This window comes from Barbatula barbatula (genome assembly GCF_947034865.1).
Source record: "Barbatula barbatula genome assembly, chromosome: 14".
NCBI classification, from domain to species: domain Eukaryota; kingdom Metazoa; phylum Chordata; class Actinopteri; order Cypriniformes; family Nemacheilidae; genus Barbatula; species Barbatula barbatula.
Window position 1 is genome coordinate 20,852,790 of NC_136777.1, and position 54,963 is coordinate 20,907,752.

The window sequence follows — 54,963 nt, forward strand, 5'->3', positions numbered from 1 at the left end:
GATTACCACACAGATGTAAGAAAGCGTCACACGTTACTAAAATGTCATTCATGTGCCTGTTAAAACTTGCCAGAACAACCTTTCCAAGAATGACTTCCTGGTTATACGAAGGTTTCGATCTTTGTTTGCGTTGTGCTTTCGTCGTTTAACATGGTTGCTAAAACCGGATCAACAGGTCTGACCTGTCGTCGAGCTGAAAGCACTGCTCTCTCTCATGGGTTTAATTATTACGCATTCTGTGTACACTTCTGCGGTCAGCTTCTCTCGGTTAATGAACAGCTCTTTGTCTCTAAAGGGTTCGAGTACAAGTTTTCACAAAAGTTTGGGGAGGGTATACAATTAAACTAGGTTCAGGTTTAAACTACTCATTTTTATAGTCAAAATGAGTGCTCTGATCTAGTTGCTATGAACTGAGCTTTCCGCTCCAAAGTAAAACAGGTGTGGCACAACAGTTCCTGCTTCCATGACTTGAAGGGAGAAGTCACAAAGAGATATTAAAGGTTTGAATCAGGCAGCCATACATTTAAAGCCCGAAATGCGTTGCCACTAAACTCATAGGGAAACACTTAAGACAAAGTTTAACACAAAACAAATTTTATTAAAAACAGTAGCACACAAAACTGTACAGTTAAAATGTTGATCCAATTGAAGAGCCCTCATTAAATAGCAAAACAGTAACAGCGAAACGTCATTTAAAAACTGCATTCGGCACGTAACAGACACTTTTTCCCCGATATGAAAATGTTACAAGCGAATATACAGCAGGTCTATGTATCGGTGTGGGATGCATCCCCGTTGAGACATCATTACTAGCTTAAGACATGTTGTCCAACTCTCTTGGCTGAAAGAAAGAAAATTAAACATTAACATGAAATCCTCCGTTGAGCGGTTTTATCTCCATTTAAAAAGAAACATCAACTACAGTAGAAATACAACTGACCCGTGCTTTGCTGTACCTGGCCTTCTGTCGTCGACCGAGGAGGGCCTATAGAATAGAGACGAAACAGTTATAGAAAAAGAAGTGTTTACAATAAAAATTTAAACTATAAATAGGTGCACTTACCAGAACAACAAGTCCTGCAATCACGATCAAGCTGACCACCACGATGACAGCAATAATACCAGCAGTCAACTGCTTCATGGTGAAGGTGGGTGCAACTTCATCTACGTAGTACACCAGAATGTTCTCCATAGACACCTTAGTTCCCTCGACACTGACCTCAAATGGTACGCCTTTCGAGTACAGAGGCAGAACTTTGATCTAGAAAAACACAATCAGATCACTCAAACCAGGCAATCCATCTATTTGTCAGCACATTTCATATGAAACGGCACTTCATATAAACATATTCATGTAACATTTACATACACTATATACTCTTAAGATAAAAGGCAATGAGTCTCACATCTTTCTCCATGTAGTAGCTAATGAGGGACAGGTCGAGCTCACGATCACCTTTAGGCTTTTGGACATCCACAACAATAAGGCGGCCATCTTTGTCATACTGGATAAAGGCAACAGTAAGAATCAGTACAAAAGCACTCAAAGGGATAAAAAAGCTGCAAGCGTGCTGCTAGAGGTTAAAGGGTTTTACCTGAACCTCCGTGACATATTTCTTATCCACCTTGTAACGCTCCAGCAAAGCATTCTGAATACCACTGCAAAAGGAGTAATAGAAACAACAATAAGTAACTTTTGCAAAACTCAACGGTTTAACACCTAAAACCGTATTAGTCGCATAAGAACACAGAGCCACATTTAGCAACTGCACAATGAAAAGAGACCACAGCTGCCCATGTCTCCATTGGTTTTATAATGTGCACTTTAAGACTAGTCACTGCAGTTATTAAAAGTCACTGTTGCAACGAGGAAATCACGTTTTTGATGAACTAGCCCTTAAAAGAAAAACGTAACATACGTCTTCAACTTTTCTGCATCCAAAGCAGGAACCGAATCTTTATGTGTCAATTGAAGACGAACCCAACTAGGAGAGAAAGAAACGTCAGACCATTTTCAATTCCACACATTTTACACAAACAGTACAGCGGAGATTACACTGGGTGTGTCAGCCAAGAGTATTTTGTCAAGTGCACTCACTAGGTCTCCACGGGCTCACACTTGATGTTTTTGTCTCCTTTATCACTTCGGCGTACACCAGCGCTGTTAACGCACCAGCAGACCTCAGTGCCGTTACACTGGACGGCCTTGAACTTGCCATTGCTCTCACAATCAGGGTCATATATGCCATCATTGTCCACAAACGCGGTCTCGGTCTGCTTGCCACCAATGGATCTAGTGGACATGTTTTTCCTGGCGCGATACATCTCTGCTTGCATGAGGAGGCACTTGGGAATTACTGCGGGGGAGACTGAACCTTAGTACGAGGACATGAAAGAAAAAATGGATTGAAATAGTTGAGAAAAGAAACGTACACTTGGTACAGTCAAGGGGAGCCGGGACACCATCACGCAACATAAGGGTACATCTGCACGGGTCTCCGTCACACACTGCCCATTTCATGGTTGGACATTCACCTGTTGAGCAGATTTAAAACCTTTTAGACAATAGCTCGATTGCATTTAATAAGTATAGTCTACTTGAGAGAACAAACATAGTGGCCCGACAAAATATGCTGGTAGCCATTCTTAGTGTTGGATTGGTAAATTTGCCCAAAATACTGAACTTTCACTACATCAAAATCGTGGTTAACACTATGTTTGACTTTTGGGTTGGGTAAGCTGAACAGTACACACCAAATACAAACGAGTTTATCCCTTCCCCCTTCGTACTGAACCACACCCAGATCTCATCGTATTGTTTGCTGCCCAAACCACAACGGTGAACGACGCACACCGTTCCCTAGAACCTAAACTGCCATTTTACATAGAAAATAATTGTGGTACAATTGAGAAATCGTGTACTTACATAGCGAAGCGACATCCACGAACACTAGCACACACAGGGCGATTAAAACCTTCATCTTGGGAGATAACTGAAGAAAGAGACAGAGGTTAAGATATAAATACTCCCGTCCGGGCGCGCGCGCCACAATCCACAACACATGCCTTTTAACTTCTTTAATCATTAAGCTCCGTGTTCCTCTTACCCGAAACACTGCGCAAAAGACTGACAAAATCCACTCAAAGGAGTATTCCGACACCGACTGAGGTTATTCCTGACGGCGACCTGCCAAGCGACTGACCCAAACTCGCTACAGGTGACAATATACCTGCTTGAGTAAAGTGACGTCAGGTGGACTCGGGATGTGGGCGGGCTCACCTTTTTTCCTCTCGGACCATATTTGGCAGAAGCGCGTGACGCACCGAGAGCATCTTAGCGGGACTTATTACTCCATTTTGTAAACGTAAACCACCAAACATGTAAGATGGAAATGCATCACATGCAAAGCCCGATACCTGCCGGTTGAAACTAGGTGCGAAGTTTTGGGCCGATGTGACACAAACACCCTACTGAAAGTGACATGCGCAATGGGCTGATACTTTATTTAGATCCCTAAATATAAATAAGCTCCATATGCCTTAGATTAGTTTGAAATATAATAGGCTACATTGGCTTCAGGCCCGGCTTGAAATAATAAATGGAGTTTCATTTGTAACTGACGTACAGGATCAAAGTAGGCCTACCTGCTAAAATAATCGATTAGACGCTTCAGATGAGTGAATGCGAGCGTTTTATGTGGTCAGTAGGCCTATTTGGGTTTTTTTGTTACCCACGAAGTCATTCAGGCATCTGTTCTCTCTCTAAGAATGCAGTGAGAACCAGGCGAACAAGTTTGGACAAAATCCCAACCCCCACTGTTTCTAAACCTTTTTCTGTAGGACTTTTTGGTAGTTGTCTCTACACGGTGTGTTTTGATATTTAACACATTTTTGAGCAGTACTGTTGAACACTGTGACCTAAATCGACATTTCTTTAGCTTGGTCGTGTGAATATCCTACAGGTATCGTGATGACTTAATGAGAAGGGCAGCAAGGCTTAGCAATTTGTAAAATGGACACACCCTTCCTGACTGATACCATAACAACATCGAAACTGATGTCATACTCTCTACAGGGCTGTGTTGTGTTGTCTCTCAGTGTGACAACAGATCTAAGATCATTTGATGGCATATTCATATTATTTGTTGTTGCAAAAGAAATGTTATTTGTAGGTTGTATTTTGTGGTTGAATTTAAAGTTGGGTTTTATTTCATTAACACTGCATATAGGAATTTATAGTGTGTCTGATATTTGACCTGTGTTTTGACTTGCATAACCTTATATGTTTTGCTTATAGTCAATGTTTTCTTGTACAGCTGCTTTGTAACAACGAAATGTGTAAAAAAGCGCTATATAAATAAAGCTGACTTGACTTGACTTAAAGTGAAACAAGTTCCCTGTAAAGTGTGTATCATGCATGTTATGTTTTTGTGAGTCTTCGTTGTTTACCTTTTGTGTGCACATTCTTGTACAAAAAAATGATATACACACCCCCATGGCTATAAAGTTTATGAATATATGTAGTTGTTTGAGATGTACTGTATTTATTTTAGCCAATTTATTTTATACTTTATAGATGGTTTCATCAGACACACACCTTGCCCGAAAATATCCACCCGTCTGTTTTGGTTATAATATTAAATTATAAATTAAATTGTTATATATATATAACAATATCTATTTATATGAATATTTTATTGTAAATTAATTGTATATTCAATTGAATTAAAACTACTCAACAGTTATTGATTCTTTGTGGGTTACATATTTAATATTTACCATATATTCATTACTTGGAAAACCTATCTAGTGTGTTTCCTAGCCTTCAGCTTGACACTGAGACCCTGTACTGTAGGATAATAAAATAGAGGGGCGGTTTCCCAGACAGGGATTCGTTCAAGCCAGGACTAGGCTTTAGTTTAATTTGTAGGGTACATTAATACTTTACAAAAAACATTACAGTATCCGTCTTCAAATAAACCAATCACACTAATGAACTTTAAGACATGTAGTGCAATATCTGATCTGTCATATCTCCACTTGGTGGCACTCCAAGTTGTTTTTCTCCTTGCCACAGCAACTCTTTACATGACAAACTTCATGCCTGTCCACACCCGGAACTTTAGGGGAGGGGGCTTGCCGGACAGGGCATTAGCCTAGTTCCATACTAAAAGGCTGTTTTATCTTAGTAGATTCTTCATAAAAATTACTTTTGTGTTTTTTTAATTGAAGCCAGTTCGATTTAGGTTCATCTCAGTAGGAAAGGCAAAGTTAGAGGACATGCGCTCTATTTATTATTCTGAAAAGTGAGCTCATGCTTTAAAAACTCTTGATGTAATTTTTGTACTGTTGGCTGTGTACCCTGCTGTCTATGTAAATCAGTTGCCAAAATGCAAAAGCTGATGGTCTCCTAACTAAATCCAGTATTTTGATTTGCCTTGTAATCTCCTTGTTATACAATTATAAACCCCAACAATCATCGGTTAAAGTATTAATCATTTCAATAGACAATTATTCCATCAAGTAACATTTTTCATTAACCTTACTGTATTGTCCTAAATAGCTTTTTCTTTCTGCTTGCCTACCAAAAGTTACAATTCTCATGTACTTGCTTTGTCTATACTGTAGCAATGAAAACATTATTAATAGTTTCGTTTTTCCTGTTGTCCTTGCTACACGTAAACCTGTTGCCTTCTTTTGTAAATCGTGTAATGTCTCCTCTTCTTAAATTAACGATTTCAGGACAAGTTTAATCTGTTCTATCCTCGTAGGCCTAAGGTCCTGATATTAACCAGATCTACCCGGTTTGGGTTAGTTAGCGTCCGGCGGAGTTGCGGCTGGTGGGCTATTTTTTTAAGGGGGGCGGAACAAACTATTGGACGTGACGTAAACGTATCATTAATGCTTAGCTAAAAAAAAGTATCGAATAATGTAATGGTGTTTATTAACAGTAATAAGGAGCCAGTTCAAATGAAAAAAATATTGCAGAATACTTTATTATTTATTATCGTAAACTTTTGTAAAAATCCTAGATGCTATACCGTGTTTTTGAACCGTAGTGTGCTGTAAATAGGTTTACAAGTATTAGTGATTTTTAAACGTTTTAAAACAGTGAGGCAAAAATGGAACAACTCTTTGGCCATTGTTTAGAAGTAACCAACATTGTACCTCTTAAAATCATTTAGAAATCAACTTCATTCATTTGACAGGTGTGCGAGTGCAACATGTTGTCATTGCAACGTGGTACTTCCTGTTTCCTTTTCTGCCAGTATGTCCTACGAAGGACGTCTCGTTTTATTCTAAGTTGAGAATCCTCCATATACCGCATCCTTTAGAGGATATATCTGGAGGACACATGACGCATCCTTGCGTAACGAGACACCTGTCAGTACACGATCCGTTCCACCTGCACGATCCGTTCACGCATGCGCGTAATTACGTATTAGAAAACGTCATGGTTTTCCTACACTATTTGTACCGTGACGCAGGCGATGAAACGTTTGACGGCAGGCGGCACAACTGGCGGCATATTCTTTGTTTACGTTTTGAAATGTCGCTTACGTTACCATGATTACGACGTGTTTATGTGGTTGCCAATCCAAAATAATAGAGTTGTTACATGAACATAGATGATTTTGGTTTCATGTGGAATAAAGTATTTTTATCGACTGCAAATCTTCAGTTTCATCCAAACTCCATTTTGCGATTCATTGTATCATGTCTATTAACCTTACCGTGTTTCGATCTAAGGTCAGTAGTATTGTCAAAGACAGTTTGTGTCGTTTTTTAAATTAAAATCTGATAATACTAGTTGACTTTATGTAGTAATTTATTAGTATGGGCCTATATATAGGCTAATATATCTATCCATTTAATCTAAATTAGTAAAATAATCCCTTCAATGTCGTTTACAGAAGCCAATAAGGAACATAACACGCATGTCTAACTAGACTGTAGTTCTTTCTTCATGTAAATTATAAAGTCAGGGGAAACATTACAGTATTTCAAACTGACTTGACAGAACGCATAGTGAAATGAGACCAGGTGGAACGAAGCGAAGTAAATTGAGTATTGTATTTTATTTAACAGTAAAAAATATAAATAAAGTAAAACAAAGCTGCGCAAGCGTGGAACAGATCGTGCAGTGTCGTAAATCGTCGCAAAACAAAATCTTCATTTGCGCATGAGCGGTTTCTACAACGTCGTTGTGCGCATGCGTGAACGGATCGTGCGTCGTTGTGCGCATGCGTGAACGGATCGTGCAGGTGGAACGGATCGTGTACTGACAACACCCATTGACGAAGAGGATACAAGATGACTTCTTCTTCTGTGGGCAAGCGAGTGTCAGAAGAATATATTTGCGCAGCGCCACCCTGTGTACCGGGATATTACTGTTTATCATTAAGCGCCATTTATGTCAGTGAGTGAATTTGCACAGTAAGTCTGCTCATCGGCAGTGAAAATCGCTTTCGTATGAATGAATGCTGAAAACGATGCCCCGGTCTGGACGAGCCAACACTCTGTATATGTGTGCATGTTTCAGCCTTTCCCTAAACAAAGCTTCCTATGTTGATTGTTTTTACTGCTCTGCTGTGTTTGATTCTTCTACCTGTTTCATTCTGAGCATGTGTTTGATTTGGCTGTGCAAAAATATCATCATTGTAGCGGCCTTAATTCATTTATCTTCTTATTGGTTATTTGTAATCACGTGTTTTGATGTGTTCACTTCCGTTTCCTTTATATCCGCTGTGTTAAATTGTTTGTTGTGGTTGGTTAGGGGGTGAGCGATGGGATGGCCAACTTTCTGTTGACCGTACAAGTAAAATGTTTGTTCTGTCTAATAAAACAACTGTGACGTGTACAGAAGTGTCCCCGTTTCTCAGTCTCCAAGGCAATATGGTTGGATGCCGAAACAATTATGTTATAAAGGCAACGTGGTATAATTAAAACGGGCAAATCCTTAATATAAATAATCATGAAAAGTAAACAAGGAAAGCCTTGCTAAAATAAAAACGGGAGAATTGGGTTTAAGCTACGAATGCGACAGACCGGAAACGTTAGTTTCTGCAGCAAAGTTGCTCATGCCACTGCGTTCCAAAGTTCAAGTTTGGTGAACTGACATGCGAATGGATTCGTCACAGCGTGACCTTTCTCTTCTCAGGGCGTGACCCTACTCCATTCTTGCACTAGTTTCCTTATATCCTGCTCCCTACACGCAATAACGCGTCCACGTGTCTAACATCTGTACACGGAACTACGTCTTTAGGGGCAATAATGCGTACATGCGATATATCATCTTTATTATATTTGCCAAAACGGCATTCCATACAAGCGTGGTGTGTAAACCCTTTATACTCAAGGCACTTTCAGACAGCCAGGGATTTTTGTGTCGCTTGTCTCTTCCTATGACATCGTTTGAAGGCGTTCCTAGCTTCGGTTGTCCTAGTGACAGCTTTTACAAACCCTCCAGTGACTGACGAGAGACGGATGACCTGAGCTTCACTGCTGTACTCCAATAGGCCATTTCACATGAAGTCAAGCATCTTCCATTCTGCCGCGAAGCAGTGTATCGCTACATCCGTTAGCGCCTCAGAATGGAGTAGCACAGCTCCCAAAAATACAGCTAGATGATGAACAACGTCTTGCAGACAAATCTTTGCTAACGGCAAGATCAAAGCTAGATAAAGGATACAACATTTGTTTTGTTGAACAGTACCTGTTTGATCATGAACAGTATTAGGAGTAACGCGTTACTGTAGTTCGATTACTTTTTGGTAACAGAGGAATGTAACGCTTTAAAATTTAGATTAGATTATAGTTCCAAGCCAATGTAACTATACGTTACAGCTGTGTTTCATCGTTGCTGTTTTATCATTTATATTGTAAAAGTGAAATGGCTTTCACAGAATCTGGATGCCTGCCTGTTGCACCCGTGACGTCATTGAACTGAAACCTGTAAGCACCTTTGTGGAAAAGTACTACCAAAGCCGCATGGAAAGCCTACCACCTTAAGATAAAAATTGTGATGGCTAATATCGCCGCTGCTTCATCGGATTGGACGGAAAGCAGGCTAGGAGACTACACGCTGTTATATGATTGGCTGACGGGCCTTTCGTGATCCGTTTTAGCCACTATGCTCCAATTGAAAGTATTACAGACCCATACACCTCCATATCATGAGACAATCTTTGGTATTACCAGCGAAAACAAACTCAGTATGGTGAAAGAAATGTATGGTTCTGTAGCTTGAAATACAATCATTATTTTGAGCTTATTTCTGTCAAAGCCAAGAATATTGTTGTGCGTTGTCGGTCATGTGGAGGTAAGCAAAACCCTACAGGACGGTAAAACTTCTTGAGACAGTAACGTTACCGGGCAAAGAGAGCAAAGAGTCAATTTATACTGTCGATTCCCAGACTGGTATTAGCAGCTTGTTATGTTTTGTCAGACTAGGTTTTGCTGCTCTAAAGCTGTTATATTTATTATATGACAAATAAATCATAATAGAAATCTGCAGAAGCACAAGTAAAGATATACAAGTATAAGAAACTAAGGAGACTTTACATTATGGAGCATGCAGATTAAGAAATACTACAGTTAACATATGAAAATGTTTTAAGTTAAATCACAGAGTTTCATAATTATTATTATTCATGACAGGCTTTATTATGTAATAAACCGAAATAATTTAGTAAAATAATCAAAGACAGGCTTAATTTAGTTTGTTGTTTTGTTTTACTTTTGCGTTAGCGAAGGTGCTAACGTACTTGAATAAGTAATCTGTCAGTCAATAACTTTACGAAATATTAACATGCCTTATACTAAACACAATAATAATCTTATTCTCGAAACACCAAGGATTGAATATGAGAGTTACGACACTTCATCTCGTCTCCGTGTGGTCACGTAGTTCATGGAATCCACAAAATAGTTCCAAACCAATCTGTGCTGTCAACCTATTTAATGGATTTTAGCAAGACAGATAACAGCAACTATATTTGCATAATTGTTGCTAAATATATACTGCCCTTTTGAGAAGGCAATACAAGATGCCGCTCGTTTGCTGAGCGCAGGGTTCTTCCGGTGCAGATCCAGTGATAGTCCTATAAGCAAGCGTCAGTGACTTAAATCTGATCCGGGCTTCAACCGGTAGCCAGTGGAGAGAGATGAAAGGGGTGTCACATGAGCCCTTTTGGGCTGTTGGAAGAAGAGGCGTGCTGCTACATTCTGAACCAGCTGGGGTGGTTTGAAAGCCTTTGCAGGAAGACCAGAAGGAGAGCATTGCAGTAGTCCAACCTTGAGATCACAAGGGCCGGGACAAGGAGTTGTGCTGCATGCTCAGTGAGAGAGGGTCTAACCTTTATTATGTTAAATAAGGCATATCAGCATGATCGCGTTGTCTTTGCAATGTGATCATTGAAGGACATCTGTTCATCAAATATGACTACCAGGTTCCTGGCGGTTTTGGAAGGAGTGATTGTGGTATCGCCAAGTTGGATGGTGCGATATGTCCGCAAAACTTGTTAAAATGTATAAACTTGCCGTTATTTCACCAATTGTACAGCAAATGCGTTTGGGAGACACTGAAATGGGCTTCAGTGCAGTGTTTGGAACTATTGGTCGCTCCATGAATGGGCTCACCCATTTATTACTGTTGCGGTGAATTTGTAAATCACGTTCATGCGGTCTACACTTTAAAAACTGTATTTAAACTTCATAATGTTCCGTACCGGGGGGTTCTGGGTGAGAAGGATTCTCTGTGAAACGGCTGAGAATTTTCCAATCACATGATATCAAACATGTTAAACTCAATAATGAGGATTCAATATTGAAAGTCGGAGGGTCTGGGGCACACAGAGGGTCTGGGTCCCTGGGGACGTTCTGACGCGAGCCAATTAGAGAGCAGGCTTGTTTGTGTTGATGCGGTACCGCTAGAATCTGCTGCCGCCTGACAACAGCAATGCATTCTGGTTAGACAATTTGTCCGACTTTGATCGGCACTGCAGCCGCCTAATGATCACATGTGCCATTAAAGTACCGCGAGAGCAAAACGACACCAGCCGCCTAGGTCAGGCGCTGCAATTGCTCAAAATCTGCCACGAAAGCCTCAATGACTACAAACTTTATTCTCATTAGCCAGAATGCTCACGTCTATATATGGCATGTGTTGAGTGTTTATGCTGACACACTCAGTTACGATTATACTCAAAGAAATTAGATTTTTATATCACATTTTATGTTAATTGTACTGATCTTAATGCAAAAACATAGGTATTCCTATATTCACTTAATTAGTGATAAAGTAATTAATATCCAGTGGTCTGCTGTAGGTTTTATTAATGTAATAAATAATATATATACTAATATATATTGAACTCATGTTTAACAGTTTTCTTCTCTGGATAATTCGGTGGGGCAGCGCCCCTGCCTCCGAGTCATTACATAACAAACTGCCGGCTCTGCACCCATGATTGTTTTAGAAATGTTTCTCTTTTTGTTTTCCTTTTCCTCGTATTGATCAACACATGGCAGTAAAGATTATAAAATTTATAATTCATAACATAGAAAATAAACATAATTGTATTCTGTACCTTGCACAAAGCATAATTTTAACATAGAAAATAAGTGTTTATAGCTTATATTTTCAGAAATAAAACAATTGAATGTTGTAAAGATGTGATCAAATGACAAAGCGCTCATTTACAGGATATTTATAAATAATAAAATTGAAGAAATAGTGGAAAAATAAATGTTCAAGATGGATATTATCATCTTCCGTAACACTGTTTACACACGCACAACGATATTTAAATTAAGTTTGATTTTATGTAAAGAAACCGATCAGCCAGTACCATTCAAATGGCAGATGTGTTTTGAAAACAGGTTAACAGATTACTTGTAGTTTTGTGCATTTTTATTGAAATATAATTAATATTTTATTATTTTATTATATTGTGTGTCAGGGTTCTGCCACTGGTTTTTAGGTTTTTTAAGTCTTAGGGCAGGATCATGACAGTACCACGTGTTTTGTGTAGAGAGAGACAAATTATTGTTTGTCACGACATAAGGTGCCCCTCTTGTTCTCTCGTTAGCTTCCATTAGTGTTTCATTCCCCTCACCTGCCTTGTAAAATTATCCTTTGTTTGTCTCCCTATATATTCCCCTTGTGCTGTGCTGAATCGTTTTGTATTGCATTCCTGTCTTGTGGTCCTGTTGCATGGCCTTATTGATCCCGTGCCTTGTGTTGTAGAGGTCTGCATTCCTGCGGCTCTCCCGCGGGACCCGACCACAGTTCTTGCGTCGCGGGATACATTGCCGAATTAAATGCGGTAGCGGTACGAAATTTTGGTGTAATTTGATCGGGAACGGGCGGTCTAAAAACATCCCGTTCCCGTCGTCCTTTCAGAACTACATGTCTGCACTCATTCTTATCAACCACAAATAGGGCCTACAGTCTGCACTTAGGACTATTGTGCACGCGCTGCAAACATGGACCGGTGCTTTCTGCGTAATGCATTTTTTGCAAGGTCCGTGCACGCAGCATTTGCATAACGCTCCTCAGAGCGGGCTGTACCGAATAAAGATGGCAGAGCAAAGTGCGGATGCGCTGTCCTTGAAGGATGTTCAACATGGACTGAAAAACGGTCAGTTTACTGCTAAGAAACCCACGTCAGGCAAGTCTGATGTATGGGAGTCTTTTTCGTGTGTTATAGACGCAGATGAAAAAAAAGACCCTTTGTGCGATGTGATAAATGCCTAAAAGTTTTACTGTTCAGCAGTCACAAGACTGGAACCTCAGGCACTCATGCCTCACAAAGGGACAAACCAAACTGACATTTACGAAGTCTAGGCAGGTGCCAGAGCAGTTTAAAAAAGAGACCACCGAAAAATTTGTTGAATTTGTTTGCAAAGACATTCGACCGTACGATACTGTATCCGGAAAAGGCTTCACACAACTGACCCAACATTTGGTCAACACAGCAGCAAAAATAGGAAGATTTGATGTCAGTGATATACTACCACACCCAACAACGGTGTCAAGAAATGTTGAACTGAGGGCTCAGAGTCTACGTAGACATGTTGTGGATGAAATCACTGCAACAATATCGAAGTTCGGATGCGCAGTTACAGCAGACATATGGACAGAAACCTATCGTAAAAAGTCCTTTTTGTCAGCAACCATTCATTACGTTAATGAACAATCTGAGCTACATTCAAGGGTGCTTTTTGCTGCCCCTTTTGACCCGAGCACCCCAAAGACGGGTGAAAACATTCGAAGGCAACTGCTGTGTTTGGCATTGATGTGACAGAAATGGGCAGAAAGATAGTTTTTGTCACAGATCGTGGAGCCAACATGATCAGTGCCTTACGGGGATACACCATGTGGTGGGACGTACTGTGGCGTCCCTAATTACACAAGGCTGTTGGGTTATCACGGGTCTAATTATGAACCATGCGAGACCGTATAAAAGGAGATCCTATTCACTGTTTGTGTGTGGTTGCCGTTTGTTGTGCGCCACTGCCCGGGGACTTCCCCCTTCTGGTTCCGCTGAGCTTTTGAGGCTAACTTGCTGCTGTGAGCTGTTGGCGGCTGCTACTCTCCCTTTACATGCCTCTCTTGTGGTCCCGTGTCTTGTGATGCTTGAGTTTTTGAAATGATACGCTGTCGTTGGCTGCCACTTTCGCTGTACATGCCCCTCCCACATTCCCGTGCTGTGTGAACGCATCAAGTTCGTTGCAGTGGGTTGTTGGCGGCTGCCACCTTCCTCCTGTATATGCCTCTTCTGCGGTCCCGACGTGGCGATCTGATGGTATCCTTTGCGCGTGTGACTGGCTATAAAGTGGAGGAATAGACGGTTCCCGATACCGCGAGGCATATGGTTCAACTCTATCTGATGCTGCTGCTTTTTATACTTTGACGCTTCCCGTGACAATTTCTCGTCAGCGCGTGAGCGCTTGGAATGTCTCATGTGACATCTGTTCTCCAGCACTCCGTTTTATGATTGCTGAAATCCTTTAACTATTTCTTTAAGTTGTTTGTGACTTTGTTTTGTTGATTTTGTTATATTTATTTTCCAGTGCATGTAAGGATGTTTGTTTAACTTTATTTTACTTATTTTCTGAAGTTGTCTCGTGGTGTTTGTTTCTGCTTATTCTGTTTTGCTTTAAGGGTGCGGTGACTGTGGAGTGCACGTACACCCAGTTTGGATGCCAAACCCTGATTTCCATCATTCTAGTATTGTTTTATGATTTCTTCTTGGTTTATTAATGGAAATGCTTATTGTTGATTTTTAAGTATGTGTTTGTGAGAACGTTACAACTGTGTGTCATTACAGGAGCCGAGGCTTCAGGGCAGGCCACTAATAGGCCCTAAGCGTGCGGTGGTGGAGGTTTTGTCACAGTGGTTTGCGTTCATGCTTGACATTACTGGAGTGTGTGTGTGATACCTGTGTGCAGGGTGGTAAGAGTGATAATAGGAGCCGTGTGGGGACTTGCCATTTTTAGCCTCGGCTTCCCCCTTTAGGTTGGCCTTAGGGTCATGAAGGTGGGATGACGACCCAGTCTTTTAAAGTTGTCTCAGGATTGTTGCTCATTATTTAAAATAAAGCTTTTGTATTTTTGTATCCACGTCTCTGGCCCTCCTTTCGAAAACCACGTTCCTGTGTTCCTTGTAGGTGGTTTAATCCACTAGTATCAACATTTTCCCTGTTAACAGGGTTGCGTAGTCTAGCATATCTAGAGGTAGTTTTCTCCTCTTAAGGTCCCGCTACATTCAGGCTAAACTGCACAGCGCACATGATAAACGTAACTCTGTCCAGTGCGTTTGGTCCCCCGTAATGGAAATGTCTCCGGTGATCGATGGGCTTTTAACTGATGTTAAAAAGTTGATAACATATTTCAAACACTCAGGACAGCAGGGCAAACTAAGAAAGTCACTGAAACAATCTGTAGAGACACGGTGGAACTCCAAGTTTGACATGCTAAATTCTGTTTTGGAACAGTACGAAGACATTGCATTTGTGCTGACTGAGAGCAACAATTATGACAAGATCGGACGCATCAGCGCCAGCACGCTTAAGTTACTAGTATAATTCCTAAAACCCTTCAAAGAGGCAACTGACGACTTGGAAACCGACAACACAGCTCCAAGTGCCTCCCTGGTTCTTCCGTGGTCTGTGCGGTTGATTGAGCACTGTATGTGTGCCACCAAAGACCCTCTGCTTTCTGAAATTGCAACCGTCTGTGTGACACGGCTGAAAGAATTACTGTCAACAGACAGCACTTCGCTACATTCGGTTCACAAGCTTTATAAAACTACAACCTTTCTGACACCAAATCTGCGAGGTTTGAAAATGTTGGATGAAAAAGGGCGACAGGAGGTGATGAAGGTAGTCAAGGAGATGATCGACGATTTAAAGTTTGATATGCATGATGAGGATGTTGAGCCAACACCGGCCAAAAGGTCTACTGTTCACCGTAAATTTTCAGAATGGGAGGATGATGAAGAATCATGTGGATCAAAATCTCTCGATGTGCAGATTCAGGAATACAGGACCATGCAACTTGAGCTATCAAGTCAACAAGTTTTGCAATGGTGAAATTCACATCGTTTCCAGTTCCCTGCTCTGAGCAAGCTTGCAAGATATGTCCTCTGCATCCCGGCCACGAATGCACCTTCCGAGAGAGCATTCAGCATTTGTGGTCGGATTTTGGAGGAGAGACGTTCGTTGCTGAAACCGCCGTCAGTCAGTGACATTCTTTTCCCTGCATGGATATTTTAAATAATTTAGAAAAATAAGATTTTGCAAGTAAGTAAACGGTTTTCGTTCATTTCGCTAAAGGCGTACGATTTTTTAGATGTCATTTAATTTATTATCAGTTATTGTTGCTTTATTTATATAGGCTTTATTTTCTTTTGTAGGAGAGACGTTGAAGTCGACGGCGGGGATTTTTTTGTTAGGTTAAAAGGTGATTTAATTTGGCAATGGTTAGCCAACGGTTTTGTTCTTTTGTTTCTTATTTTAAATGACAGATGTCTATTTTTTCTCAGCTACACTTCACCTGCTGTGTTGATAAACATATTACATTTATATTTTGTTATAAAAGTTAGAAAAAGAAAAAATTATTAACAAACATTTTTTTTCTGCAACACGTGTTCCTTTGTGTTGACGGCTAAATGTTAAAAGCATCTTGACAAGATGAATACAAATAAATATCTTTTGTACAACCTACAGTTATATTTGTTATCTCTCTCTTTTAGTAGTGGACTTTTAAATGTGATATTGTGGAAAAGATATTTAAATTTAGCGGGAACGGTCAGATCAGGAAGAAATGTATTCTAAGCGGACAGCGGGTAAACAAAGAGTAAATACATGGTGGGAGCGGGCGGGTGCGGAATATAACCTTGCGGGAGCGGGACGAAAAAAACTGTCCCGCGCAGACCTCTATTGGATTGTGAACTATTATTTGGTCTTACCTTTTACTAGTAAGTCTTGTATCCTGTGTTCTTGTTTTTGCCCCATTGCGTGAAGTCTTTTGTTCTTGTTTTTATTTTGGTTTTGTTACTGTTTTACCCCATCGTGGGCTTTATTTTATTATTGAAAGTCTTCCGCTTATGCACTGCTGCCTGCGCTTGGGTTCTTCCCCTACCGTACGGGATTAATAAAAACTTGCTTTATCATGGCTAAACATGCTATGGGATTGACAATTTAAATGGATAATGTAGTAATTTTATTTGTACAAGTTTAGGAATTAATGCATTGAAACACGTCACACCTTGTTTTTAACCAAATAAAAAGATAAGTGTTGATGCAGGTGTTTGAAGAAAAACATGTTAAAAACCAAGAGTTTGTGAGAATTACCTGCTTATTTTGTGGCTCTTGTCTTGCCTTTTTTTACTCAATTTATTTGTCTAATTTTCTATTGGTCATATCTCTTTAGAAAACGAAATGAAATGAAAAAATCGTCTTTGTGTCTTCTTTCCTATTAAGTGTAATACATTTTTCACCATGATCACAAACATTAAAGTGACATTGTAAACTATGAAAATTATTAGGCTTAGAATATATAAATAAGTTGTCCAATTCACGAGTTGTAGTATTATCTTTACCTCTTAGGGTGGCAGTCCTTTTCTACATTAAAAACATGAAATACTAAATATAAAAGCTTACCCTATCCAGTAAGTGTGTATCTAAGTTGTCAGATGTCCCCTGTATATTGCCGTTCTGCTGAAAGTACTGACACACATTTGACCACAATTTCTGCTGCACTTCTGCTATTTCTTGTTTGGGTTCAAACATGTAACCACAATTTCCATCTTTGCTAACATTGCATAAATGCATTATTTTGAACATGTATTTAGATTTTTTTAATCGTTTTTAATCCGTTTGCATGTGTCTTGTCACGCTGTCAGTCTTTCACATCCCTGTTAGATTACTTTATCACTCCTGAAGTTTGATCTGATAAACAGAACGAGAACAGTCCATTTCTCCAAAGTTAAACTTGGTCAACACTCTTAAAACGAGAATTGGTGACTCGTGAAATGGTGAAAGAAATGAACTTTTAAATATGAAATCAATAAGCCCCAAGAAGCAGTGGGTTGCAATGCATTTTATGACAGCTAAGTAGGGTGGCCATATGTCCGGCTTTTGGCAATCTCAAGCCGGACACTCATTTGTTGCGCTGAATCGGCCTTAAAAACACGCTGTAAAACCTTTATCGGGACGCAGCAGCATAGCGTCTGATGCCGTAAGATCTCCGGTCAAACAAATGATTGGCTGAAAGAGGTGTCAAATAAATATCTGATATATAATTGGTTAAAAACGTAAACAAGCCTCCACGACGTGGAGTTGGAGCACGTACTGGCTACGTCACATCATAACGTTAACGTGTTTCTATAATGTAACATATGCACAGCAACAGTGGCGCAGTGGTACTTCGGCTATGTTATGCGGTCAGCAGTTTAAATCTGGGTATTTTATAATGGCTTAGAACACTGCTCAACCAATCAGAATCAAGGACCAGAACTGACCGTTTATTTGGGGATCAATTCAAAATGTACTTCAAAAAACCTTCATGACTCTTCTACAGAACACAAATGAAGATATTTTGAGATGTCTTAGTGGTTTTGTGTCCATACGATGAAAGTCAAGGTAAACTCTTTCAAATATCTTTTATGTTCGGCAGAAGGAAAAAATTTAAATCTTGTTCGGAATTATATTTTTCCTCAACTGCTAACACACAAATCATAAAACAATTCATAATTTTCTCACTGTAAACACATTCAAGTACACACCAAATTGTACAAACCCCACACAAAAACGTCCTCATTTTGCAAAGGTTTACAGATGTTGTCTATTAAAAAACCCCACAAACGTATAATATAATGAACTGAAGTGTCACGATGTTATCTCAAATAGCACACGTTTATCCATCAGCAAACTGATGACATACCAAGAATCTCAGGATAATATTCATTTCAGATTTATTTATATAGCTTTACAGGAAGAAAGACAAAAATAAACTAAAGTTAGTATTAGTATTAAAACAACATAATCTGTGGTTACCTCGGGATGGGTAGGGGAGAAGGGCAAAGAGAGAATAATTCGCATAGACGCTGTTCATTTAGAGTGAATGCAGATGTATACTGTATTGTGTTGCATAACCAGTTCATAGTGTTCTTTGTTTGTTTTGCTTTTCTTGTCTCGTAAGATCATCTACTTTCATCTAATATTACTTTACAGTAGTCTAATGAAAATATTATTCCCTAAATCTGATTGTTGCATTTTGCTCTATCTGCACTCTTTTATTTTATGTATTGTATTAAACACTGAGCTATCAAATTATTCTTGAATCCCAATAAGAGGTTTTTAGTAACAGTGTTTTGAATCGATCTCACCAGTGTCTAAGACTACTTTGTAGTGTGTGTTTTGAGGGCTCATGTGTCATGTCTGGGGGAAAGTTTTTTTTTTTTTGTAAGTTTGAATGGATCACTTTGATTTAAAAATACGATGTTCGGGGAATCGGGTGAAACGTTTTAAATTTTTGTTATAGAGTTTCGAGAAAATGAGGAATCATTTCAAGAAATGTGTTTAAGCAATCGAGAAATACTGTTGGCACACTAGAGCCACGTTTGTTCCTTTTTTAAGATCAGGTTAAAATTTCTTACTGTTTTTTTACCATTTCTTTCTCTAAAATAATGTCCTCACAGCCCCCTGCCATATGCGAACCTGTTGTTTGAAATTCATTTTTTATTTAAATAACAGCATATCATCAAGGCACAAGAAGGGTTCAAATTGTAAAAATTTTGCCTGAGCATGTGGCAATATTGCATGTTACAGTTCAGATTTTATAGTGGTTGTTGTGTCTGGTAAACATTTCTTAGTTCTTAAGCTTGACTCAACCAACAGCTTCACAAAGGAATGTTTCCAGGACATCTGCTGGTGAAATGCAGGTTAAAGATGTCACAAACCTGGGTTCCTGGGTAGAGGTACTTTCAGTAAGAACACAGTGTATTGAATGAGGATCTTTGTTGTCTCAGCCTTTATTGCACTCTGGAGCCCAAAGGGAGTAGTACAGTTACTGAAAGTGTGAAACATAAGCATAAATGTATATGGGTGTTCCCTATTCTGCTGGTTTTGGATGTCTCAGGTCCTGAGATGGGTCAATATCGTTTGTACCAGGAAGGACAAATTTGGTACAACTCGAGCCGGTAAGCTGGAATTTAGTAGAGGTGGAAAGTCTGAGAGGGACACTCTGTGACTCAATGTGGCCCTTATAGGACCAACAGCCGTCTGTGAGACATGCAGTAAGTACATTTTTACTTTTACATTATCTTTTTCACTTCTTATTTATGGCTCTACAGCAACAAAATGGTTGATTCTGTACATACGGGCCTTCAAGTTGTAAGCAAAATCTACTTTGATTTATTGTTAAATATTTCCATATTCATATTTCCATCTTAATGTGAACTGAAGACAGTTTACTATAATCATACTGTGAAGTCCGTATTTACATCCTCAATGTAAAACTGTTGAATGTTTAACTCGTGAATATTGTTTTGACAAAAAATGTATTTGATACAGTGATATTGGGAGGAGGTTTTTTAGAACATTCATACTCTAAAGGTAGAGTCAAATGTAAATAATCTTTTGTATTATATAACAGTATTATTTCATTTACTATCAATTCGCAATCATGGAACTGTAAAGTTGGATCTGTAGACATGATTCTTAAGGACGCGATGTTCAATCTTTAAAAGTGTTTTCCTTCCTGTAAGTTGTTAATGATGTTTTCACGTAATTTGATTCAGATGCAGAATACCTCACAGTTTTCTATAGATTCCTTCAGACAGACAATAGATGAATCTGGCTCACAGGGTGGCACACATTCTGTATGTAACCCAATCAGGGATCATTGTCTTCATTCAGAGCATCCATGATTTCAGTTACCAAACTTCCGAACCCTCTGGCTCGTATGGGATCACTATCAATTTATGATACCAGTTAAGTGGAACTTGAACTGTAAAATCGATTTGGACCAATTAACCAGGTTTTATTATTAGAATTTTAGAGATACTAACATGTGGGAATATGTAGGACATACTGTATCACAGCCATTCCTACCGTTCTGTCTCATGAAATGGAGTTTCGGCAGTAATGATAACCCTCTGCTTTTGTTATGGGTGATATGGCTTGTCGTAACAGCATAAAGGAGGATGTTCTCATATTTACTAACTGTATATGTACACTGTACGAAAAAAATCCAGTAAAAGAAGGACATTTTATAGCAGCAGGGGCGCCAGATATAAACACTAAAATAACCATTTGCGGCCATTTCTGTACTTTATTAGTTTTTTACTGTATTTTATGAAATATATGTCAAATAAACCTGTAAAATTACAGTTTTTTTAATAATTGATGCCAAACAACAGTCCCAGAAATTAATGTCATAGAGCCAAAAACATGGGGAACCAGTAAATAAATTTATTGCAGGACAGAGAAACAGTTCTGTCTTCATTTTCTCAACCTCACGTTTTTTCCAAATCTGTATACATTTCTTTGTTCCGATTAACAGGGAGAAAGATTTTTGGAAGAATGCTTGTAATTAAACAGTTCCTGGCCTACCATAGTAGAGAAAATGTCTTTGTTCTGATGAACACAAAAGAAGATATTTTGAAGAATGACAGCAAAACAGTTCTGGGGCACGTTTGACTGCCATTTTCATTTTTCTACTATATCCGTCAATGGTGTCCAGAAACTGTTATCCATTTTTCATATTGGGTACAAAATTCATTGTTTCTACATTTCTGTCGCTCTCGTGTAGGAGTCTGCTGCTGTACCTGCTGTGCTTCTGTACTGTGCTCGGGAACACAAATGCAGGTGAGTTTCACCTGGAATGATCTTGCATGATTAATCATGTAACAATAAAGAATAAAGTCACTTTCGGCCTTACTCATCACTGTTCCATTCTGCCTATACAGCTGCAGATCTCAATGACTGTGCAGCTTCTGGAAGCGTTTGCCACACCAATGCAGAATGCCTCAAAACACTTGGTGATAAGTTTTTCTGCATATGCCGAATGGGGTACAGTGGAAATGGTGTGCGGTGCCAGGACATTGATGAATGTACTACGGGTTTCAACAACTGCCACAGTAAAGCAAGGTGCATTAATACACTGGGCAGTTACAGTTGTGCCTGTCAAAGCGGCTATTCGGGTGATGGTTTCCAATGCCAAGATATCAACGAGTGTGAAACTAATAATGGCGGTTGTCATGTCAATGCAGTTTGCACTAACAGAGAAGGAGGAGTAGAATGCACATGCAAAATGGGCTTTAGCGGAAACGGCTTTCAGTGCACTGATAATAATGAATGCACTCGACAGGGAATCTGCCACTGGAATGCCACCTGCACCAACAACCCTGGCTCTTACGTGTGCACGTGCAACACTGGCTACAAAGGCAATGGAAATTATCTCTGCCTAGACATAGACGAGTGTTCGGAGGGTCCTGGTGTATGCTCCAGTTTCAACGGATACAAAGGCTGCCGGAATTTGCCAGGAACCTACAGCTGCATCTGCAACAACGGCTACCAAAGCAACGGACAGACATGCGAGGATATCAACGAATGTGAAATCAACATCTGCAGCTCATTTGCTAATTGTATCAACACACCAGGCTCATATCGTTGCACTTGTCCCGATGGCTTTGTGGGAAATGGCTTGGCATGTGTGGATATCAATGAGTGCGACAGACAAAACAGCTGTGACCGTAATGCACTGTGTATCAATTTGCTCGGAAGCTACGAATGTTCTTGTCGAACTGGGTTTCTGGGAGATGGAAGGAAGTGCACTGACGTTAACGAATGTGCCACAGGGAACATTTGCACCGCCAACGCTGTCTGTGTCAACACGCCCGGTTCCTTCTTCTGTGACTGTGGCCCAGGATACAACTACAGTCAAAACCAGTGTGGGGATGTGGACGAATGTGCAATTGGACGTTGCAGCCCTCACGCATCATGTGAAAACTTACCTGGCTTGTTTAGCTGCACATGTCTGACTGGTTTCGAAGGCGACGGGATCTTTTGCAAGGATGTGGATGAGTGCACTTTCGCAAGGCCGTGCCACTCAAATGCACGCTGCATTAATGTTCCAGGGACGTTCAATTGCACCTGTATGTTGGGATACATCGGGGATGGTCGGTTGCAGTGCTCCGATATAAACGAGTGTCTTGTGGATAATGGGGGCTGCAGAAACAGAGCAACGTGTGTTAACAGTGTGGGGTCTTTCTCCTGCAACTGCCCCCCAGGGTTTCGGCTAGTCAATCGTACCACTTGCCAGGACATAGATGAATGCCAGATGATGGAACAGGCTTGTGGCACCAATGAGCAGTGTTTAAATACAGAAGGGTCTTACACATGCCAGTGTAAAGCAGGCTTCAGTCGGATCACAGAGGTTTCGGAATGTTCCGATATTGATGAATGTGCATGGACACAGCCTTGTCACTACAATGCCACATGCTTGAATTCATTAGGCTCGTTCACCTGTTCCTGCAAACGGGGCTTCACGGGAAATGGTGTTATGTGTGAGGATGTCAATGAATGTGCATTCGAGGGTTCTTGCCATCTACATGCTTTTTGTTACAACTATCTTGGTGACTTTTCATGCTCGTGTCATCAAGGCTTTACAGGAGATGGCTTCACCTGTACAGACTTAGATGAATGTGTCCTCTCGAATTATACTTGCCCCAATATCTCTGTATGTGTCAACTCCCCTGGAGCCTATGTCTGCTCTTGTCTAAATGGCACAGTAGCATACAAGGACACTTGTGTTACCCCTAGTCCTGAGTGTGATCCTACCTGCCACCCGCATGGACTGTGTCATGCTTCACCTGCAGGGTTTCAGTGTGTGTGTGATGCGGGTTTCCAGGGGGATGGAGTCACTTGCTCGGACATTGATGAGTGTAAGGAGAATGTTTGCCCTAGGAATGAGACAGAATGTGTGAATAACCCCGGATCCTATTCCTGCAAATGCAGAGTTGGTTATGCACTTAATGGAACAGAATGTACAGGTACATGCAAAAACATGGTATTCTCTTGATACAATGGTACTTTTAGCTATTGAGTTTTTCTATTAAAATGTTTCGGTTTATAGTGTATATAATAGATTTTGTACCTTTATCTTTCTCCTCTGTTACTCTTTTTGCTCTCTTTTAGATCTGGATGAATGTCAGTCTGGATATAATGACTGTAGCACGTTTGCACAGTGTATCAACACCGTAGGGAGTCATCAGTGTATCTGTCTCAAGGGATTCTCTGGGGATGGCAAAAACTGCTCTGGTAAGCACTGTTCTTTATTCAGACTTCCTCTGTGCATGTATTTGCTTGCTCGAGGACTCTCTTCTCAGTTTTTTAGGGTTGTTTTCCTGACCCTGTCCCATTTTGGATGACTTATAGACACTAATGAGTGCCAATCCCAAAATGGACGATGCCACCCAGCTGCCCGCTGCACGAACACCCCTGGCTCCTACAACTGTACCTGTCCTTTTGGCATGACCGGGTCTGGATTTCACTGCCAAGATGTGGATGAATGTAACGAGAACTCCGTTTTGTCACATAACTGCAGCGTTCTCGCCACATGCAACAACACAGAGGGATCCTATAACTGTCAATGCTTGAAAGGATACCAGGGTGATGGAATTACATGTAAGGATGTGGATGAGTGTTTGCAACCTTCACTATGCGAGAAGAACATGACCTGCCAGAACTGGCCTGGAACATATACCTGCACATGTACCATCGGCCTGATCTACAGTGTGGGAACTTGTGTAAAAGAGGAGGACTGTAAGAATGTCACCAAGGCTTGCAACACCCACGCTGAGTGCAAACACATCAGTGGGTCTAACTATTGTTCCTGTATTAATGGGTTTCGTGGGAATGGGAGAAATTGCTCTGATGTAGATGAATGTGAGCAAACAGGAGCTTGTCCAAAGTTATCCCGCTGTTTCAACACACAAGGGTCTTTTCGCTGTGAGTGTTGGGAAGGGTACCGATACAACGGTACACACTGTGAGGACATAAATGAGTGCAGTATAGGAAACTTTACCTGCCCTAGCTATAGCACCTGCTATAATAAAGAAGGAGGGTATGATTGTCTGTGTAACAGTGGCTTCTTCTACTCAAATAACTCTTTGTGTTTGGATGTTGATGAATGTGCTGTAGGAAAAGCAAAGTGTCCCAATTTTTCAAATTGCCAAAATACACTAGGAGGGTATTTTTGTGAATGCTGGGACGGGTATATGGGTAATCAGACAGTTTGTGAAGATGTTGACGAGTGCCTTAACAGTTCTTGGTGTTCAGACCACAGTGTCTGTTTCAACATCATTGGTGCGTTTCAATGCCTTTGTGATGTTGGATTCTCACCTAATGGCAACAGTAGTACCCAATGTGAGGACATTGATGAGTGCTCATCTCCACAGTTAGGGTCACTCTGCACTCACGGTACTTGCATTAACACAATTGGCTCATTCTTCTGTGAGTGTGACAGTGGATTTTGGAGCAATGACACAGAGTGTCTTGACATAGATGAGTGTTCACAATCAAAGAATAAATCCACATGCCAACTTAACTCTATATGTGTCAACAATCCAGGGTCTTATAAATGTCACTGTAACTTGGGCTTTCGTCCAGAAGGAACAGAGTGTCTTGATATTGATGAATGTCAGGCAAAGGAGAATCCTTGCACTGCCAACGCTTTATGTATAAACTCTGTAGGGTCTTTCCGGTGTCCTTGTGTGTATGGATTTGAGGCTCAAGACCCATTGTGTACTGACATCAATGAATGCCTGTTGAACAACAGTTGCCGTCCCGATCAGGTGTGCATCAATAAACCTGGGTCATACCAGTGCTCCTGTCCTGTGGGACACCGTGAAGAGAATGGTATCTGCATTGATATCAACGAATGTTCAAATAACCCTGTTTGTCATCCCATGGCAAGATGTTGGAACACAGTTGGCTCTTTCTCTTGCAACTGTCGCTTGGGCTACTCTGGAAATGGGACGTACTGTAAGGACATTAACGAGTGTTCACTACTGCCTTCGCGTTGCCACAAGTCAAGCCAATGCATCAACACAGATGGATCTTATGTATGTGTATGCGCAGCAGGTCTTGTTGCACTAGGGGCTTTTTGTGTGGATCTAGATGAGTGTCAGGCCAATAGGGGTGGATGCCACCCTGCTGCCATGTGCTACAACTCCGTTGATGGGTTTCGGTGCCAATGTGGCAATGGATGGAATGCTGCAGCAGGAAATGGACGTGGAGTAAGTGGATGCACAGACCAGAATGAGTGCCTTTCACCTGATGCGTGTCATATAAACAGAATATGCACCAACTTCGTAGGATCTTACAGCTGTGATTGTCCTGCTGATGACACCCACTGCATACAGCTGACACAGAAGGGTGGGGCATTATACTACAGTCATCCATTTTTTTTTCTTCGTATTTTCGTTTCATACACACCTGTCAATGTTACATTGCATTAACGTAATGGGTGCTTCAGAGTTGGGGCCAATAAAGAGTAAAGAATATGTAGGAAGATGCTTTAAAAGTTAATACTTATTATTGTATTCAGTACTTGTTCAGTGTTTGTTCAGAAACAGTTGTACTTAGAAATGAATTAGTTAAAATGTAGTTTAGAAAAATTAGATGATGTGATTATATGGTGCATTTTGTATATGTTTTTGCAGAAAGTGGCCTGTATCCATTTGGAGAAGAAGCTGGTGATGCTGTGTTGCCTTTGGCAGTGCTGGATGGAAACTCTCCTTATATAACTCCTCCTACAGGATTTCCGTTTATGGGCACATTATATGAACGGTTGTTTGTAAGCATGCAGATTTAACTATTCAAATGAATCGATTTAATTTTGTTAAGGTTGATAGAGTCTTGATGTCACGGTACATTTGTAGTTTTCAGATAATGGCTTGGTGCAGTTCCAGTCAGTCAGTGAGAATGAGAAACTGTTGCTGCCTGCACCGTTTCCAGGAGGTTTTAAAGGTAATGAGAACCTGGCCATGCTGGCAGTGTTTTGGGATGATGCTGACCTTACACTCGGGGATGGAAAGCTGTTATACCAGGTTAGTGTTGCAAAAAACACGAAAGTTCTTGAAAACTACAGAATTTTTGTCAAAGTGCTTAGGGAAATAACATTTTTAATGATTATGGATTTATCAGTCAGTCATTCAAAAATCTTGTTTTTTATTTGGATGATCAGGCAACTTAGCTGTCTCTGCAATCTATTATTAAAACAAAAAAAATATATCATTAGTTTTAATGATATACAACCAATTGAGCATTTATTTAACTGAGTTTGATTTCTAGTGGTTTCAAGTTGCTTTAAATAAAAGTGTCTACTTCACGCTTTCACATTTATAATAACCATATCTTTACCGTATTGTGATTACCTTATAAATAAATTCAAAACATTCTTTCTCTCCAACAGGAATACAATAAATTCCAATTATCTGACATTTACGCTGAAATAATATTCAACCGCACTGCACAAGATGTTACCAAATTTGAGGCTCAAAATGGCAAAGCACCCTTCACTCCCTCCTGGATAGTAAAAATCACATGGGATCACGTTCTACCTGTCTCTTATCAAAAGATCAATCTGTCTGAGGTGAGTGTTAGACAACTGTAAAGATGAGGTTAATGCTTATTGTTACTAAAACAAAATACTATATGTGGCACTAGACTTGCCGTTCTTAAACATCAATAATACCAAATGCACCTTTTTGGTTGTTGGAAAATTTCTCTGCCTAAAAATGTTAAATGCTGTATTGACAAAATGTTGAATGAATTTTAAATGAAGCCACATGCAATCTCAGTTTCAGCACGAAAATGTATATGAAAACATTTACATGCTTAAGTCATAATTCAAATAAACCACGAGAATTTGAAGGTACGTGTCACATAATATACTGCAGTACAGAACATAAATAAGTTGTTTCAGTCAAGATGTCACAGTGATGAAAGGTTTGCTCTCAGCTTACAAAGCCTGAAAACCAAACCCCTCAGTCTCCATAAAATGGTGAACTGGATGTACTGTTGCTGTCACCTCACCACCCAATCCCTCCACCCTATGCCCTAGTTTGGCATTGTTAGACAAGTCACTAGCAATGTTTTTGGAACGACTAAGAGTCATCGAAGTGCCATGCAAATGTTCCCACAGAGCAACACCTTCCAGTGTATTCTAACCACAGACGGTCAGCGATCTTTCGCTTTGCTCCGCTACAGCGACATGAACTGGGGCCCGGGACAGAGGACTAATCATGATGCTCTCATAGGCTACACTGATGGCAAGAAAAACTTCCATAATGAGATTCCAAAGCCACCAAATAACCTGTTTGGCCCAGGAGGGCGCTATCGTCCCCAGACTCTAATGGGTAACACAGGCGTACAGGGGCAACTGGTGTACGACCTGACAGGTTCTACAGGCTCCAGTTCTGATCCCCAGAGGCAGTGCCAGCTTTGGGCGTTCAGTGAGCCAGATCCTAAAGAGTGGGCGTTAGAACTGGCACCGTGTCCCTGTACCCGTTCTCAGGCTCAGGAGGACCTGGCCTTTGGCCCAGACACTCTTCCATCACAACAGATGACGTTCGTGAGGGAGCTGAGGGATCTTAGATGGGGTGGCAGGAGGGGCCGTGTCTTTCAGTCCGTTCTCTTCAACAGACAGAGGGCTGGAAAGAGATGCGTGTATGATCCGGAGGGCCCCCTGCTGGCTGGATACAGTGAACGGTACTTCACTGAAGACAGAACACAACAATATATAGGTAAAGCAAAACGTTACATCTTTCATTTATGACATTTATAAACTGTAAGTAGTGCATGTGAACACTCTAAAATGTTGGTGAATTTCATGTTTTCATTTTGTTTTCAGAAAAGGATCTCTTGCCCTTCCAGTGGTGCTGTGTTCAGTCTCCTCTGTGCAGTCTATACTTGGAAAAGAGACCACTAGATAGGTGCCAAGGGTACAGCTGGAGCAGCTTTGACAGTAACATACCTGGGAACAGAGGAGCCCCGGGCATGGGTGAGAACTCTTGGTCTCTGTTTGTCTTCCTGTCATTTTTTTGTTATATAGTTATTTTTATAAAGACTATTTTTTCATTCATCGTAATTCACCAAATGTGTAAGGGGTTCACAAGCACAAAACTTCATGCATCCATAAAAAATGAAATTTGAACACTTTAAAAGATATAGCAAGATTAACTCAAAGTGTGGCTCAACCATTCAAATATGACTACTATGTACTGTAAAAAACAACTATAGGATTTAATAATTTTTTGGTTTTACACACAGTTTTTGTGTAAAGTGTCTTTTAAGTAAAGTGAAGTTTAGTTGTTTTTTACAGTGTATATGAAACAACGATTGTTTCATGATTTTGTCTTTGTCCTGTACGTAGTAAGTTCACAAAGAGCCAGCTTATGAAAAGTCCATCTTGAACTTTAATTTTTCACCCAGGTTTGGCATACGGAAGTCTTCACTTCATCACTTTTGACGGCAGTGAATATACCTTCAAAGGTTTAGGGGAGTTTGTCATAGTGCGTCTGTCCTCCAGCACAGGGTCAAATATCTTCACCCTGCACGGAGAGACGGTTCCTTTGGTGACTGGTGGGCAGCCCAAGCGAGTGCCCGCTCTAGTGAGATTAGCTGCCTTCTATCAGGGTGTTGGAAAGGTAAGTCTGCCATTTCAAAAAGACATTTTGTGCATAGATCATCATAAAGGTAATGATTTCTACAAAAGGTGGAGTGGCGTTGTGCTGAATCCGTAGATGGCCTTAATATCCTGGTCAATGATGTGGTCGTACCTGTGTTCGTAGGTAAGAATCATACATTTTAGCTTCTTCAAAGTTTTCACCCTTTGATAGAACTTATCATAAACAGTAAAACAATTGATAAAACTTTAGCTGTTAGTTTTAACCTGGCACCCTCTGTTATTTTGACAGGAGTAGTACATATAGGTGAGCAGGGTTTTGCAGTGCGCTGTATCACTAAGAGTCGATGTGCGGTGGTGTACGCCGAGGGCCTGAACGTGGCCGTGTGGAAGGATGAAGCAGGCAGGCTGGCTGCTCTGGTGGAGGTCCCGCAACGCTTTTACAACCGTACACTGGGTTTGCTGGCCCACTGGAGCTCCAACAGGACAGATGACTTTCTGCTTTCCAATGGACGTCTGCTGCCCTCTGTTAATAACACTACTCCTTCTGAACAGAGCCTGATTCCATTTGGACAGTCATGTGAGTCAATCTCTATTCTATGATGTAACCATAATAATGTAGCCATTAGAACATATTATTTGCTTTTTGCTACATGGTGTTTATTGGTTGTTTACCTGTTTGTGTCACAGGGGCTGTTCCTGCTCCAGAGAGCCTTCTGTTCTCACTGCCTCCTTCGACCCCATTCAATCCCATCACAACAGAAGAGCTGCTTTCCTCAGCGAGTCCAGAAGTGCTGGCCAGACACAGTCAGACCTGCCAGAGCAGCATTCAGTGTGTGCATGACGTCCTGGCCACAGGCAACACAAAGCTCGGTCAGGGGGTTCTGGAGGACCAGCAGTTCCTTCGCACAAGGACTCAGATTTACGGTTAGAGTGTTACTGTTATTACATACTTTTTTCCACGTTTCCACACCACCTGACATTCATTCAGTAACCAACTTTTCCTTTAAAGTCACAGTTCACCCAAAAATTCTGTCATCGTTCTGTCATTCGCCCTCATATTGTTCAAAACCTGTATGTGACTCTTTCTTCTGTGGAACGTAAAAGAAGATATTTTGAGAAATGTCTCTGTGGTTTTGTGTCCATACAAGTCAGTGGGGTCCAGTGATGTTTGGTTACCAACATTCTTCAAAATATCTTACTGTTCTGTAAGTCTTATAGATTTAGAATGGCGCGAGGGTGAGTAAATGATGCAAAAAAATCATGTTGAGGTGAACTCTCACTTCAGAAAAATGTACAGTACCTTTAATACATGGGAAAAATTACTCATACGTCGCCATCAAAAACAATTGTGTAGTATAGTTATCCAATCTTATGTATATCGACAATTGTTTCATTTTTATCTGAGCGCCATCCTGTATTAGGGACAGCTGATTTACTTCAAGATTTGGCATGTGAATTTCTTATCTTATTGTGACAAGTCTCTTGAAAACACATTTCATCACAGTTTTATAGAATAAGGTATGTACGAAGTGTGATTGTTTCCTTTTTTTAAAAGACACCCACATTTGCTTCCATATTTTTGTGGTAACTCTGATCTAATCTAAATATATATCGTTGGAAAGGTCTGAGACTTTAGAATTCATTTTTCATCAGTGTTTTATAAAATAAAGTTTGGAGGAAGTGTATTTGATTCATAAATGACAAGAGTGTGTATCAAGAATAAGTACTGCCGGCTTACATTTACTTTTCATGTGAATTCTTATCTTATCATGACAAACCTTATACTTGATTCCTTAATGATAATTAAGTCATAAATGTAGTTTCATACAAATTTCTTGTTTCCTTTACGTGTTCCTGTGCTTTTGTGTTTTTTCATTTGTCTGATAATCGGAAATGTAAAAACAAAAGTGAAAAAAGCATCTGTGATCAAATTTCAGATTTAGGGTTAAAACCAATGGAAGCCCAGTGGATTTTGGTGGTAGATCAGATAAAAACTAAAAGACACGTCAAAAATAGGTGTATCAAGACCAAACTTGATACAACACTTGGTGACCCTTGGGACGTTGTCATTTTCAGCAATAATCTGCAAGTTCTCTTCTTTAAAATGAGACCAACCGTAGGTCTGTATTCCAAAGAATTCATGAATAACAACCATTTAAGTGCGTTTTTCATATGTAGGCTCAAAAAGGGCTGCTCCAGTTAACAACCACACAACCACACAAAAATCGTTTATTTCAGTGATTGCTTTCCTCTGCTGTTATTCTACAGGGAATATGCCGCCCATTGTGACAGAGCCAACTGTGATCAAATGCAAGATCAATACTACGGTCAGAGTGCAGGTTACGGCCCAGGATCCAAACAGAGACCAGATCACCTTCTCTTTGGCCTTACCACGTCCTCCACGAGCCACCATAGGCAGCAGTGAGATTCACACAATATGCGCACTTCTGTTATAAAACCATATCTACAATCTTTTGTCTTCTTTTATTCCTGAGTAAAATTATGGATTCTTTCTCCCCTGAAGGTGATGGAGTTCTGGTATGGACCCCTCAGAGCACACAGCCAGTAAATCTGACCATTCAAGTAAGCGATCAGACATCAAGCACTATGATCAGCCCCGTCCTTCAGCTCTGCAACTGTTTGAACGGAGGAAGTTGTCAATATAACAGTGTGGTGGAGAACTATCTACAGGGCAAGTTTCAGGTACATCGCATCTGTAACTCTTTCATTTGGATCATAGAGCTTGACATACAGTTGACATAACGTTTGTTCTGTATTTGTAGGTTGTAGGATGTCTGTGTCCTGCAGGTTTCAATGGCAAGTACTGTGATGACAAACCAGATGTGTGTAAAGGCAAACCCTGTTTCCCTGGAGTCGAGTGCTTTAGACAGAAGGAACCAGACAGTTTCACATGTGGCCAGTGCCCTTTTCCAACCGTCTATCAGGACAAACCAGGATACAAGTGCTTTGAAAATGGTATGTTGATAAATCTTTTCTTGTGTATGTTTTACAACGGCTCAAATTTGAGATTTCCTCAATCAAAGTTTTGTGTCAACATCCCGCAGACTTCTGCCTTCCTCCATTTCCCTTCCCCTGTCATGAGATGGCAGATTGCACCAGCACCGGCTACAACTACACATGCAAATGCAAGCCTGGCTACACAGGAAGTGGTAAAGAGTGCACAGGTATGACCCAAAGATGCGGACAAAAAACACACTCACACTCTCTGGGAAGCACATGTTATCAAGCACTCACACATCATTTTACATGCAGATATCAATGAGTGTTTGAACCCGTCGGCATGTCCCAACGCCAAGTATGAATGTGTGAACACACAGGGATCAGTGCGCTGCTCGTGCCGCTATCAGAAAACCAGAGACTCTGATGGCTGCGGTAAGTGACATGCCTTAAACCCTTTGAATCTTCCTCGGAGAACACACTTATTCTTTTTCGATATGTGTTTCACCAAAATCTTCTTTTTTGTCTTGTTTTCTAGAAAAACACTTTATTAATTATGACACTGTACATTTACATAAGAAAAGTGACCTAATATATTTAGTCTTGCTTTATGAAAGAAAATATAAGAACTAGGCAAGTTTAAACTTAAAAACTTACTGTAAACAGTGTTACTGGCAAGTGTAGTTTCTGTATATTAACTATATTCTATAACTATGTCTAAAACCTTTTTAGGAGAGTCTGCTAATCCCACAGGTAAGACTGACATTTAAGTGTTTTTAATAATACCTGATACTTAAAATCTCAGCAGAGACCACAAGCTATGTGTCTTTCTTTAGGCTGGAATGTGTTTAATGTGTCAATGGGCTGGAAAGACCAAATGTCTGAACAGGGACTGAAACAGGTCAGTGTGTGTGTATCTGACACAGAACGTCATTTCACTGATACCTTACCTCAGATAAGCTTCAACTCTACATCTCCACAGCTTGAAGAAATCCTGTCCATGGGCTTCCAGAACAAGTTCTACAACGCCAGCGTTTCATCTCCTGGTCCTTTATCAGCAGGCGGTCTGAATGAGTACAGGATTAATGTGTCTAGTGACACTCCACACTGGTATGTCATGGACTATCTTACCAGAGTCAGTCAGTACTACAGCGTCCGTTCAGCCTACGTGGAGGGTAAGAAAAATATGGAATTGTTTTAGGCATGGGCCGGTATGACATTTTAGCGTTGTAATAACCTTCGAAAACACAGCGGTATTGCTGTATTGCTAAAACAACACTAAATGTGTTATTTTCCAATATCTGTGTATACAAAAAACTACTTTCAACTAGACACTATACATTTAATTTTGAACCAACATATAGAACATGTGTGTCAGGTAAAAAAAAGTCTTAAAATTACAATATTCTTTCAAAAAATATATTATTGTCATATAGATATATATATATATATTATACATAAACATCAAACACATCATTTAATTATTTATTTTCTCGTAAACACAGCTCAGCTCTTAGAAACGGTATCATCGAAACTTTCAGTGGTTTTGAAACCTTAACTCTTTTATACCTTGGTACACCTTGGAACCGGTATTCGACCGATGCCTAATGGTTTTTCTTTTTTACATTTGATACATTTTTGCCGTAGTTGTGGAGCGAGTTGCCAGTAACTTACTGTAGATTTATATTTATCTAATTTATTGGCAACAGCTTGTTAAAAGATAAATGAACATTAAACACAAACAAGTCTTTATCGTTACAGAAAAACACTATAAAATAACAGCGTCATGCAAAGCATTCTGGGAACCGATAAATCCACATAAACCTTTTTTCAGTTACGACACAGACTGATCTTCAAATCTTATTTAGGAAGATGAGAGTAAATGACAGAAATATCGTATAACCATATCTCTGCGTCTGCTCGTTTTTATTTTAGACCTTGATGAATGCAAGACAAACGAGGCCGTGTGTACCAGAGCTGCCCAGTGTGTCAACACCTACGGCGGCTACAGGTGTGTGTGCAATGGCACAGATCTGAAGGAAATACAGTCGTGTATAGTAGGTAAGACACGGTCAAAAGTGTCACACAGAGATCCCAGTTTTGAAACCGCATTAAACCATGCATGTTGTTGTGTTCTCCTCACATTCAGATGGGAGCGGTGTTAACCGTACAGACCAAACAAACGCTCAGTCTGTGGGGGATAAGAAGTCTTTAATTTTGGGACTGGTTCTGGGCATTGGCATCCCGCTCCTGCTGCTGCTGCTTCTGGCCGCTCTCGCCTGCTTCTGCTGCTCACGCAAGAAAACCGTCACTGGGGAGTAAGTGCTATTCATCTCAACTACACTTGTACTGTTTTAAAGGGAAGGATTGATTCATGCGAATCTCTCTCTCTCTCTCTCTCTCTCTCTCTCTCTCTTTTTCAAGTATTCCTCACCTGCTGCCCGAGTACGTTCAGGAGACGCTCCAACCTCCATTTAACTTCGATGACCCCGCCCTGCAATACTTCACCCACTGCAGCCCGCGTATACTTGACAACCTCACAATCCAACACATGCGTAACTACCGATAACATTTGCCATCCAGCTGTCTGGTTCATCTAGCATCAGTGCAGTTGTGTATTATAGTGTGATTGAAACATTAGAACATGAAATAATGAATGATATATTATTTATGTTAAAATATGCTTCATTTCAAATGTAATATGAAAGTTATTGTTACTAAACAGGCTTCATTTCTTTATGAAAACTGACTTGGAAATGATTGTCATCTACATAATGTATATAAGTGCATCATCGACCCTTCAAAAGACTTCTGTCATCATTTACTCGCCCTCTTGACTTTCTTTCTTCTGCAGAACACACAAAAAAATACATTTTGAAGAAACGGGTAAGCAAACAGCACAGGCCCCCATTAATGTTGGCTCGGTTACCAACATTTTTCTAAATATCTTATTTTTTGATCTGTAAAATAAAGTTGTACAGGTGTTTTGTTTTAATAGGATTGCCATTTATTTACACTATTACTTTATGTTAAACCGACAATTCAATTTTTAAGAATGAAAAATCCTTTGGATAGAAATGTTCACCTTTTATAAAATGACTTAAGATTGTCACACATACTTTGAATTAGTGACCTTTTAAATCCAAAACTTAATTCAGAACTTGTTCTACGTTTTAAATGAGAGAAATCTTAGATTTCCACTATGGTCAAGGATATTAACTGTTAGTGAAGTTGTAGGATGGGAATTTCACCACTTAGTGGCAGCAGTGTGCTGTTGTGTCGTGGGGCGGTCAATCATTAGGGCCAACAGAAAGACACCTGCACCTCTCACTACAGGATGAAGTGTGTGCGTGTGCGTGTGTGTGTGTGTGATGGCCCCTGCAAGATGAGATCATCGAGTTGTGCACTGCAGAGGAAGGCCCACACAGGGAGAGGGGGTCAAGGGCAGGTTCTTGGCCCCATCCCACCTCGCTTCTTTCTACCATCCCGATCAATCGCTCATCATATCCTGTTCTGCACTAATTGTGGTCATAAACCTTTTAATTATTATTCAATTATTCATTTTTATTTATACTATTTTAAGTCATGACTTTTACTGTTCTGTTACCACTTACTGGGCAAAATCCAAAACAATTCTGTGGGCTTGCAGGGCCTTGTGAGATGGGGTTATTTCAGATAAAGAGCAAGTGACATTGTCTTTCTTACTTCCTGACTCAAGGGATCTGTCCTTAGAAGTGAGTAGGGCACAGGGATGCTTACGTCGATTTGGAATTTAGCTATTGTTTTAAAACAGATTTGCCAGTCAGTGCTATGTCATGTTAGTCAGTGTGCCCAAACAAACGGCAGTGTTTTGATAGCACCACATTAAGAGCTTCACCAATAATTTGCTAGCACTACAGTGTTTAATCTTTGTAGGGATAGTTCACCCAAAAAGGCACCCTCATGTCATTCCAAACCTGTATGACTTTCTTACTTCTGCAGAACACAAAAGAAGATATTTTGAAGAATGTTGGTAACCGAATAACATTGGCCCGCATTGACTTCCACTGTTTGACAAAACCACGAGACATTTCTCAACATATCTTTTCTCTAAACGATCTGTTTAAAGCATGATAAAGCATGTATTTAATGTCCTCAGATGTGTAATGCAAAATAAACAATACACAAGAACACACCTGCCTTAAGACCGTCAACAAGTTTTTGTTCCAAAACAACTGGCTTCTTCACTATTTCTATTGTAAAAATGTCTTGTGTACACTTTTTTTTATCTTAGTAGTGACTTCATTTATGGGTATCATATATAAATATATGTGTACAGCAATGCAATGTAAGTCGCTTTGGATAAACGCGTCTCCCAAATGCTTAAATATAAATGTATCAGGTCATATCATCTAAATACCAAAAGTGATAATATTAAGAGCTTTTGTTCTTATAGTAAAATAGAAAGGGCCATTGGTTTCTCTTGTGCCATTGGACTCTGCACTGTGAAATTTATCTCCCGGTTATAAAACTATAAAGTTTAGGATGTTAACTAAGGGCTTTCATGCTCCGGTCTTATCTCCCCTTCACGTCGTTCTGCAAACCCTTCACTTGCTTTTTTGCCAACAGTTTAATCCAGAGTTCGAATTGGAGTAATGCTGAGTCCAGCTCTTCGTTCTAAGTGTACCAGAGCAGTTAGGAAATCATACGATACAACAACATCTGGTTGTAAATCTTTACTGGTGATACATATACGGTTCTATCACTGTTTGACTCCAAAGACTTTAAAAGAGTAGTTCACTTTCAAAATGAAATCCTGTCATTTACTCACCACCTTGTAATTTCAAACCAGTAAGACAACAACATAAGAAGATATTTTGAAGAATATTGTTAAAAGCCCCCCATTCACTGCATTGGTTACAATAGAAGTAAACGGGGGGCTGTTCTGTTACCAACACTTTTCAAAACACCTTCTTTAGTGTTGTGCCGAAGAAAGAAAGTCAAGAAGGCGTGTAAATTATGACAGAAGTTTCATTTTGAAGGTGAACTACTCCTTTAAAGTCAACATTTCTAACATTCCCATTGTGCGATTCTGATCTTAATGTGGACAGTTCAGTGAATAATTCAAAAGTGATACATATGTTTTAAAAAAAACTACAGAAATCAAATTTCTGATGGATAAAATCAAGTCACACCTTACAATTGTTGTCTGCGCTGTGAATATCTTACTGTATATCTCTAAGATATGCATAATACTGAAAGTAAAATGTTCTATGAGCAGGAATTCGTGTTGACTTTGAGCACACTGAACGACTCTCAAAACGCTTGAGCAGGCATATCACAAACACAATATTCATGTAGCACTTTTTAAACAAACTTTTTATAGGAATGTGGTGAAATTCGTCTTCTGGTAAGAGAGAAACATAGACACACAGGCCTGAAAACCAACTCTACCCCTCCAGCATTCGTTAGGCTTCATAAATTAAAGATGACACGTCCTCTGGTTACACAAGAGGACATCTACACCCAGACACCTGCTTTGGCCTGAGAGTACCCGCACCCATAAGCTCTTTGACAAGGATTCCAACAGTGAATGAAACTAAGTTGCAGGAAAAATCGTCCTGCAGAAATATTTTTCCTTGAAAAATTGTCTTCTGAATGCCCGACCCTGCAAAGGCTTGTCTTGACCTGACTTGAAACTCTCCAGGTATGAGAGAAGGGTTCTTTTGTTGCGCATTCAGATCTGGAATGCATGGTTGTAGATAAGGTCACCTTTCCTTAAAAAGCCAAGCAGTGAGCTGCAAATGAAAAGCAAGGAACAGTGAGTCATTTCAGGAAAAGATCACATTTAGAGAAACATAAATACACAAACGAGTTGCTTTCACACTTCAGCCCACATACCATGCCATTGCTAATGCACACATTACTCTCATAGGGCAAAACACGTCATGCAGGTTTACGATCAATTCGTCGCATATCACCACAATAACTGAAAATAGCGTGCGATTGGAATTCTTAACGCCCACAATACAAACCAAATAACTTTTTCATTTATTCCAACTTTCTTGAACTTTGGACACTTTGGCAAGCTCTGTGTAGTGAATAGTCAAGGAGGATGTGTTGATAAATGCAACAAACTGTGGATTACCTGCCAACCACTGAGCCGTAACTACATTCACAGTGAAGCATTGCCTAACATTACTTCCACAAGATCGTGACGTTCTATCCTTTTATAGTCCCTTACAAAAATGAGCCATGGTTTTGCTACAAATAAAAACTGAGCTAGTTAAACCATGAGTGTAAACAATTTATAATAACTTTCATTAATAAATAATTAACAAACATTATATGACGCTCATGCAGATCCCTAGTTATTATATATTCATACAGCTAGAAACGTAAGATAGTGTGTTTGTTTATATATATTAATACATTTATTAAGCATTACCTAACGATTAACAGATCATTATTTAATGTACATTACAATTGTCATTTAACATTTAACTCTTGTGATACATTTTCATCTTGAAAATCTACAAACCAGATGTTATACAACGATTGAAAGCTTTTGTTATGATTGAAACACTTTTGCTGCTATTGAGTATGATATGGCTAAGGTTGGGGACAGGTTTAGTGGTATGTATAGGTTTAAGGATTGGTCAACAGTGTACAGGGGTCAATTTGATGACATTTTCTCTGGTTGCTGTATGATTCAAGGAATAATATATTTAATTGTACACAATTGTATGCTAATGTGATGGTCGAGGCAAAACACGCCTTGCACCCGAATTAAAATGAGTGTTATGCCTTTAGCAAGCATTAAATGTAACAACCCTTTACACAAATTACGAATGAATGATTTTTAAAGATGTGTAAATAGGGTAAATTCAGGTCATTTGGGACACTTATTTAAATCAAGATGACTGCTCATTGTGGGTTGTAGTCCAGTTTTGTGCTTCCGTCATTACATCAAGTTACTGATGATTAGTAAATGTTTATAAACATTTACAATTGATTAATAGATTGAGTACTGCAAAAACATGAACACATTTTTACTAAGTAATTGGCTAAAATGTCAAAATAGTAGAAGTCTACACAACAAACAAAGAACAAAAATATGACCTTTACGGACTGTGATTATGAATGAATGAATAATACGTTAAATGAATAGTTTGTACTTATAATTACCAAGCAAGTTTTTAACAACATTTGTAAATGTTAAAGTTTTTTCAGTGCATATAATGTATATAAACTTTGAATCATAATTTCTGTTAATATATTTTGTAGATTTGTAAAAAGTGCATGATCGTATGAATTGAAAGTTTAATGACAAATGTAAATATGAATGATCTGTTAAGCATTGTATACTGTTTCTTAATAATTCATCAATTTACGTGAAAAAATTATGTTAATGATTAGATAATACTTAGTAAAGCTACATTAGTAAACATTAACAAGCACATTATCTCATTTCTAGCTCTTTGTGAACATAATTAACCCATGATTTGTAAAGGATTATATAATGTTTGTTAATGATTTATTAAAGTGTTACCTTACCCAGTGTAGTGTGTATTTTTATGTTTACCGAATTATTCGCTTAGCAACATGCTAACATAACAACGGGGTGATAGTATGTAAAATATTGTAATTTTAAGGAATTTTAATATGTTATTTTACAGAATTCTGATCTATTTTTGAAATGGCAGTGAGTGTTAAATTACAAAAATAAACTGCAAATTTACGAGTTTGGCATCAAACAACGTTTAAATGTACTTGACAACGTGTTTCCTGGCGGCCCAGTTGACGGAATATCACTGTTTATAATGGGGTTATTTTTACTGTATATACAGGACTCTGGCACACATGAGGTCTTCTATCACTATTCTCTCTAAAGCTAGATGCTTAGACTGTAGCAACACACGCTCGCGGCAAAAACGTAACTATTTTACGTTGTGGCTAATTTTGGCTAATCCGTATGAATTTGTACGATTTGACTCGTACATTCTTGTAGGATTTTCTTTTGTGACGTTAGGCTTAGGGGTATGGCTTTTTCTATTAATCGTACATTTTTGTGTACAAATTCATACTAAAAAGTGTTCTCGTAAAATAGTTACGGATCCCCGGGAGAGATCCGATTGGCTGTAGACATTCAAAGAGTCCTCTGCTAGTAATAAACGATTCAAATTACATTTCATGACTTTGCCATTTTCTCATTAAACTCTGCTTCATGGCCAACTCTGACCTGAAACAAGATCCTGGTGTGTCATTTACAGGGGGAAACCATTTCAACCATTCAACAAGAACATCTTCACCATATACAGAAGGTGTTACGATGTAGCCGTCGACACAGACATGTTTGTTTGCTCTTCAAGACCATCCATTCATGCACTGAATCAGCTTATCCCCCTCATGTGATTGAGTTGTGTTTTGTGTTTCCTAGTTGCATAATCTTCCATGAGTTGCAACCCCAGTGTGGAAAAGCTGATTTGAATGAATAGACGCCACTGTGTTGACGATTAGGTTCGCAGGTGATGCTAAGTCCCAAGCGGACACTGAAGCAGTTACTGGTAAGGACACTTCAGGACTGGGAAGCATTCAGTGTATGCGACTATACAGTATGTTTACACATATCGATGTTTGTGGTTTATATGCTTGTGTATGAAGGTGTGCACCGATTTCCGTACGCAGAGTTTTGGAGCGCTTAAACGCTAGAGAGAACGAAAATGTCCAGGTGTTGGTCAACAAACCGGATTATCAACTGGCCTGACATTTTTATTGTTCAGTGAAATTTGACATGTTCTCTTCACATGACGAAACATTCCCAAACCTTTCTGTCCTTCCGACGCACCACCCCCGTTAAAATCAATGTCTAAGAAATGTGGGAGTCTTATCACAATTAGCACGTGTTGGTGTTAATCGATTGCGTTCATAATAAAACCGACGAACCATCCCCTTTGATACACGCAGCTTCCACTCGCTCCCACCTGCAAGTCCAGTATAGACAGGTGGCCAGTGGGAGAAAGAGAGCCAACCAGCTAAGCGTAGAGAAACAGGCCATTAGATACTCTCATGCATTCAGTGAGTACAAGCAGGCCTGAGGATGAACTGAGTGTGAGCCCCCAAGCCTGCTGCTCCTTATGTCACGTATGAGATATCCCTGGATGAGTCTATCTCAGCTGCCCGGCCGGGAGCATGCACACGCACGAATGTCAGTCATATGCACTGAACATGTTACGAGAAGCTATGGATCCGTCTAGTTGACTTCACTAAAGATGTATGGATCGATACTTTCCTTCACATAACAATAAATATGGCTTTTGCCCAGTCAATGCAGTGGGTGGGATGCCCGATGTCTCCATAACCGTACGGTGTAACTGCATCGTAACTGCAAGTACAATTTGATCGTACTTCAGTTTCATGTACGGTATCGTTGGGTTTTTAATTGCCTATGCTTAAAAGACACGATTCTTGCCGTTGAATGTCCGCAGAGGCTGTGAAACGTCGCAGAGGGACTTTGTGCTAAGCTTGCAGCAGGCCGGGCTTGCCAAATCAATCCGATGGAGAAATTAAATGGACTGCGCTAACGTCCAAATCCTTTTAACAGAGCAGTGTTGGGGCTGCCATTTCTTTTATTGTATTGATCACCCCAGGCATTATGTTACAGATCACGCTCAGTGCGCACCTGTCCGCCATCGCTTGCCACTCAACAGTGGCGTAATGAAACCCACCCTTCATGCATTTGCATTGCTTTACAGGCATTGTTATCAATTCATTTTATACAAATCTGAAAGTGGAGTCTCAGATCTACAGATCTCTTGAATGCCACTCTATGTTCTCCTCGAGTGTAGTGAGTGAGCGAGTGAGTTTAGCCGGGAATGCAGGTCTGTTCGGATCTCAGCGAGTGACGCATTGCGGCTACATACGGACCAATCACGAGCCGCCGCTCCTGCCCGTAACGTACAGCGCTGCGAAAGCCGGATGACGCTTTAGCAGAACGTATGACTCCGTGCGTGAACTAGTTCCACTGCAAACAAACGCACCATTGCGAATCCCGCACATGTCCGCGATTTAAATAAGTCGCTGTCGTAAACAAGATTGGGCGCGCTGCGTCGCGCGCTCACACCCTTCGGTAGTGTGTTTTTTGACGTGCGTTTCTGATAGGGAAGGAAGCACGTTGGCGGATGGACAGCGAGCGGGGGGCGGAGTTTGTTGGCGACCATTAAAGGCGCGTCAAGCCCTCTATGATCGCATCCTGTTTGTTTGCCAGCTGCGGACTGTACTTGCTTTGTGGACGTAACGTTACATCTGCTAGAAACGCGCCATGGTGAGTTTTTACTATACTGTATGAACGGCAGTTTATTTTACGTAGTGCGCACTTATTATAACTATGACTTAGTAAAGCGATGCGCATTAAATGGAGTCGTCGTACAGTTCATTCATATGCAGTGACTGAAGCGAAGACCGTGTGTCTTTTCTCGTTGAACGCACGGCTTGTTTATTCATGCACGGTCTGTAATGGCATATCAAAATGTGAATTTATAGAAAAATCAGCGCGAATGTGACGCGTCACTGCAATGCATGTGCGTTTGACGTCCGCTGTATATTGACATCAATTTCATATTTTAAAATAAAGCAGCACAAGGATTTTTATGAGTGGACTGCGCCACCTTATACGTTCGAGATGCCGTATTCGCTTCGTGTCTACTGTTACCCGGAGCACATCGTATTCCTTACGATACCCAGGGTTTAAATACACCTTAGACATTATGGGGGACAAGATGATACGAGGCGTTCGGTGGTCCCCAGACAGGCCCCTCCCCTCGTTCCCGTATATGTGGTTACATCTCTGTTTAAAATGCGTTTTCTTTCTCCTCCGCAGGCTGACCAGCTGACAGAAGAACAGATCGCTGGTAAGACTTTTCTACTTCTCCTGTCCATTGGCACGTGGCCGGTGGTGTGGCTTCCCGTAGTCTCTCTCTCTCTGTCTGTCTGTGTGTGTGGATTTATATTATTTCCATTTATGGCGAGCCTTGAGACCGGGACGTGTTCCCTGAATGAATGGACCGGTTGTGGTGGGGCAAAACTGGGCTGGACGATGACTAATTTGTGAGTCTAGGTGTAGTTTCAGTGAACACACCCTGCCCTGTTGGACGGAGCTGGTAACTGCAGGCAGAGAGACAAGGGTGTGTCCCCTGTTAGACTAAACCTCTCCATCATTCACCTGACCCTACCATGGTTGTCATTTATGACGTGAAAAATAAAGCGCTTTTATTTTGGTTCATTTGTGGACGGGATGTTCTGGCTCGCTATGACCTCATACACTTGCTAAAATAATGGTTTTATAAATGCAGCACAATAAATGCATGTACTGCTTTTCGTACATTAAACTTTGTTTTGCCTCTAACACTTCTTTATTTGAGGCATTTCATCATTTTTATAACACTTCGTGTGTTTTGTTTAAACCTCGTCTCCTTATTCCTTGTTTTTGACTGATGTCTATAATCATGGTTTCATCATTTCCAGTAAAGGGCCTCAAACAAAACTGCAATGAAACCATATATGTCACTGTGGTCTGTATCCATAGTGACGGTGAGGTCACGGCGTTTTATCCATAGAGACGAAGAGTGTTTCCCTGGAGATCGTGTGAGGTCACAGCGATGTTTCCGTGTTATGGAGTCTAGATTCTATATCAGCTCAATGGGGTCACGGCAGCGGATCTCTATATGGCTCACTAGGTCCCGGTGGCCTGTCTCCATAGAAACGGTGTCTAGGAGTTGACGGTTTGCATACGAGTAGTGTAAGGTTTCATCTGTGTGGGGGGGGGGGCGGAAGGCGTTGCAGTAATCGTTGTTTTTACATAAAAAAGGGAGGTCTCGTTTATCTTGGATAGGGTTTGTTTTCAAAGCTTTTTTTTCAATTTGTTTTCCTTTGGTGTTCAGTGTGAGCACCTTTCATCTTTCATTGTAGATGTTCAGTGTGTTTTAGGTGGATGGGAAGGTGTCTGATTCATTCTTTCAAATCAATACGATTTTATTGTTCTGTAATTGATGGGATTGTAGTGGTGAAAAGTACTTTGTGACATTATCGGTAGAGGAAAGTAGCATAGAGGCGTAAAATAATATTACGATTATAAAAGCCTTTTATACCCATTGGAATGTTAATGGGGTCCGCTCTGTAATGAGATCTTTCGGGCTGATCTTTGAATACGAGAAAAGGGCGTCAAAGCGAGTTAAGTACGTTCGGCTTTTCCTTGGAACTCACCCCACTGGTTTTTGTGTTTTCTTTTTTGTGAGTTTCCACTAACCCAATGTCATTTGTCCTTCTTATGCAGAATTCAAAGAGGCTTTCTCACTCTTTGACAAGGATGGCGATGGCACCATCACAACCAAAGAGTTGGGCACAGTCATGCGCTCGCTCGGACAGAATCCAACAGAGGCTGAACTGCAAGACATGATCAACGAGGTGGATGCTGACGGTAAGAAAGCTTGCATATGTACATTACAAAGTGATCGGAGAAGCTGAGCATCTTTTAACACTTCGTCTGTCTGTAGGTAATGGCACGATAGACTTTCCAGAGTTTCTGACCATGATGGCGAGAAAGATGAAAGACACCGACAGCGAGGAGGAGATCAGAGAAGCATTCCGCGTCTTTGATAAGGTGAAGTAGAGCTGTTCAAGAATGACAAACTGGTTCCAGACATAACGTCTTTTGCGGTCTTTGACACGGGACATCTTGTGCTTTAGGATGGCAACGGATACATCAGTGCAGCCGAATTGCGTCACGTCATGACAAACCTCGGAGAGAAGTTGACTGACGAGGAGGTCGATGAGATGATCAGAGAAGCTGACATTGATGGAGACGGTCAAGTTAACTACGAAGGTGAGACCATTGTTTGTTGAAAATGGGATTTGGAGTTCTTCTGAAAAATTCTGCAACGTCAACTCTTGAACAGTTCAAGTTTCTGCCCACGAGAAATTTGGGTGTTTACATTGAAATAAAAAATGTGGTGACGTGACGACAATTCAACCAGATAGTACATGTTTGACGTCAAATGTGGGGTTTGGTTTTGGCAAGATTTTACAGTGGGTGGGGCTATCCAGTGTAGCTTATGAAACCACAACCAATCAGAACGAATCTGACTTTTAAAATACAGAAGTGAAGTGGGATTTTTGGACCAATTGCATTTGAAAATTCATTGTCACGGATCGGTTGGGACTCAAGTTTCTGTTTGCATTACATTGCGTCTAGTTAGGACTTTATGCTGTATTATTCTCTCGTAAATCAAATGACTTGCAGACGTTAAAAAATGGACTAATCCGTTCTCTTTCGTTACAGAATTTGTACAGATGATGACGGCGAAATGAAGGCCTTGTACAGATCCTCTCTCTTCTATAAATAATTTGCCTTTTTTCTGTTTAATTTATCTGTAAAACATTAAGTCCCCTCCCCTCCCTCCTCCCGGCTGTCCAAAGGAACTGCATGTAAACTGCATAGGATCTTCAGTCCTTATGTCCCTTTCTTTTGCTGTCATCGTGTTTTTGAGGTGGCGGTACGGTTACACGATCAGGTGCTTGTTGCCGCGAAGAGGGGGCTGTGGCGTTTACAAACGCACACGTCACGTCTGTCTGACCCCCTCATGCGTAGCAAGAGTGGATCCCTGCCAGCTGGTTGTCTCTTGGCACCGACGTTGGCATGGCAACAATGTAGAGGCTTAACTCTGCATGGACTATGGACTAAGTATATACTATATATATATATAAATGTGTATATATATATGAAATTTCTCAGCATTGCACTACTGCAAAAAAAGAAAAGACACGGGTGTATCTTCAAGATACTCGTACATAAACTCTTTTTGTATCTGCTGTTCTATACCAAGAACTTGTTTGAATCTTACAATGCTTTTTAATGTTTTATTCACTTCTTCACCGTAGTTTTCTTTTCTTTTTTTAAGCCACTTAATGGCATTGTCATGCCTCAGATAGTCCATTCCAAGTTGTATATTTGTTTTCAAATAAAATTTACTATTTACCCATATTGAAAAGTTTCTTCGTTCGAAAAATATCTTTCAGCCCCATACATTTTTCAAATCTGTTGTGGTATTCATTATCCATACCGAAGCTGATTTTCATATCAATTTTGTTAACAAAGATGTTTACAATATTTATTGTAATAATTGAAATTATTCATGTATAAATCACTCTACTATTCGTCAGCTGGTCAAATTACTATGTGTGTTCACGGGATAGAATTGGCCAAGGCATCCATGTCTAAAAAGCTCATTAAAGTACTCCTGTATGACAACTGTTGTAAACGTCATCCTTTTTTATATCCTAGACCTAGATGTATTATAGAGGTGTATCAGATAAGTAAACTGTAATGTAATATGTGTGGATTATTCTATTTTAGGTGAAAAAAACTTTAATTATACAGAGCTCATTTATAGACCCACTTCAAAATGAGGCAAGCTTTTCCAAGAGTGTATTACAACGAGAAGACATAACTATGAAGCACGGCTTGGTTATTCTCAGTTTTCAAGCGCACTGGTACAGCAGGTTTAACAAGCAGAACACGTGGCCCTTCAGATGCTTGTTTGAAGCATGTGTTCTCCTGTAACCTAGCAACAGAACAGTTCTACTCTAAACGCCCCGTGAGAGATGCTGCTCCACTCAATGGCCCATAAAACAGACACAACTGAGAGTCTTTATCTGTTTTTACATAGTTACATCGCAAGTTATAACTCATTTGGTTTCAGCACCCCACAAAGCTCATGAGACCATTCTGATATAGACAATAGAAAAGAATAGACTTTAAAATAGGCTTATCTGAAGAATTTCATTAGCAAGTCTTCATTAAAAGCATATAGGAGCAAAGAGTTAAAGGGGCCATTCAGAATAAACATTTCCCCTAAATCTTGTGATTTAATTTTTTGTAAATGAGTTGTATGCTTGTATCTATATGTGTCTTGACATTATGATAAAACCCACAATCTGCTGTTTTTGTATGAATTAAAAGCTAGAGACCAAATTTAAGAGAGCAAACAAGTGGGTAAAACACATGTATCCAGTGCTCTGGATTAATAGTTAAACAGTATTAGTATCTAAGCAACACGTCCTGTCGTCGCGGTGTCTGTTACAGGAGTCAAACAGGTGAACAACAGAACTATGACCACAGGAAGAGAGAAAACATTACCTAAAGGAAAGGGTGTAGACAGGGTAAGTTTTTCCACATTTACAAGGGTTGTACATTAAAGAACTCCAGGCAAAAAGCTTTGTGACAATTGTGACATTTAATGCATAACAAACAATGAGACGAGTCTTTTTTATGTCCTGATAGATTACATGTACAGTACGTATGTAAATACACATATATATGCTTTAAAGGGATAGATCACCCAAAATATTTCTCTCATCCTTTATTCACCCTTGTGTTGTTCAAAACCTGTACGTGAGTCTTTCTTCAGTGGAACACAAAATATATTTTGAGGAATGTGTCAGTAGTTTTTTGTCCATACAACAGAAGTCAATGGTTTTTGGTTACCAACATTAGAATAATCTTTTGATTTGTTCAAAAGAAAGAAAGTGTAAGCAATGACACATGCACGTGATGAAAGAATATCATTTTTTTATTGAACTTTAAGAATTAATTTAGGAATTTGTTATAGAAATGGTGTTTTTATCATACGTTATACGATACTAAAGATTGCTAAAGATGTGCCATATGCACTTTTATTTCAAATTGATTGTTATTTGTGATTTGTTATTTTACTATTTATTCATTTATCATTTGCACATTAATGAAAACAAAGAACGCCTTGCAGTCAGTAATACAAACGCTAAAAATTGTTTTTTTAGAATCATGACAAAGATGCGTATGCTGATAGAAGTGGTTGGTGGAGAAACACTATTAAGGTATGAGATATTCCACCCAATAAAATATTCACCATTTATGGCAAACACATCAAGAGTTCACACAAGAACAAGATCGTTTTGGTGCAATGAGAAGCTTTGGTCTCCTTATCTGCCATCAGAACTCTCCCATTCCTGGCACTTACCACATCCGAGACTTCATTGAGGAAATGGGTCTCAATCCTGTGACTAAGACGTATGGATTCAAAAGCACCAGGCGGGATACCCACATGATGTGTGTGCGTAGAGGGGACATGTTATTGCCTGGGGCGTATAACTTCACCGACTCCACCCATGAGGCGCTCCGACACCAGGCCACTTACTCTTTTAAAAACTGCCCCAGACCAGATAACTACACTTTAGGGATCAGGGACAAAGTAAGTCTGTCTAATATGCCATCCCACTAGCTGAGCAAATCCTGAGTTTACTTATAACGTCCCCAACTGGAGAACACCGGCATCATGAGGTCAATCTAACAAATGGGGAAACCATTTAAAATGCCTGATCCAAAGCTATTGAATGAAACAATTGAATCAGGCACATAGACAGAGTATATGCATCATGTTCTCCTCCCACGTGGCTGCTCAAATCAAACTTCAGAATCTATATCACTGCATTAGAAAACAAATTGTAAATGATTTTAATTGTTTTAAAGGATCATTGTTTTAATGCAGGATATTCGTCTTTCACCTGGTCATTATGATGTTACTGAGAAGCCCGTCACCAAATCCCCCTGCAAGTGAGTGAGTGTTCAGCTTCAGCACGCTTTCACACACTCCTCTGAGAACATGACACACTGCTATCTGTGATGATTTCTCATTCTCGCTTCACAACTTCAAAGAATTGCTTTCTATTGCTCTCAGAATATGAATGTTGCCGTGGATTTTTGCGTAGGCACGCTTTACGATTAAATCTTTGCATACGCACGATGAGGCCCCAGGATCAGTGTGAGAGAGTAGGATTGTCACTTGTCCTACCAGGCGAATATTGTGTGTATTGGTTGAACGTTCGCCATTGTTTACAAGCAAACGTTTATGAATTTTGGAAAATCTGCAAAATGCAAACCCATTATAGTAAAGAAGAACTGATACTATTGCTTAACAGAGTGTTAGGTTTTCTTTCCGTGCTTTAATAATGTCACCGTATATTTTTCCAAAGACAAAATTACATTTTAAGTTCTAAACCAGCGGGACTGGACCAACACAAAAGTCTTTATTGTCGCGCTCTCTATAGTGTTAAACCATCATGTTGACTCTCTGTTCTGTGCATAATTCACTTCTCTAATGTCACTCATCTCTTATTGCAGACACGTGATGTTCCGTTCAGTGGTCCAGAGAGTCAGTTTTCTCCCTGTGAGTGTCCTCTTAAAACGTGAAAAAGTCTCTCTCTCTATGTGTACATACAGTAACAGTAGCTTTTGCTAATGCTTGAGAATGTTTAGTAAAGCGTGTAAGCTCATAAGAGCGAGGTTCATGCGCGTCACTGGTTTTACACCTCATGGATCGTGGTGCGAGCGTGCTGGCTGGTTATCTGAGCTCTGCTGGCAGCTGTCTGCTGTTGACAGAACACTGAGGATGATAAAGCATCCTCTGGGTCTCATTAGGATGAACGTCAGGGCCTTGTGCGGTTTTGAGTGCGTGTCGTCTTGTGTAAGACAAGTGTTGTGTCAGAGGTTAAGCAGCGAGGAAACCTCAAGCTTAATCCCAAAATGACAGATCAACAGCAGATGGGCAACTTTTATTGCTCAGGGGTTGATCTTTCATACTTAAGGAGACTTGACGGAGTAAAGTGTATATTTTCACTGAGTACAAATAGCCCGACCTTGTTGGCAGAGATTATTAGCACTAATATCGCCCACCAAAATGTGATTGGAATAGAGAAAGTGTAAGAACGACGCCATTTCAAACAGCGACCCCGGTGGTGTAGGGTGTAAAAGTCTGTATGGCTTGTCACGGGAGACCGGGGCTCTAATCCCCATCTCGCTAATAACGCTCTTCTACCTTTTCCTATTACCTTACAGATCATAAAGGCATTTGCTTTCAAAATAATTTATTTAAGACTTCAAATTAATTTTTATTTACAAAATTTAGGTTCAGGGTAAGGTTAGGGGTGTATTTATCTTAATAAAATTCCATAATTTCAATATTTTTTATAAATATAATGATTTACACTGTTTAATGCACAACTATACTGAGGTGCAAAGAGTAACGTTATCCACTATTTATAAGCAAATAGCATCTAACTTCCATTGCTACTTAATCCAAAGAAAATACAACTATTTTCGGTTAGTGTAAATATCATCTATTGCTATTTACACTTAGTGAAAGATCCTTTAAGGAATAGCCATTAATAATACGGTAATAATACTTGATTGTCTCACAAATGAGTTTCGGCGATAAATGATTTGAGTTTAAATGACATGAAAAAAATGCAAAGATACATTGAATTGAAAAAATAAATAAATGCAACTTTCCCATATAAATGTAATTATTTTATTTAATTATTTAATTAAAAAACAATATTTTCATTTAGAAGAAATGTTGTCACTAGTTGAATAAAACAAATACTATTATTTTATTTAAACACGCACCTATAAATAGTTAATTCAGAAAAATTCTTTATTTTTTAAATATTTGAAAATAAAATAAAATGTTTATAGGCTACAGATACATATGAAGAGATTGTTTTTGCAAAAACAGACAACTCAATTATAAAAAAGAATGTAAATCATGTTTTTATAGTGTATTATTACCTGTTATTTTGTGTTATTATTACTTAATTAAAACAACTCCACTGCAGTTCAATTTATATTACTTGGGATTCACAGTAAAAAAAAAATTAATAAAAGAAAATGTTTTTGCAAACAAACTCTTCATTTTCTGAATCTATTCTCGTCCTTTCATTTTATTATGCATATGAAAAATATAAAATAGTGCCAAAAGATATTGTGATTTATTCTGGTTTGAGGGCTGTTGGATCCGGATTGACAGCTATGTGTAGGATGGCACACATTTGCTTTTATTCGGGGGAATGTTGAGCTGGCTGTAGAGAAGCAGCGACTGAAACCCATCGGAGGTTGACCTCATCAGGAAGCAGGTTCCCTGTGACCTGCAATAACACAGCCAGAACAGTTCAACCCGCTGTGCACCCCTGCGCAGGCCAGCTGGATCCAGTGAGATCGCCGTTGGAATCAAATAGCATGTAATGGTAGCAGACAGCTTCTCAGGTGTTCATCCGTGAAGGTCTTCATCTCAACCGTGTTTTCGAAGGCATACAAATATATCGATGCTTGTAGATTGATGGTCAATTTTTTATAGGGGGCGCTGAGTGAAAGTAATCATTCTGGTCAGTTTCATTCTGGTCAGAGAAAGTAATATGGCATTTTTATTTCATTGTCATTGATTTGCATTGATGGATGCAGAAGGAGGGACCTGCGCCAGGACAATACGACCCGAGACCAAACACAGGCACTGCAGTCACTTCCTGCTTTAGATCCACACTTCCCCGACTGTACAGTGCACACACTGTGAGTAATATACAAGATCTTAAATAAAACACTTAACATTTATAGTTATTGTTTTGTATAAAATAGTGTTTGTTTGTTTATTTGTCAAAGGGAACTCCGGGACCTGGCGTATATGAGCCGACATGGCACAAGGGTCAACAGCTGACATCTGGGGTCAAAGTGCACTGGGCCCATGACCTCCTCTATCGCAACATACCATGAACTTAAAATGACTCACCTGTATGTAGTCCTTCTGTTCTGTCAATTTAATAAAAATGAACATTTACACAATCTGATTAATTAAATTCATTAAAATGACTGGCCTATATTAATATTTGCCTAAATATTGTTAGATTTCATGTTCATAAACACATTGTTTCCAAATAAAAATATAAAGTATACATTACAAAAACCTGATTTACAGATTATCTTCTTGTTTTTTTCCTTATTATTGTATGGATATCTGGTCACAATCAGTTTGCAATCTGGATCCTCCAGGTAACTCATATATTTTAAAGATGAGACTTTTATATTGAATTTCTCAGCCTCAACCTTGTGACTAGATCTCACAGTTATGGTATCTCTGGCATGTCATGAGGTTTGCTGCGGCGTGGCCGCCCATATAGCGAACAAAGCTTTCTGACGACTCGCGCATAACTCATTCAGCCTGAACAAAGAGGTCAATGTCACACAATAAACACAGCTGTTTACACACCCACAAATCAACCAGCGTGACCCCTTTCAGAGGTCATGACAGAATTGGCAGAAGTTAATCATATTGAGAATGAACATGCGGGTTAATAGTTTCTATGTTAATACAATGGAATATGTTGAAAATGAATTGTAATAAATGTAGTAATTAAAATTGATTCAATAACATGTTGGGTTGCATTTCAATGTTCAGCAAATTTTCATTTCTTCAACCCATGCATCCGGTCAAAAATGGACAAACCCATCCATTGGGTTATAAATGAATGTATGCTGGGTTGTTTTAACCCATTGCTTGGTCAAATATAACCCAACGGTTAAGTTTGTCCATTTTCGACCCAAAGCTGGGTTGAAATAACCCAATATTTTTTACAGGCAATGTATATAAAAATCTAAATAAATAATGGGCTTGACATCAAGCAGCTGAATATCTGAGAAAAAAACAGATCGTATTTAATACGATTTATAAACAAAAAAGTTGTGAATTAGCCATTTCAGTTGCCATGGACCCTTTAAACTACCCCATGTCTTTACTACTTTTACGGATCTTGATAGTGAAAATGACTATGATGTCTATGAGGAGGCTTGGAAGCTCTCGGATGTCATCAAAATTATCTCAATTTGTGTTCCGAAGATGCTGGAAGGTCTTGAAAGGTGTAGAACATCATGTGGGTGATTAAACAACGACACAATTGTAATTTTTGGGTGAACTTGCCCTTTAAAAGAGAAACAAAATCATTGCATAATGAGTCGGCGCTTACCCAATATCAGTAAGGAAGTGTTATTAAACAGCTAAAATCCATTCTTAAAAATGTCATTCTTCCCAAAATAGCATGTGTGTATAGCAGTAGTGTGCAGTCAGGTGACCGTTTTAAAGCTTCGTCCAATCACGCGAGTTGTTTTTAACGGGGTCATGTTCAGACTCAATATCAGTAAAGACAAAAGTGGCTGGAGGCCCCGTATCATTTTACAATGCAACGGACAGGTGTTTGTACTACATCACAGGTCTATTATATGACTCATAATACTTTAAAGAGGATGAGACCAGTTTGAGATGAACTATTGTTTGTGAAATATGAACAGCGCCAGTTGTGAATTGGCTTACTTTTGTTCGATTGAGAACAACAAATGGTCGAGCACGACAATTGTGAAGGTCAGCTTGGTCATTGGCAACTCGCGTAAGAATAGTATATTTTGAATATTCAATTATTAGTTCGTCTTCAGCTCGAGAAAGTCATACACATCTGTGATGGTAAATTATGAGATCATTTATCATTAACAGTGACTTGGAGTGCATTCAAGGGCATGTTACATCAACAACATGCATTATGTAATTGGGTTTGCTTCTGGCTGCATTTTTAGTTTTCTGTACACACTATGCATTTTTGTGTAATTCTCTAACATCATATCTTTCCACGGTTCTCATAAAAAACATCACGTCTATAAATCGCTGGGCAGCCAGCTGTCAGAGCTGTAACTCAGTCAGGACACCTGACCTCCCATCATTTCCCATAATCCTGGTTTCTGCAACGGTCTGGTGGAGAGGAGAGGGGCTGATCTGCCACCTGTGAGTAATCAGAGAGCCACCCCGAGGCCTGGATCACACAGTCAGGTACACAACAGAGAGAAACATGAGAACTCTCAGAATGGAGATTGCTTTGTTTCAGAACATAATGCATTCAGATGAATAAACAAATGAACACAAAAAACACTTTGGTAATGACCTGCATACACTCTAAACAACACAATCTGACCTTAAAGGGATAGTTCAACCAGAAATGACAATTTTGTCATGAATTACTCACACTCTAGTTGTTCCAAACCTTTATACATTTCTTTGTTTGGTTGAAATCTGAGACAGATATTTAGGCGAATGCTTGTAACCAAACAGTTCTTGGCCACCATTGACTACCATAGTAGGACAAATGACAATGGTAGTCAAAAGTGCTGGTTAATCACCATAGTATGATGCATCGTTTGAGAAACTAACTAGCTACTCATGACTGTTTCCCGAAAACATAGTAACTTTGCCGCACACCTGTCGTTTGAACCACGTTGGTTCAACAACATCGATGACGTCACTAGTGGGTGGAGTAATACAGTCTTCTAATAAATCAGTGTAGATCGATTTGATGCCATATTATTGCGGTAAATAATGTACTCTGCATTTGAATACTACTTTCGCATTCGTATTTTTGCAACCTCTTGTTTTATTTCACGATATTTGACTCATCATAAGTTTCCTCCTACGTAACTCCGCCCAGGGATTCCCCAGGGTCGTAGGCCCGGGTGCATGCGCACTTTAAAACAAACAACGATTTTATTTTCTTGACAAACTAAAAGGTGTCAAATTGAATTGGTATATTTAGAATGATGGATGTAGAATGCACTGCACATTGCTCAAAAGCATGATGCATGCAAGCCCACACATCATAATAATAAGAAACTACGCTTCTAACCACAGCTCGAGACCTGTAGTTCCAACCACGCAACTTTGCGATGCTGCTTGCGCTTAATCCTCGGAATGATGCTATCGGGAAACACTTGAATAGAAACTATGCTGAAACTTGCGACCATAGTTGGCTAACCATGCTTTTGTGAAACGCACCCCAGAACGGTTCGCTTTCCTACATTCTTCAAAATGTCTTCTTTTGTGTAAGCTTGTCTTTCAACACGTCACACCGGTTATCAGTAGT

General features: G+C 39.8%; 3 protein-coding genes across 3 annotated transcripts; 2 read left to right on the forward strand and 1 right to left on the reverse strand.

The window, feature by feature from the left end:
* Window positions 1-551: 551 nt before the first annotated feature.
* Window positions 552-3,495, reverse strand: epcam (epithelial cell adhesion molecule). The gene is made up of 10 exons (XM_079472491.1): window positions 3,108-3,495; window positions 2,927-2,993; window positions 2,434-2,535; window positions 2,099-2,357; window positions 1,920-1,985; window positions 1,596-1,659; window positions 1,407-1,505; window positions 1,064-1,261; window positions 941-985; window positions 552-841 (listed from the first exon to the last, which is right to left on the reverse strand). Exons 2-10 carry the CDS (start codon window positions 2,979-2,981, stop codon window positions 815-817), a joined length of 915 nt encoding a protein of 304 aa, XP_079328617.1. The 5' UTR covers window positions 2,982-2,993; window positions 3,108-3,495; the 3' UTR covers window positions 552-814.
* A 38,881-nt stretch (window positions 3,496-42,376) lies between these two features.
* On the forward strand, window positions 42,377-46,183 carry calm2a (calmodulin 2a (phosphorylase kinase, delta)). Its single transcript, XM_079473300.1, has 6 exons — window positions 42,377-42,469; window positions 43,025-43,055; window positions 44,477-44,620; window positions 44,697-44,803; window positions 44,890-45,025; window positions 45,482-46,183. Exons 1-6 carry the CDS (start codon window positions 42,467-42,469, stop codon window positions 45,508-45,510), a joined length of 450 nt encoding a protein of 149 aa, XP_079329426.1. The 5' UTR covers window positions 42,377-42,466; the 3' UTR covers window positions 45,511-46,183.
* Window positions 46,184-46,412: 229 nt separating this feature from the next.
* On the forward strand, window positions 46,413-51,781 carry stpg4 (sperm-tail PG-rich repeat containing 4; the record flags this gene model as incomplete). The annotated part of the gene is made up of 8 exons (XM_079473460.1): window positions 46,413-46,455; window positions 47,252-47,361; window positions 48,001-48,057; window positions 48,177-48,431; window positions 48,729-48,793; window positions 49,361-49,406; window positions 51,476-51,580; window positions 51,671-51,781. 8 exons carry the CDS (start codon window positions 46,413-46,415, stop codon window positions 51,779-51,781), a joined length of 792 nt encoding a protein of 263 aa, XP_079329586.1.
* Window positions 51,782-54,963: the final 3,182 nt, after the last annotated feature.

Coding starts and splice junctions, on each gene's coding strand:
- epcam (XM_079472491.1), bottom strand. CDS start 2,981: ATGAAGGTTTTAATCGCCCTGTGTGTGCTAGTGTTCGTGGATGTCGCT. Junction 2,358..2,433: donor TCCCCTTGACTGTACCAAGT/GTACGTTTCTTT, acceptor TCTCCCCCGCAG/TAATTCCCAAGTGCCTCCTC. Junction 842..940: donor CCAGGTACAGCAAAGCACGG/GTCAGTTGTATT, acceptor TCTTTCTTTCAG/CCAAGAGAGTTGGACAACAT.
- calm2a (XM_079473300.1), top strand. Junction 44,621..44,696: donor CAACGAGGTGGATGCTGACG/GTAAGAAAGCTT, acceptor GTCTGTCTGTAG/GTAATGGCACGATAGACTTT. Junction 45,026..45,481: donor CGGTCAAGTTAACTACGAAG/GTGAGACCATTG, acceptor CTTTCGTTACAG/AATTTGTACAGATGATGACG.